General features: G+C 44.6%; 1 protein-coding gene across 1 annotated transcript; it reads right to left on the reverse strand.

Annotated features, from left to right (window-relative positions):
* Positions 1-23,269: 23,269 nt before the first annotated feature.
* OLFM4 (olfactomedin 4) lies at positions 23,270-45,863 on the reverse strand. Its single transcript, XM_061133070.1, has 5 exons — positions 45,622-45,863; positions 39,867-40,019; positions 33,686-33,898; positions 32,333-32,483; positions 23,270-24,106 (listed from the first exon to the last, which is right to left on the reverse strand). Exons 1-5 carry the CDS (start codon positions 45,802-45,804, stop codon positions 23,304-23,306), a joined length of 1,503 nt encoding a protein of 500 aa, XP_060989053.1. The 5' UTR covers positions 45,805-45,863; the 3' UTR covers positions 23,270-23,303.
* Between the last annotated feature and the right edge of the window lie 26,226 nt (positions 45,864-72,089).

Consider the following 72,089-nt stretch of genomic DNA (forward strand, 5'->3'; position numbering starts at 1 on the left):
GTTAAGGATTTTTGCATCTATGTTCATCAGTGATATTGGCCTGTAGTTTTCTTTTTTTGTGGCATCTTTGTCTGGTTTTGGAATTAGGGTGATGGTGGCCTCATAGAATGAGTTTGGAAGCTCACCTTCTTCTGCAATTTTCTGGAAGAGTTTGAGTAAGATAGGTGTTAGCTCTTCTCTAAATTTTTGGTAGAATTCAGCTGTGAAGCCATCTGGTCCTGGGCTTTTGTTTGCTGGAAGATTTTTGATGACCGTTTCGATTTCCTTGCTTGTGATGGGTCTGTTAAGATCTTCTATTTCTTCCTGGTTCAGCTTTGGAAAGTTATACTTTTCTAAGAATTTGTCCATTTCATCCAAGTTGTCCATTTTATTGGCATAGAGCTGCTGGTAGTAGTCTCTTATGATCCTTTGTATTTCAGTGTTGTCTGTTGTGATCTCTCCATTTTCATTTCTAATTTTGTTAATTTGGTTTTTCTCTCTTTGTTTCTTAATGAGTCTTGCTAATGGTTTGTCAATTTTGTTTATTTTTTCACAAAACCAGCTTTTAGCTTTGTTGATTTTTGCTATGGTCTCTTTAGTTTCTTTTGCATTTATTTCTGCCCTGATTTTTAAGATTTCTTTCCTTCTGCTAACTCTGGGGTTCTTCATTTCTTCCTTCTCTAATTGCTTTAGGTGTAGAGTTAGGTTATTTATTTGGTTTTTTTCTTGTTTCTTGATGTAAGCCTGTAATGCTATGAACCTTCCCCTTAGCACTGCTTTTACAGTGTCCCATAGGTTTTGGGTTGTTGTGTTTTCATTTTCATTCATTTCTATACATATTTTGATTTCTTTTTTGATTTCTTCTATGATTTGTTGGTTATTCAGAAGCGTGTTATTTAGCCTCCATATGTTTGAAGTTTTAACAATTTTTTTCCTGTAATTGAGATCTAATCTTACTGCACTGTGGTCAGAAAAGATGACTGGAATGATTTCAATTTTTTTGAATTTTCCAAGACCAGATTTATGGCCCAGGATGTGATCTATTCTGGAGAAGGTTCCGTGTGCACTTGAGAAAAAGGTGAAGTTGATTGTTTTGGGGTGAAATGTCCTATAGATATCAATTAGGTCTAGCTGGTCCATTGTGTCATTTAAGGTTTGTGTTTCCTTGTTAATTTTCTGTTTAGTTGATCTACCCATAGTTGTGAGTGGGGTATTAAAGTCTCCCACTATTATTGTGTTACTATTAATTTCCTCTTTCATACTCGTTAGTGTTTACCGTACATATTGCGGTGCTCCTATGTTGGGTGCATATATACTTATGATTGTTATATCTTCTTCTTTGATCCTTTGATCATTATGTAGTGTCCTTCTTTGTCTCTTTTCACATCCTTTATTTGAAAGTCTATTTTATCTGATATGAGTATTGCGACTCCTGCTTTCTTTTGGTCTCCGTTTGCATGAAATATTTTTTTCCAGCCCTTCACTTTTAGTCTGTATGAGTCTCTTGTTTTGAGGTGGGTCTCTTGTAGACAGCATATATAGGGGTCTTGTTTTTGTATCCATTCAGCCAATCTTTGTCTTTTGGTTGGGGCATTCAACCCATTTACATTTAGGGTAATTATTGATAGGTGTGGTCCCGTTGCCATTTACTTTGTTGTTTTGGGTTCACGTTTATACAACCTTTCTGCATTTCCTGTCTAGAGAAGATCCTTTAGCATTTGTTGAAGAGCTGGTTTGGTGGTGCTGAATTCTCTCAGCTTTTGCTTGTCTGTAAAGCTTTTGAATTCTCCTTCATATCTGAATGAGATCCTTGCTGGATACAGTAATCTAGGTTGTAGGTTATTCTCTTTCATTACTTGAAGTATGTCCTGCCATTCCCTTCTGGCCTGGAGGGTTTCTATTGATAGATCAGCTGTTATCCTTATGGGAATCCCTTTGTGTGTTATTTGTTGTTTTTCCCTTGCTGCTTTTAATATTTGTTCTTTGTGTTTGATCTTTGTTAATTTGATTAATATGTGTCTTGGGGTGTTTCGCCTTGGGTTTATCCTGTTTGGGACTCTCTGGGTTTCTTGGATTTGGGTGGCTATTTCCTTACCCATTTTAGGGAAGTTTTCAGCTATTATCTCCTCGAGTATTTTCTCATGGCCTTTCTTTTTGTCTTCTTCTTCTGGAACTCCTATGATTCGAATGTTGGGGCGTTTCACAGTGTCCCAGAGGTCCCTGAGGTTGTCCTCATTTCTTTTGATCCTTTTTTCTTTTTTCCTCTCTGCTTCATTTATTTCCACCATTTTATCTTCTACCTCACTTATCCTATCTTCTGCCTCCGTTATTCTACTCTTGGTTCCCTCCAAAGTGTTTTTGATCTCATTCATTGCATTATTCATTTTTAATTGACTCTTTTTTATTTCTTCTAGGTCTTTATTAAACAGTTCTTGAATCTTTTCAATCTTTGTTTCCAGGCTATTTATCTGTAACTCCATTTTGTTTTCAAGATTTTGGATCATTTTTATTATCATTATTCTAAATTCTTTTTCAGGTAGATTCCCTATCTCCTCCTCTTTTGTTTGACTTGGTGGGCATTTTTCATGTTCGTTTACCTGTTGGGTATTTCTTTGCCTTTTCATCTTGTTTAGATTGCTGTATCTGGAGTGGGCTTTCTGTATCCTGGAGGTCTGTGGTTCCTTTTTGTTGTGGAGGATTAACCCAGTGGGTGGGGTTAGACGATTGGCTTGTCAAGATTTCCTGGTTAGGGAAGCTTGCGTCAGTGTTCTGGTGCGTGGAACTTGATTTCTTCTCTTTGGAGAGCAATGGAGTGCCCAGTAATGAGTTTTGAGATGGGTCTATGTGTTAGGTGTGACCTTGGGCAGCCTGTATGTTGATGTTCAGGGCTATGTTCCTGCGTTGCTGGAGAATTTGCGTGGTATGCCTTGCTCTAAAACTTATTGGCTCTTGCGTTCAGTTATTCTTTTGATGAATTTGTAGGAGAGAAAGTGGTCTCCCCGTCCTACTCCTCCGCCATCTTGGCTCCTCCCCTACAAGGAACTTTAAGTAATAAGTGACTGTCCAAAAGCCTCCATACCTACACTGAAACCAACCACCACCCAAGAGCCAATAAGTTTTAGAGCAAGACATTCCACGCAAATTCTCCAGCAACGCAGGAACATAGCCCTGAACATCAACATACAGGCTGCCCAAGGTCACACCTAACACATAGACCCATCTCAAAACTCATTACTGGGCACTCCATTGCTCTCCAAAGAGAAGAAATCAAGTTCCACGCACCAGAACACTGACGCAAGCTTCCCTAACCAGGAAATCTTGACAAGCCAATCGTCTAACCCCACCCACTGGGTTAATCCTCCACAACAAAAAGGAACCACAGACCTCCAGGATACAGAAAGCCCACTCCAGATACAGCAATCTAAACAAGATGAAAAGGCAAAGAAATACCCAACAGGTAAAGGAACATGAAAAATGCCCACCAAGTCAAACAAAAGAGGAGGAGATAGGGAATCTACCTGAAAAAGAATTTAGAATAATGATAATAAAAATGATCCAAAATCTTGAAAACAAAATGGAGTTACAGATAAATAGCCTGGAAACAAAGATTGAAAAGATTCAAGAACTGTTTAATAAAGACCTAGAAGAAATAAAAAAGAGTCAATTAAAAATGAATAATGCAATGAATGAGATCAAAAACACTTTGGAGGGAACCAAGAGTAGAATAACGGAGGCAGAAGATAGGATAAGTGAGGTAGAAGATAAAATGGTGGAAATAAATGAAGCAGAGAGGAAAAAAGAAAAAAGGATCAAAAGAAATGAGGACAACCTCAGGGACCTCTGGGACACTGTGAAACGCCCCAACATTCGAATCATAGGAGTTCCAGAAGAAGAAGACAAAAAGAAAGGCCATGAGAAAATACTCGAGGAGATAATAGCTGAAAACTTCCCTAAAATGGGTAAGGAAATAGCCACCCAAATCCAAGAAACCCAGAGAGTCCCAAACAGGATAAACCCAAGGCGAAACACCCCAAGACACATATTAATCAAATTAACAAAGATCAAACACAAAGAACAAATATTAAAAGCAGCAAGGGAAAAACAACAAATAACACACAAAGGGATTCCCATAAGGATAACAGCTGATCTATCAATAGAAACCCTCCAGGCCAGAAGGGAATGGCAGGACGTACTGAAAGTAATGAAAGAGAATAACCTACAACCTAGATTACTGTATCCAGCAAGGATCTCATTCAGATATGAAGGAGAATTCAAAAGCTTTACAGACAAGCAAAAGCTGAGAGAATTCAGCACCACCAAACCAGCTCTTCAACAAATGCTAAAGGATCTTCTCTAGACAGGAAATGCAGAAAGGTTGTATAAACATGAACCCAAAACAACAAAGTAAATGGCAACGGGACCACACCTATCAATAATTACCCTAAATGTAAATGGGTTGAATGCCCCAACCAAAAGACAAAGATTGGCTGAATGGATACAAAAACAAGACCCCTATATATGCTGTCTACAAGAGACCCACCTCAAAACAAGAGACTCATACAGACTAAAAGTGAAGGGCTGGAAAAAAATATTTCATGCAAACGGAGACCAAAAGAAAGCAGGAGTCGCAATACTCATATCAGATAAAATAGACTTTCAAATAAAGGATGTGAAAAGAGACAAAGAAGGACACTACATAATGATCAAAGGATCAAAGAAGAAGATATAACAATCATAAGTATATATGCACCCAACATAGGAGCACCGCAATATGTACGGTAAACACTAACGAGTATGAAAGAGGAAATTAATAGTAACACAATAATAGTGGGAGACTTTAATACCCCACTCACAACTATGGGTAGATCAACTAAACAGAAAATTAACAAGGAAACACAAACCTTAAATGACACAATGGACCAGCTAGACCTAATTGATATCTATAGGACATTTCACCCCAAAACAATCAACTTCACCTTTTTCTCAAGTGCACACGGAACCTTCTCCAGAATAGATCACATCCTGGGCCATAAATCTGGTCTTGGAAAATTCAAAAAAATTGAAATCATTCCAGTCATCTTTTCTGACCACAGTGCAGTAAGATTAGATCTCAATTACAGGAAAAAAATTGTTAAAACTTCAAACATATGGAGGCTAAATAACACGCTTCTGAATAACCAACAAATCATAGAAGAAATCAAAAAAGAAATCAAAATATGTATAGAAATGAATGAAAATGAAAACACAACAACCCAAAACCTATGGGACACTGTAAAAGCAGTGCTAAGGGGAAGGTTCATAGCATTACAGGCTTACATCAAGAAACAAGAAAAAAACCAAATAAATAACCTAACTCTACACCTAAAGCAATTAGAGAAGGAAGAAATGAAGAACCCCAGAGTTAGCAGAAGGAAAGAAATCTTAAAAATCAGGGCAGAAATAAATGCAAAAGAAACTAAAGAGACCATAGCAAAAATCAACAAAGCTAAAAGCTGGTTTTGTGAAAAAATAAACAAAATTGACAAACCATTAGCAAGACTCATTAAGAAACAAAGAGAGAAAAACCAAATTAACAAAATTAGAAATGAAAATGGAGAGATCACAACAGACAACACTGAAATACAAAGGATCATAAGAGACTACTACCAGCAGCTCTATGCCAATAAAATGGACAACTTGGATGAAATGGACAAATTCTTAGAAAAGTATAACTTTCCAAAGCTGAACCAGGAAGAAATAGAAGATCTTAACAGACCCATCACAAGCAAGGAAATCGAAACGGTCATCAAAAATCTTCCAGCAAACAAAAGCCCAGGACCAGATGGCTTCACAGCTGAATTCTACCAAAAATTTAGAGAAGAGCTAACACCTATCTTACTCAAACTCTTCCAGAAAATTGCAGAAGAAGGTGAGCTTCCAAACTCATTCTATGAGGCCACCATCACCCTAATTCCAAAACCAGACAAAGATGCCACAAAAAAAGAAAACTACAGGCCAATATCACTGATGAACATAGATGCAAAAATCCTTAACAAAATTCTAGCAAACAGAATCCAACAACATATTAAAAAAATCATACACCATGACCAAGTGGGCTTTATCCCAGGAATGCAAGGATTCTTTAATATCCGCAAATCAATCAATGTAATACACCACATTAACAAATTGAAAGATAAAAACCATATGATTATCTCAATAGATGCAGAGAAAGCCTTTGACAAAATTCAACACTCATTTATGATTAAAACTCTCCAAAAAGCAGGAATAGAAGGAACATACCTCAACATAATAAAAGCTATATATGACAAACCCACAGCAAGCATCACCCTCAATGGTGAAAAATTGAAGGCATTTACCCTGAAATCAGGAAGAAGACAAGGGTGCCCACTCTCACCACTACTATTCAACATAGTGTTGGAAGTTCTGGCCACAGCAATCAGAGCAGAAAAAGAAGTAAAAGGCATCCAGATAGGAAAAGAAGAAGTGAAACTCTCACTGTTTGCAGATGACATGATCCTCTATATAGAAAACCCTAAAGACTCTACCAGAAAATTACTAGAGCTAATCAATGAATATAGTAAAGTTGCAGGATATAAAATTAACACACAGAAATCCCTTGCATTCCTATATACTAACAATGAAAAAACAGAAAGAGAAATTAAGGAAACAATACCATTCACCATTGCAACAAAAAGAATAAAATACTTAGGAGTATATCTACCTAAAGAAACAAAGGACCTATACATAGAAAACTATAAAACACTGATGAAAGAAATCAAAGAGGACACAAACAGATGGAGAAACATACCGTGTTCATGGATTGGAAGAATTAATATTGTCAAAATGGCTATTCTACCCAAAGCAGTCTATAGATTCAATGCAATCCCTATCAAGCTACCAACGGTATTTTTCACAGAACTAGACCAAAGAATTTCACAATTTGTATGGAAATACAAAAAACCTCGAATAGCCAAAGTAATCTTGAGAAAGAAGAATGGAACTGGAGGAATCAACCTGCCTGACTTCAGACTCTACTACAAAGCCACAGTCATCAAGACAGTATGGTACTGGCACAAAGACAGAAATATAGATCAATGGAACAGAATAGAAAGCCCAGAGATAAATCCACGAACCTATGGACACCTTATCTTTGACAAAGGAGGCAAGGATATACAATGGAAAAAAGACAACCTCTTTAACAAGTGGTGCTGGGAAAACTGGTCAACCACTTGTAAAAGAATGAAACTAGAACACTTTCTAACACCATACACAAAAATAAACTCAAAATGGGTTAAAGATCTAAATGTAAGACCAGAAACTATAAAACTCCTAGAGGAGAACATAGGCAAAACACTCTCCGACATAAATCACAGCAAGATCCTCTATGACCCACCTCCCAGAATATTGGAAATAAAAGCAAAACTAAACAAATGGGACCTAATGAAACTTAAAAGCTTTTGCACTACAAAGGAAACTATAAGTAAGGTGAAAAGACAGCCCTCAGATTGGGAGAAAATAATAGCAAATGAAGAAACAGACAAAGGATTGATCTCAAAAATATACAAGCAACTCCTGCAGCTCAATTCCAGAAAAATAAATGACCCAATCAAAAAATGGGGCAAAGAACTAAACAGACATTTCTCCAAAGAAGACATACAGATGGCTAACAAACACATGAAAAGATGCTCAACATCACTCATTATTAGAGAAATGCAAATCAAAACCGCAATGAGGTACCATTACACGCCGGTCAGGATGGCTGCTATCCAAAAGTCTACAAGCAATAAATGCTGGAGAGGGTGTGGAGAAAAGGGAACCCTCTTACACTGTTGGTGGGCATGCAAACTAGTACAGCCGCTATGGAAAACAGGGTGGAGATTTCTTAAAAAACTGGAAATAGAACTGCCATATGACCCAGCAATACCACTTCTGGGCATACACACTGAGGAAACCAGATCTGAAAGAGACACGTGCACCCCAATGTTCATCGCAGCACTGTTTATAATAGCCAGGACATGGAAGCAACCTAGATGCCCATCAGCAGATGAATGGATAAGGAAGCTGTGGTACATATACACCATGGAATATTACTCAGCCGTTAAAAAGAATTCATTTGAACCAGTCCTAATGAGATGGATGAAGCTGGAGCCCATTATACAGAGTGAAGTAAGCCAGAAAGATAAAGAACATTACAGCATACTAACACATATATATGGAATTTAGAAAGATGGTAACGATAACCCTATATGCAAAACAGAAAAAGAGACACAGAAATACAGAACAGACTTTTGAACTTTGTGGGAGAATGTGAGGGTGGGATATTTCAAAAGAACAGCATGTATACTATCTATGGTGAAACAGATCACCAGCCCAGGTGGGATGCATGAGACAAGTGCTCTGGCCTGGTGCACTGGGAAGACCCAGAGGAATCGGGTGGATAGGGAGGTGGGAGGGGGGATCGGGATTGGGAATACATGTAAATCCATGGCTGATTCATATCAATGTATGACAAAACCCACTGGAAAAATAATAATAATAATAATAAACAACATTGGAAGGTTAAAAAAAAAAAAGTTCCATGTAGTCAGGAGTTTTCTGGTGTTCTCAGGTTTTGGGCTTAAGTCTCCTGCCTCTGGATTTCAGTTTTATTCTTCCTGTAGTCTCAGGACTTCTCCAACTATACAGCCCTGATAAGAAAACTTCTAGGTTAATGGCTAAAAGATTCTCCCCCGTTTGGGACACCCAGAGAGGTTCACAGAGTCACATGAAGAAGAAGAGAGGGAGGAGGGAGATAGAGATGAACAGGAGGAGAAAAAGGGGGACTCAAGAGGAGAGAGACAGATCTACGCAGCTGTCTGTTCCCAGAGTGTTCTCTGTAGCCCAGTCACCTACAAGAATTCACAGAATTGGATTGGGAAGAGAAGGGGAAAGGAGGAAATAGAGGTGTTCTGAGGTAGAAAACAGAGAGTCAAGATTGGGAGAGAATAATCTTCGGTTTAAAAATAGGGCTTCTCTTCTTTTTTTTTTTTTTTTGTAAGGTTATAGTGTATTGAAAATGAAAATTAAGGAGTAGTAGAGGAGTACTAGAGGACTTTAAAAGAAATAAGAGAAAAAGAAAAATAGAAAATAGAAGAGAAAAAGGAAAGAAAAAAAAGGAAAAAAAAAGAAAGAAAAAGAAAAAAAAAAAAAGAAAAAAAATTTTTTTTTCGCCCCTAATTAAAAAATCGTAAAAGCCTATGGAAATGAAAGTTAAGGAGTAATGGGGGAGTAATAGGGGATTTTAAAGGAAAATAAAAGAGAAAAAAGAAAAAAGAAAAAAAGAAAAAAATTTAAAAATAAAAAAAAAAGAGAAAAAAGTAAAATTATATCTAGGAGTTTCTCTGGAGCTGTTGCGGTCAGTGTGGGTTCGGCTCAGTTTCAGATAGCTCCTCGTTCCACCTTACGCTTCTCGATATCTACAGGCCCCTTCCGGTGTAGTCGGTGTTTTCTACAGGGATTTTAATCTGTTGCACCAGTCCCTTCTGAAGCGGTTCCCTTTGTTTATTTGGCTTCTGTTTGCCGGTCTCTTCAGAGCCTCATTTCCGCCCTGACACAGGCGGGCGGAGGTGGACTCTTATTCAGGCAGCTAGTTCCGTCGCTCTGCAGGGAGGGGCTGGCGCTGCCGGGAGGGGCTGACGCTGCTCTCCGTCTGCGCTGCTCCGGCTCCCGGCTGTTCTATATGGAGCGCGCCCCGCGCTGCGCGAGGTTCCAGCCCTCCGGTGTTCCACAAAAGCGCGGAACGAAAAGCTGCGCCTGCTCTCTGTGCCTTCCCCGTCAGAGCGGTCCAGGCAGCCAGGGGCTTGGTGGGCACACTCTCCCCAGGTGTGGCGCGCCCACTCCCTTCCGTGGACCCAGTCTCAGTTTCCGCTGGCGCCAGTCGGGTGCGCGCGCCTTCTGCCCTCCGCGTCCCCAGCCCCAGTCCCCGCCCGCGCCGGTCGGGTGCCTGCGCCCTGTGTCTCGCCGCGACCTTCCCCTCCCCCCTGCCTCCTGCCTCCGGCGGGGCTGGGCCGGTCCGCAGCCTGCGAGCTCCTCTCTGGACCCTCTCGGTCTCTTTGTTCTGCAAACGGCCGGCAGTGTGTTCGGGCCGGTTAATTTACTCTCTCTCTTTTGGTCTCCCACAGTTCAAGTTGGCAACTCACAGAAGCTCCCTCCGATTGTCCTCAGGGCACTCAGGCCTGGACCCTACCCCAAGCAATGCCGCCTAAGAGCTCTCGGGACGGATCTCCGTCCTTAGCTCTTTTGTCTCACTTTTTATCTTTTATATTTTGTCCTACCTCCTTTCGAAGACAATGGGCTGCTTTTCTGGGCGCCTGATGACCTCAGCTAGCGATCAGAAGTTGTTTTGCAAAGTTTGCTCTGCGTTCAGTTATTCTTTTGATGAATTTGTAGGAGAGAAAGTGGTCTCCCCGTCCTACTCCTCCGCCATCTTGGCTCCTCCCCCTCGATAAATTCATTTTATTAAGAGTGAAGCACAAAATAAATACTCACCCATGTTCTGAGAAGACAAGTGTGCTTATTGACTCCAGCAAAAACTGGGTTTCCATACCCTTCTCCAGGGGATCTTCCTGACCCAGGGATCAAAACCGAGTCTCCTATATTGCAGGCAGATTCTTTACCATCTGCGCCACCAGGGAAGCCCCAAGCAGGAGAGCACGTCCATCTATGTTGGCCCCATCCATGGGGCTTGACGACAACCAGGTTTCACTTAGGTTTTCAGTGGCTCAGAAGCAAAGGGAGGCAGTCTCAATTTCTGCTGCTCCTGTCAGTGTGGCTTGTGGAGTCCAAGGATAGAAAACATCAGCTCTGAGGACTGATCTTGAACATGAGGAGAAACAGAGTCCCAACAGATGGGGCTCCTCTAAGCCAAAAGGGCACCTGCTCAAAGAGTTACTTTGCCGCAAGTTTGTAGGGGAGAGGATGTAAACTCTAATCCCAGTAAGCTTTGTATCCTGTCAACCAATGACCACTTTGAATCTAAAAATCCAAGAGGATAAACAGGGATAATAACTTTTAGTTGAAGGAAGTGTGTTAAGTCGCTCAGTCATATCCAACTCCTTGCAAACCCACCAGGCTTCTTGTCCAAGGAAATCTCCAGGCGAGAATACTGGAGTGGGTTGCCATTCCCTTCTCCAGGAGGTCTCCCCAACCCAGGGATCTGGGTCTCCTGCATTGCAGGCAAGCAGATCCTTTTCTGTCTGAGCCACCAAGCAAGGCTGCATGTGCCCAAAACGGAACTGAACGTTTTACATACTTCGTATCTTTTAATTCACCCAACAGGACTCTGAGGTAGGTGGTTTTATCCCATTATACAGAAAATGACATTGAGTGTCAGAAAAATTAAGGAACTTGCCCAAAACCATACCACCTATGAGCAGCAGAACAGAGTCAAATCCGGTTTGGCTTGACTACAAATCTTGTCCTGTTAAACACAATGCTCCCACTATCCATCATTCTCAGGGGTCATCTGGATCCACATGCTGGTGACACAGGGGTAGACATTAGAGAACAAATACCAAAAAGGGCTGGTGGTGTGAGGCTGCCAGGGTTAATACCATGACAGGCGCCCCGGACCTAAGTTTTAGCTTCCCCAAAAATGGTAAGATTCCCTACCCCCATCAGGTAACCTGGAGCCAGCCAATCAATATGCGCCCAGTAAGAAACAAAGGGAGAGCTGAAAAGCCCGCGAACGCCCAGATTTGAAAAAAAGCCCGCGAAAGTCTGTACCAATAGAATTGCTTTGCAAACATGTAACCAACCCACTTAAGCCAGCTACTAACCGCTTATGCATATCTTATAAATTTGTGTAACAAGCTTGAGCTCAGCGCTTTCTGACCCTGCACCACTGTGATGTTTGTGGCAGAAAGCCCTGGCTCGAGTCAGTAATAAACTTCCCTTTTTTTGAGAGTTGTATTGTCTTGGAAGCCTTCTCTCTTCCCGATCGGGGATTCGGACATCAGGCATAACATTTGAGGGTTTGTCTGGGATCCCTTGACTGGGACAAGGGAAAGCTTACAGGACAAAGGGGAAGGATAAATAATAACACCGGTGCTCAGGAAAGTCCAGAGTAAATCCAAGGCCCTGCTGGGAAGCAGGAAGGTATCTGGCGCAGAAGGAAGGCTTTCTATAAAGGGGGGCCAGCCGGCGTAAGGCCGAGGCCAGCGGACGCACTGGGAGGCAGCCGACTCTGCGGGAAAGAAAGTTCCTCTCCCGACCCCAAGTCTGGTGAACAGCAGACGCCATTCGGTAAGGTGAATCTGCTACCGGGAGGCAAGAAAATTCAGGGGGCCCGAAAACCCAGCGCTGTGTCGTCGGTCGACGTTTGTTTGTCCGTGTGTTTGTCTTCAGCTCTCCGTGTTTTTGTGAGTGCTGGCATTGTCTCTAGTCTCGTTCTCTTCTGGTGCATCGTTCCTTCTCACTTCTGACTTATTCTCCTTCTCTTCTTCTCTGATCTGCCCCCAACTCCTTTTCTTTTCGGGAGTTTCAGTGAACAGGCGAACGGTTGTGGGGACAATTGATGAGTCCCGGCCAGGGCTACACTCTGGCGGACTCTGAAGGCCCTACAATAAGTGAGCCTCAGTAACTAGAGCCCGACCGGGTGAAACTCTCCTTAACATCCCTAACTGAGGACGTGGCCTAAAATTCTTCTTGTGGGCATGGGTCAGGCACTTAAAGGCCATTAGGGCGCCTGCCACTTGAAGACTCCCGGGAGAGGATAAGGGGGTCACGGAACGGGCTAGAAACCCCTAGGGTGCCCGCCCCCAGCAAGAAAACTTCTGTGCAATGACGCAGGCACATAAACAGTTTCAAAAGCATACCATAAGCCCAACCTCTTGGCCCCCACCACTCCCGGTAGGATTTTTGGTGGTCGTTCTCAGTGACTTCCTCTCTCTCTTCCTTACCGTTTATTCTTTGACCATGGGTCAGGGAGAATCTACCCCACTTTCTCTCATGACTGACCATTTTTCAGATGTCAGGGCCAGGGCCCATAACTTGCCTTTGCTAGTCAAGAAAAGTAAATTAATAACTTTTTGTTCTGCAGAGTGGCCCGCCTTTCAGGTTGGATGGCCTCCGGAAGGCACCTTTCAACCGTCCACCATACAGGCTGTGAAGGAGAAGATTATGGCTCCTGATCCCTGGGGCCACCCGAGTCAGGTCCCCTATGTCATGGTCTGGCAGGATCTAGTGGAAAATCCGCCTAAATGGTTAAAACCTTTTGTTCACAAACTTCCTAGTTCCTCCAATTCACAGGTCCTGGTGATGGAGATCCCCCCGGAGGAAACCAAAAAGAAAGAGGACCCAAAACCAGTCCTTCAGGAATCATCTTATCCAAACCTGATATCTAGAAATGGAGATAAGGCCTCCGCCGTATGTGCCCTCCTTGCAATCCCCTCCAAGGAGAGAAGCTCCCACAGGTGAACCGAGAGGATTAAGAGGGCCAACGGGAACCGACCGTGAGGGGGGACCGGCATTGGGGACCCGGGGGAAAACTAAGGGAGATAGGGGTAAGCAAGACCCTGGGGACCCAGAGTTACCTTCATCTGCTGTTCAGGTGCTCCCCGTCCGAGTGGGACCAACTAACCCGGATGGAGAGCGAACCTATCAGTACTGGCCCTTTTCCACGAGTGACCTGTACAATTGGAAGACCCAAAACCCTCCTTTCTCAGAGAAACCCCAAGGCCTCATTGACCTCTTAGATTCCATTTTGTTCACTCATAATCCCACCTGGGATGATTGTCAGCAGCTGTTGCAGGTGCTCTTCACCACAGAAGAACGGGAGCGAATCCTGGCAGAGGCGCGGAAACGGGTCCCGGGGGTCGACAGGAGGCCAACCGCCCAGCCTCATCTCGTGGACGAGGGGTTTCCTCTGTTGCGGCCTAACTGGGTGGAAGGTAGGGAGTGTCTCCGAGTGTACCGCCAGACTCTAATGTCTGGCCTGCGGGCTGCAGCAAGAAAGCTGACAAATCTGGCAAAGGTAAATCTAGTAAGGCAAGAGCCCACTGAAAGCCCGGCAGCCTTCCTAGAGAGGCTGATGGAAGCTTTCAGGCAATATACACCTATGGACCCCCAGGCTGAGGAGTCACGCGCTGCAGTTCTGTTAGCGTTCGTGAATCAGGCAGCCCCAGATATTAGGAAGAAATTACAAAAAGTAGAGGGATTGGGAGAACAGACAATACAGGATTTACTGAAAGTAGCTGAAAAGGTATTTAATAATAGGGAGACCCCAGAAGAAAGGGAAGAGCGAATTCGGCGGGAGGAAAGGGAATTAGCGGAGAAGATCAGGAAAGAAGATAGGGAACATAGGGCGAGGGAAAACCGGAAGAACTAGAGGGAGCTAGCCCAGATTCTTTTTGCGGGGATAAAGGCCGGAACAGAATTGAGGGAACCTCGAGACCCCTGGATGGGAGGAAAAAAAAAAAACCAAAAAGGCAGGCCCTAAAGAAGGATCAGTGCGCCTACTGCAAAGAACAGGGGCACTGGAAAAACGAGTGCCCTAAAAGGGACTCAAGGAAAGAATGACCCAGAGAGAGAAAATCCCCCCTGGAACTCGAGTTCTATATGCGGGGGAAGACAGTGACTAGGGGAGTCGAGACTCGGCACCCCTCCCCGAGTCCTGGGTAACCATACATGTGGAGGGGAAACCCGTTGGCTTCATGGTAGATACTGGCTCCCAACACTGTTTTAAATAAAAAACTGGGACCAATTCCAAGAAAACCAGCTTAGTGCAAGGAGCCACGGGGACAAAAAGATATTGTTGGACCACAGAACGGAAAGTAAATCTGGGGACCCACCAGGCATCCCATTCGTTTTTGGTGATACCAGAATGCCCAGCCCCTCTATTTGGAAGAGACTTGTTGACTAAAGTTAATGCTCAGATCCATTTTGACCCTGGGAGAATGTCAGTCACAGATGGACTTGGACAACCGATACATGGCTTGTCCCTAGCCTTAAGAGATGAATACAGACTTTTTGCGCCTAAGCCCTCAGAGACCATAGCACTAGATGTACAACCGTGGGTCCATAAATACCCATTGGCCTGGGCAGAAACAGCAGGAATGGAACTAGCCAAACAGAGACATCCGGTCGTCATCGAGCTAAAGGCCGAGGCAGTTCCTGTGAGAGTGAGACAATACCCTACGAGCCAGGAGGCTCGGCGGGGGATCACTCCCCCATCACTCCGGCTCATGGAGGCCGGAATTCTCAGGCGATGCCAATCCCCTTGGAACACCCCCTTACTGCCGGTGAAGAAGCCAGGGGGGACAGATTACAGACCTGTCCAAGACCTGCGAGAAGTCAACAAACGGGTGAGTGACATACACCCCACTGTCCCTAACCCGTATACCCTCCTGAGCAGTTTACTGCCTGAGTACACTTGGTACACTGTGTTGGACTTGAAGGATGCCTTTTTCAGCCTACCCCTGGCGGCCCAGAGCCAGGAGATATTTGCCTTTGAGTGGACTGAGGGGGAGGGCCAACCGGTAGTACAATTAACTTGGACCCGCCTCCCACAGGGGTTCAAGAACTCCCCTACCTTGTTTAATGAGGCTCTGAGTGAGGACCTCTACGAATATCGGGCTTGCCACCCAGAGGTCATTCTGCTACAATATGCAGATGACCTTATGTTGGCTGGAACCACAGAGGAAGCATGCAGCCATGCCACCGGGAACCTATTACAGACCCTAGGCATCTTGGGGTATCGCGCTAGAGCAAAGAAGGCACAAATAGCCCGGCAAGAGGTTACCTATTTGGGGTATAAGATCAGGCAAGGGCAAAGGTGGCTAACGCAGGCCACGAAAGAAACAATATTGCAGATACCAGAGCCCAACACCCCCCGCCAGGTGAGAGAGTTTCTGGGGACTGTTGGATATTGCAGACTGTGGATTATGGGGTTTGCTGAGAAGGCCCGGCCCTTATATGAGGGAAGTAAAGAGACCCCAAACTGGACTTGGACTGAGCCAATGAAACAGGCTTTCCAGACACTCAGACGGGCCCTACTAGAAGCCCCAGCCCTTGCCCTGCCTAACCCAAATAAGCCATTCCAGCTGTTTGTAGATGAAAAGCAAAGAATAGGAAAGGGGGTCTTGACGCAACAATGGGGACCATGGAAGCGGCCGATGGCATACCTTTCAAAGTGATTAGACCCGGTGGCCGCTGGGTGGCCCCCTTGCCTTCGCATCATTGCAGCTACAGCCCTCCTCGTCCACGACGCTAACAAGTTGACATATGGACAGCAACTCTCGGTTTACATCCCCCACGCCGTGGAAGGGGTTTTAAAGCAGCTGCCGGGTAAGTGGATCTCCAATGCCCGCTTGACACACTACCAGGCCTTACTGCTCGATGCCCCATGGGTGCGTTTTCAGACCCCTTGCTTCCTAAATCCGGCCACGCTCCTACCCAACCCAGAGAAGGACCGCCCTCTCCATGATTGCAGTGAGATACTGGCTGAGGCCCTGGCAGCACAAAAAGACTTAACTGATGTACCCCTAAGCAACAGTGAGCTAGTATGGTTCACCGATGGGAGCAGCTATGTAAAAGATGGGCAAAGGAAGGCAGGAGCCGCCATAGTTGATGATTCAGGGCAGATGATATGGGCTGAGACACTTCCCCCAAACACTTCTGCACAAAAAGCAGAATTGATTGCCCTAATACAGGCTCTAGAGCAAGCCAAAGGGAAGAGAGTCACCATTTTTACTGACAGCCATTATGCTTTCAGCACTGCCCATATTCAAGGTCCCATATACCAAGAAAGGGGATTTCGGACAGCTGAGGGAAAAGAGGTCAAAAATCTGCCCGAGATTCGCAGGCTCCTGGAAGCTGTCCAACTACCCCGGGCAGTAGCTATAGTACATGTTCCCGGTCACCAGAAAGGAGAAGACCCTAAGGCTCGAGGCAATCATGCCGCTGATGCGGCCGCTCGAAAAGCGGCTAGCCGGGACTATGCTGCCCCCATATTAGCCGTGGGACTTCCACCTCCTGGTATGGGGACCTTGCCACCAGTTCCCGAATATTCCCTCCCTGATCTCGCCTGGATCAACAAGGATACCACCCTCCAGAAAGATGACCAAGATGGATGGTACCGAGACCAAAACAACAACCTGATATTGCCTGCCACCCTGGGTCGTCACCTGTGTGAACACCTGCACACAATTACACACTTGGGAGAAAAAAAGACCCTAACACTTCTCCAGACGGCCTGCCTGAGGTTCCCTCGACAAAATGCAACTGTACGAGAGATAATTCAAGCCTGCGAAGCGTGCCAGCTGATGAGGGCAGAAAAGAAGCAGCACTCGAGAACGAGGTACCGAGGGGAAGAGCCAGGGCAACATTGGGAAATAGATTTCACTGAGGGAAGGCCAGGCAAGTACGGGTATCACTATCTGTTGGTTCTGGTAGATACCTTCTCAGGGTGGGTGGAAGCCTTCCCCGCTAAGGGAGAGACAGCAATAGTGGTTGCTAAAAAGATCTTAGAGGAGATAATGCTTAGGTACGGGCTGCCAGTGACTATAGGCTCTGATAACGGACCTGCCTTTGTGAGCCAGATTGTACAAGGGCTGGCCCAAGCTCTGGGGACGAAATGGAAGTTACATTGTGAATATAATCCCCAGAGCTCAGGACAGGTTGAGAGAATGAATCGGACCCTAAAAGAAACTTTGACAAAGTTGGCAATAGAGACTGGCGGGGACTGGGTGACCCTCCTTCCCTTCGCACTCTTTCGGGCGCGTAACACCCCTTATAAGCTGAATCTTACTCCTTTTGAGATTCTGTATGGAAGACCCCCTCCTGTGTATCCTATTTTCGAAGGAAAATGCCTGCCACCCCCTACTTTGGGACAATTCCAGCAAACTCTGATGGCATTAAGTAAGGTGCATAACCATGTTTAGAAGTTGATTCGAGAGATACACGAGGGCCAAAACAAGAGGGCCCTCCCCTCACATAATATTGGCCCAGGTGATTGGGTTTGGGTAAAACGACACCAATCTAAAGTATTAGAACCTAGATGGAAAGGCCCTTATGTTGTTCTTCTTACCACTCCTACCGCTGTCAAGGTCGACGGGATTGGACCCTGGGTTCACTGCAATCACGTGCGGCAAGCCACACCAGAAGAACAGGAAAAAGCGCGAGCAGAATGAAAGGCGAGTCCTCACCCGTCAAATCCTTTGAAACTGAAACTCGTCCACCGGGAGGCCTCCTAATTCTCTCTCATCGACCCAGGAGCGACCAGTCATAACCCCCATCAACCTGCTAAGATCACATGGAAACTCAACGACGGGCAAACTCATGAGCTGCTCAATGAGACCTCAGGAATCCACCCTCCAAACACCTGGCGGCTGGACCTGAACTTCGACCTCTCAAGCCTCTTCGCAAAGCAGGACGGTCTCTATGATAAGTACTATAGGGATGGGATAAAAAAACCATAGGTTGGGGTTCTGGGCTTGCCCGGGCAACATAAGTAATAACTGGAAAACCTGTGGTGGCATAGAAAGCTATTATTGCAGGAGCTGGAGTTCTGTGACCTCTTGTGATGGACCCCAGAGGTGGGATGTCAGAAACAGAGATCTAGTTAGCTTCACCTTCAAGGACCGTAGACACCAGGGGCCTCAGGTACGAGTACAATTTAACCAGGAATGGGCGAAAAAAGAAAACCGCTGGACCTCAGGACTGACTTGGGGTTTTCAGCTTCACGTAAATTGGCCCGGCCTCGCCTACCCAGGTGAGCTTTTAATCATTATACAGGTTATTGAGCCGGTGCAGGTACATAGTTTAGGTCCCAGTCTGGTCAAAACATTACAGGGGCACAAGGCGACCCCTAAGCCAACCACCTTCAGACCAAGCTTGCCGGGAACATTTAACATCTCCTCTACCCTGAGCCTCAGAGGCAAACTGATGGAAACCCCTGGCTCTCTGGCTGTTACCATCAGCTCAGCAATTCAGGACGCCCTATGGGCCTTAGTGAATGCAGCCTTTATGGTCTTAAACCATACCAACCCTAATACGACCCAGTCCTGTTGGCTTTGTTATAATCTTCACCCACCCTTCTATGAGGCCATAGGCCTCAATGTCTCTTGCCACTTGTCTTCAGGCCATAACCCACCCCAATGCCAATGGGAAGAATGCAAGGTTGGCCTCACAATGAATGAAGTTTGGGGACAGGGACTCTGTTTGGGCACAGTGCCACGTGATAAAACTCCCCTCTGTGCCCGGACTATTAGTAACCTATGCTTACACAGCAAAAATTGGATTGTGCCAGAGGTTGGGGGTTGGTAGATTTGTTCACATACTGGGCTAACCCCATGTTTAACTGTGAAGGTTTTTAACCAGAGTCAAGAATTCTGTGTCCTGGTTGCTGTAATGCCAAAAATCTTATACCACTCTGAAGAGGTTATGTACTCACATTGGGACCGGGAATTGCTAAGACAAAAGAGAGAGCCAATCAGTGCGATCACCATGGCAGCCTTGTTCAGTCTTGGGCTGGCAGGAGCAGGGACAGGAATAGCTTCACTGTCTCTGCAAGGCCAAGGATTTTCCTCCCTACGAGCCGCCATAGATGAAGATATAACTCGCATAGAAGAATCAATCAGCCACTTAGAGAAGTCTCTGACTTCCTTGTCTGAGGTGGTCTTGCAGAATAGGAGAGGATTAGACTTGATTTTTCTCCAACAGGGTGGGGTCTGCGCGGCTCTGGGAGAAGAATGTTGTTTCTATGCAGACCATACAAGAGTGGTAAGAGAATCTATGGCAAAAGTGAAAGAAGGGCTGGCACAACGAAAGAGGGAACGGGAGGCCCAACAGGGATGGTTTGAGTCTTGGTTTCAACGCTTCCCCTGGCTGACCACCTTAGTTTCCACCCTCCTGGGCCCGCTTATAGTGCTATTATTAACACTTACATTTGGCCCTTGTATTTTAAACCGGCTAATGTCATTTATTAAAGAACGTCTAAATACCATTCAGATTATGGTATTGAGGCAGCAATATCAGATGGTAGCCCAGGATGAAGAGAAAGATTCCTCTACAGAAACAACAAGACAGGGGGGAATGTGAGGCTGCCAGGGTTAATACCATGACAGGCGCCCTGGACCTAAGTTTTAGCTTCCCCCGAAATGGTAAGATTGACCTGGAGCCAGCCAGTCAATATGCGCCCAGTAAGAAACAAAGGGAGAGCTGAAAAGCCCACGAACGCCCAGGTTTGAAAAAAAGCCCGCGAAAGTCTGTACCAATAGAATTGCTTTGCAAACATGTAACCAATCCGCTTAAGCCAGCTACTAACCGCTTATGCATATCTTATAAATTTGTGTAACAAGCTTGAGCTCAGCGCTTTCTGACCCTGCACCACTGTGATGTTTGTGGCAGAAAGCCCTGGCTCGAGTCAGTAATAAACTTCCCTTTTTTTGAGAGTTGCATTGTCTTGGAAGCCTTCTCTCTTCCCGCTCGGGGATTTGGACATCAGGCATAACAGTGGAAAGCCAACTTCCAAGCTTGGGGGGTGAGGCCAGGTGGGCTTGATTGACGCTCTGAGCTAGATCCCTCTGCATGCCAATTTCAAGCCATCCACTAGAGAACAGTTATAAAGGCAGGAGCTCACCATAGCTCTTCACAATCCTCTGTGCAACCTCCTTCCAAATAAGAAAACACAGGGAACCCCGAGAACCACTGATAATGTCCAGCTATCCCCTGGATATCAAACTAATTTGACCCCATTAGTTTTCTTTTTCAAGAGGAAACCGAAGAAACCGAAGACTCAAAATGCTTCTATGGTGCAGCTCCACAGAGACAGAAAGCAGCTCAGTAGTTGCCAGGGGCTAGGAGCTGAGGGGAAGAGCTGGCTACGAAAGGGCGCCAGAGAACCTTCGAGAGATGATGGAAATGTTTTCTGTGGTAATTATCATAGCCTTCGCACAACTGTATACATTTGTCAAAACTCATTTAATCACACACTTACCAATGGCAGATTTTATTGCATGTAAATTGCTTCTCAATTAAGCGGATTTAAATATACAATACACTCCCCTCCCCCCTTCCCCCCCAAGGATGCTGGCTGGTGAGCTTCAGCTAAAATTTCCATTGTGTAGCTGCATTGCAGTAAACCCTTGATCCAGAATCCCTAGGTTGTTCAACCTACCCAGCAGGGAGATTTCCTGCAGGCTGATCACACTAGGTCCAGTGGCAAGAAGGGTTAGAGCAGTATTTTCATGCAAACGCTTCTGTTGCCTTTTAAATAAGGAGCTGTTTGCTAGCATTACCTTGGCTTCCTGCCTCCTTTCCTGAATCTTCAGAGGTCATCCTGTGTGCTCGGTAAAAACATTCATCTGGAAAATTGCCTAGAGCCAGATTAAATATAACATCACTGTTTTTAACTTCTATCTCACATGACATACCTGTCTTTATCTTCATATCTTGTTGCATTTTGAAGGCCATACCTGTCTCTATGCTCAGCCCTGAAAGATACAAAAAAATCTTGCTAAAAATACTCACAACGCTTGGTGTGGATTAAAAATAAGCCTTTCAGTTACACTCACTCCTCTCTCTCAGCCTATGTGTCCTTTCAGCTCTAGGTCACTCGTGCCCCAACACATTTTTTTTAGTAAAAATATTTCTTTCCCCAGTGAGGCCAGTTAAGCTCTCTGCTCTCTATCCAAGACATCCTATTTGGGGGACGATCTGGCAGCTTCTGACCCAGGTTAATAGCTCAATCGGAAAAGGAGCATAAGCCACACAAACACAGTCTAACATTGGAAATAATCAGATCAGTCATGCAAATTAATAAGTACATAAGGTTATATCCCAGAGGAAAAGAGTGCAGGCTCATACAACAAAAGCTGCCAGAGAGAATGGATTTTAAAGGGAAATGAAAACTAAAGAGCCGGCCCGGACTTTGGAGTCTTAAAAGCTACTGATGTTCTCTGCTCTTAGGTGTCCTGGCTTTTGGGAGGAAACCATTCTCTGAACCTCACAGCAAAGTGTGGACTGGTCAGAGGTTTCTTGGTAATAAAATAAAAGAGTGAAAAAACACAAAAGACAACACTTTTTCAAATCACATTTAATCATTTATTAAAAGGGGCAGAGTCCAGCATTTAAGGAGCCAGTCCTATCAATGAGAACTTCTGAACATCAAATGAAAGGAGTCCAAGACCAGATGATAAAGGCATTCAAAAGCACAGAAGCACACATATCTGCAAGGTTTTCAGATTGCACTGATGTACTACAAACTTTCAGTGGTTTTTATTTTCACATTTCTTTCTCAAAAAAAAATAAAATGTCATTTTCTTACAAGTTTCAGGCTTCAAGATAAAAATTGCATTAAGTCATTGATATGACTTAATACAAGTCTAACATGTGCTCTAAGGGCTTTATAATAGGCTATCATTTTATCACTGCCATTTGCTTTTCTTGTGGTCTTAGAGTCGTGAAAGTAAAAGTTTATGATGAGACAAAAGAAAATTAATTTTGCTTATCTTATATTCATTCCATTAAAAAATAGTTAATTTTTTTTTAAGTAGGGTTTGGGAGAGAGTGAGAGGAATTGATTGTTAAGTCCAGTTCTAATCTTCTGAGCTGCCTTTGGAATGAAGTTATGAGGTAGGAGTCTTCTACTGACCCTTATGAAGGTGTCCAACAGGAGAAAGAAAAGCACAAGTGCCTCCTCTGTAAATTCATCTGGGACTGATTAGACAATTTAATGCCAAAAAAGAATTTTCTCCAGAAAACTCATAGCATTTCATAGATATAACACAAGTACACTAAATTTATGTATCTGCTACATATCAAACATCATGCCAGGCACTACTAAGAAAAACAAAGTTGAAGGTTTGGACTCTCAAGGAGTTTCAGAAATTAATCTGCCTGTTAAGCCCCAGATTTCTTGCAAATATGGAAGAATCATTCAAGTTATATGAGAACTGGCCCTTGAACCCTCTTTTGTACAAAGAATCTCCAAAAGCAATACAAAGTTCTCTTTTTGTCCCTTAATTTTCAGATGTTACCTCACAAAGCTTTCCTTAGAACCATAATGCCCAAGACCTCAGACAATTCCAGATTATTTCAGTCTGAGAAATGCATCCCAGGAAGCAGATGGCTTCCAAGAGAGCTCATCCAATAAGGCAATGCCCTGAGTCTCTAGCATGGAAGAACCCAACTCCCAAATATTACAACTAAGCACATATCCTTTTGGGTCTTGAGCCCTGCCCCATCTCCCCACCCCACTCCCAGCCCCTAAATAAGTGGAGAAGACCACATTTTTTTTTTTTTTTTCAGTAAAAATTTTATTTCCCTCTACCCTAACACATGAGAGTTTACTGGGGTAGTGGCCGGAAGACAAGATCATAATTCAGAAGGTAACCATCATTATAGACGAAAAGCTTCTGCTCGAAAGGGTGGTAGTTAATGCTTTGCACATTCTCTTGCATCTTCTGCATCACAATGCTAAGTTTGCCCTCTTTTCCTGTGTTTGTGTCATAATAGTAGAAAATTTCTTCTAATCTGGTGCTGAGAGTACGCGTGGCATACAGAACGCCACACACCATGAACGTGTTAGTGACAGATGGTTTATACTGCTTGGCATGCCAAGTGTTGAGCACCACAAGCGTGCTGTCGTTGAGTTTACTAATCACGATGTTACCAGTGCTGGCTTCAGTTGCATAAATCACCCACAATCCATTCTCATCCACAGCAAAGTCCATGTCTTGCCAACCAACATTAGCATACGAAAAGCGGTTATTATAGGCAGCATTAGGGAGATTTTGGGTCAAATCAACCTTGTTGGTGGTCAGGTTAATTTTGGCCATGTTCTGGGAGTTGTACCAATTGACATACATGTTGTTCTTGTAAACTACTGTACCACTACCTTGACCATAGGAAATTTGATTCTCTCGGGCATTTGTATACAACAGCAAATCATCCTTTGTATTGTAGAGTCTATAATATCGCAAAGTTCTCCCATCTGTATCCAAAGGTGCCACCCAGTACAGCCCACTGCCTGGATTCTGGGGAGAGTAATCCCGACCCCAGGCACCGTACTTATAGTTAAACCCTAGCCAGTTGAGCTGAACCACAGCTGGTTTGCTGATGTTCACCACACCACCATGCGCACAGCTCCCTAGAGGGACAAAACAAATAAAAGGACACTCTTAGAGAAAATGCGTGACAAGATACAAACAGTTCAATATTCTAAGAGCCAAAGCAATCCATAGACATTTTTCTTGTCAACACCATGGTTCTGATGGAGAAGAGGCAAAAGCTACCCTCGGCCTCGGTCTCAATGCAAACGTGCCATCAGTTCTAAAGAGAACTATCTCCTGTTTACGTGGATGGGCCTTCAATCTGGAAAATGGGAATAGTGGAACTGTGAACAACCACTTTAAAAAGTTTAAAAAAAGGAAGACTTGGTGAATCTAATATATTTTCTTCTATGAGAATGCATTTCAGCAATATTATTTTATTTCATTTTCCTTATAGAGAAATCGAGAAAGCAAGATCACAGGAGAACGCCTTCCTATTCCCATAAAGCCGTACTTACAGTGGTGCTATTCACCAGGGCCGGGAGAATTGGGATGAAGGAGAAGTTGATCCTGGGCAAGTCTTTCTTCCCTTCCCGTCCCTCTGCCCTTCCCTGGTACCCCAAGGGCATGTCCACACCAGGTACCAATGCTGCCCACGTTAGCCCCAGGAGAGGAAGTTTCTACTATGGCATTTTAAAGATACAGAACGATGGTCCTTGTCCATCCCAAACTCCCTAACTATCCCTTCTCCCCGGCAACAATCAGTTCTTTATCTAAGTCTGTGAGTCTCTGTTTTGTAACAAGTTCATTTGTATCATTTCTTTCCTAGATTCCATATATAAGGCATGTCATATAATATTCCTCCTTGTCTGTCTGACTTTCTAGGCTCAGTATGACAAGGTACACACTGCTATATTTAAAGTGGATAACCAACAAGGACCTACTATATAGCACATGGAACTCTGTCCAGTGTTACGTGGCAGCCTGGAGGGGAGGGGACTTCAGGGGGAAATGGATACGTGTGTGTGTGTGGCTGAGTCCCTTTACCGTCCACCTGAAACCATCACAACATTGTGAATCGGCTATACCTCAATACAAAATAAAAAATGCTAAAAAAAGAAAAGAAAGATGGCCCTCGATGACCTCTAAGAGGTCCTCTAATGGTGGGATTTCAGCTTTGAAAAGTTACGAAAGTTGTTTTAGGGCAACATTGCCTTCTCAGTGCCCAAAGCGTAGATGACGTGTTGACCATCTCGCTGCAGAGTTACAAGTTGGGCCTTGTGGCTCATAAGCCATAGTCTGCTGTGCCGCAGAACGACAGGCCAGCACGTCATCGCTCCCAGTCTGACGCTGTCATTGTCACAACGGGTACAATCAAGTGGGATCAGACTCACCATTCCGCTGAATCTACATTCCCCGAAACACCCTGATGAATGACTCCGGCTGGGCCTTTTGGCCCTGTGCAGAGTCCTCCCTCTGAAAGGCCTGCCAACCCAGACATTTATGAGCCATAAAAAAATAGAATAAAAATCCTCCAGTATTTTTATAATAGCTATCTAAAGATTTGAACATACAGTTTCTGGAATCTTAATAAATACCCTTAAAAAGCTGACCAGAAATTTTATTGGAAATACAGAGGAAAGTCGACTCCAAGTACATTGGAGGTCATTTTCCCCACCCTGCTGCCTAGAGTAGAGCAGGTGAGGGAGGAGAGGACAGAACCTGGCTGTAAATGCATGAAGGGACTCAGGGAGCCACCGAGGGCACACAAGGAGAGCTCAAGCCAGAATCAGAGCTCCAGAGAACTGCCTGATATTAACACTGTGGGGAGCAAGGGGGTGCAAAGCATCTGGCTCCGAGTCTCCACCTCTGATGGCCACAGAAAGACCCATTCCTTTCCTTGTTAAATGCCTCTCCTCTCTCCCCTCCTCACTCAAGGACTGTTCAGAGGTGAAACCATTACTAGAAATCCTGCTTTTATTTTTCCAATCTGCTGGGGCTTTTTGGTCCCGGAATTAAATATGTGCTCCTTAAATGCTCTCATAAATCCGCAGTTGGTGGGAAAGCCAGCCAACCATACAACAGGTAGAGAAATGAAACTGCTCTGTACCCAACCTCAAATAATTTTGCATATCATTAAGCAGAACACAGTCGCGGGTTTATTTTAATAATGCATGCGCCATTTCATAAATAAAAAAGCAATGCATGTTCAGCCAAGAGACTGCTCTCCACTAAAGAAATAATAAATAAAATTATAAAGTATTATTTCCTCTTCTAAAAGTGATCTCTCAGATGAATGCTTGTTTGCTTTTGTTTATGAAACAATGCATGAATTATTAAAATAAAGTTAGCAGTGTGTTCAGTTTAATGATAACAAAAACTGTTTGAGTTTCCATATGCTACTAACCAGATTTTCTAGTAAAATATCTTTCTAAGAACTTATTTATTCAACGACATTTCTTCACCCTGAGGAAATGAAAGAAAGTCACTTTTTTCTTGCAGGTTAGAAGACTTAGGCATTGTTTGCTTAATTGAATCTTGCCCTCCTGGAAAAGAAATATCCCAAACCAACAGCAACAAAATATTTAAGGAAAACTTATGTGCTATAACAGAGTCAAGCATTTGATCATGGGATTAAAGATAACAAACTATTCTGTCCCAGAGGGGGAAATCCTTAGATATGAAGGATCCAAAATAAACTCTTAAAAATTACTACTACTACTACTACTATTGATAATAATAATAATAACATTTATGATTTCACAAATTGACCAAGAGATTAAAATTGTACCTCTTATAAAAATTCAAAAAGACACATGTATATGCAATGGAATATTACTCAGCCATAAAAAGGAAAGGGTCATTTATAGAGATGTGAATGGACCTAGAGTCTGTCATACAGAGTGAAGTAAGTCAGGAAGAGAAAAACAAATATTGCATATCAACACACATGTGTGGAACCTAAAAAAAAAATGGTACAGATGAACCTGTTTGCAGGGCAGGAATAGAGATGCAGATGTAGAGAATGGACATGTGGACACAAGGGGAGAAGGGAGGTTGGGACAAATTGGGAGATTGGGCTTGGCAGACATGCATGACCATGTGTGAACTAGATGGCCAGTGCAGCCTTGCTGCATAGCGCTGGGGGCTCAGCTCTGTGCTCTGTGATACCTGGAGAGGTGGGGTGGGGGACGGGGGGGTAGGGAGGGCCAAAGGGACGGGCTCTCTGTGGACACAGAGCTGATCCCCTTCTTTGTACAGCGGAAACTCATGCAACACTGTAACGCAATTATACTCCAATTAAAACATAAAATTGCACCTGGTGTGAAATTTAAACCTCTTTTCCTCAGCCCACAGTCGTTCCTAAACACTCTCATGTCCTTTCTGTTATCCTCCGCTTATCCTCTAACTCCTTTGGACTGTTTTTATAGCCCTGGCTCCCAACAAAAGAAGAGGAATGCTACCGATGTGGCCACGGCAGTGAGAGACCAGTGACAAGGCTACGGCAGGCTTCCTCAACTCCTGGCTGCAAACTATCCTGGAAACAAGGATGAAACTGACAGGCAGCCTGGTGCCCACTGCCAGCATACAGCCTTGCATGCCCGTCTCATCTAGCCCAGAGAGGGACCCCATCCCGTACCCCGTTTACACTGAGCCTCTCCCCACGCTGCTTTATCTCATACCCCTTCCCAGCCCCTTCCTGCATTTCAAGGACTTGAGATACCCCATGTCTTTCCTTATTTATCCCAAATTTTTCCTGCCACTGGAACAACAACTCACTGCCCAACCATGACCCAAGAGTTGTGAAAGACCAATGAATCCTTTTGCGTTTTCTGATGGAAGAGGACACACCACAGAACTGAGAACAAAAGTACCCTTTCAGCTACTCCACAAGCAGGAAAGCCAGGATAATTTGGTGTTAATCAGGTTAGTGAGCTGTTGGAACTTTCTTATCACCCCAGGAATCACAGGTGCAAGCTCTCTCTCCATTTGTGCATCTGAGGAAGGCAGCCTGGTACATTGAAAACGTTGCCAGATCGGTTCCGATTCCAATCCTGCTCCAACACGAGGGAGCTGAGGATCCTTGAGTGGCTTGCCTAACCTTCTGAGTGTCAGCTTCCTTGTGTTAGAAGAAAAAATAATAATACCTACTCTGCAGAAAAATTAAGAGTACAGAAGACAGGTATATTTAACTCAATAAATGATCAGCATTATAATCACATCAAGTTACAACTGAAGGTTTACATTAAATAGTGGTTTCTGGAGGTTTATGGACCCATCCTGGTAGCCAAGTGCCCAGAACAGTACCAACCACACAGTGGCACTAAATTATGGAATGAAGAACTGTTTAGACTTCCCCAACTCACCTTTGTTGTTATGGTTATCATTTTAGTCGCTAAGTTGTGTCCTTAGCTTTAATTATAAAAACACCAGCTCTTTACCCGAGAATATATCTGAATGCTTCCAAGAGCCTGGTATTCACTGCACAGAACATAATGCAAGGAATTCTCCATACCAGATAGCCTTGTTTGGCAATCACTTCATCATGGAATCTATTAGATATTGCCATGGTATTCTGAAAATATCCTGGGAGGCCACAAGGTAAGACTTTAAAATACTCTAACTTGGTTGTTTTTTTTTTTTTTAAGTCTCATGGTTAGCAGCACTTTTAAAAAAAAACTAAAGATTATATACCAGCAGAGGAAACAAGGGGCTTCCTACATGCCTCAGTGGGTAAAGAATCTGCCTGCAATGCAGGAGCTGCAGGAGATGCAGGTTTAGTCCCTGGGTCAAGAAGATCCCCTGGAAGAGGAAATGGGAAACCCCTCCAGTATCCTTGCCTGGAAAAATCCCATAGACGGAGGAGCCTGGCAGGCAACAGTCCATGGGGTCACAAAGAGTCAGACATGACCAACCACACTCAACAAGAGGAAACTTAATCTTGGATCCACCAATGCTCCCTCTCACCTGGGCAACTGAACTTGGAGCAAAGATGAGAATACAATTGACTTGTGAGACTCAGTCAATCAAAATGGTCATAATCATAAAGTAATTAAGATGAAGTTGACTCTGAATTGTTGGATATAGGCTCCCCAATGCTCAGCTCTCCCCTAGGCTCGGGATTTTGGCCAATCAGCCTACATCTTTCATGGGCCATTTACTGTGCACCTACTTTGTGCCAGCACAGAGCCTTGCATCTCCACCTATAACAGTGACGATCCGAGGCATTCGCATCCCATTTTCCTATCTACAGTCCTTTAGATCCAGGGAGAAGCACAGACAGAAACCAAAGTCGGTTGTTCTTAGGGAAAACAGCTAATGAGCACAAGGCCAATTATCTTAGATTAGGAAGTTCTATGAAATGAAGCAGAAAAGGATGCCATTTGTGGCATAAAGCATCTATAAAGCACATTTTATGGAACCCTAATGCTATGTATTGGTTCTCAGATCAAGCTGACCATGGGGGTAGCAAACGGCAGCTGCCTGCAGGGGCCAAGACAGCAGAGAATTACTTTATAGCTGAAATTGCAACGAGTCTTTCTTTCTTTTTTTTTTTAATTCTCTGCAACTCTGCAGTGAAGAAAAGCAAACAGGCCAGATTTTAAAGTCCCATAATAGTGAGTAACTTTAATTAAAGTCTCCACAGGCTCACAGTGTGGCGGCGCCTGGGGATTTTCCAATCCTGCATCATCAACCAGTCCAAATAGAAGGAGAGCGAGTGAAAGAAATTGATTTCAAAACATGACGAAAAGTCAGTTTAATATAAACATCATAAATATAATATGAACAGAGCTGGAGGAGGGCCAGGCGGCCTGGCAGGGATCCAGCTACAGCCAAGGTTGTGGGAAAGTGAGAGGGAGTCTGCGTCCAATTTGTTTAAACAACACAGCTGGGCTGGACTGGCTCACAAATGCTTAAGTGTTGAGGACCTGGGAGAAAGTTCTAGAAAAAAAAAGCTAACGAAAATAGGAAAACAGACTGACCATTTGCTTTCTTCTTTAGATCCTAATAAGCAGTGTGCTTTCTGCCCCACCACCGGCCTTGAGGTGCTGACGCCGGAGGTCCCCAGATGATAGGCAGGAAGGGGTCCGGCACCTCAGCCTCAGATCCATCACCTGTGATCTGTGTGACCTCAGGAAAAGCTGCACCCTCCCCACCACGCCCCCTCCTCTGAGACATGGCAACCCGAACCTCCTTTCCTGCCCTAAACCGTCTTCATTCCAAGGGATGCATAGAAAACTGCCAGAAAAGTTATTCCATGAGGACAGTTTGCTGAGGTTTAAAAAGAGACGGGGCGGGGTGGGAGAGGGCGGGTACTTCCCTGGTGGTCCAGTGGCTAAAAATCCACCTGCCAAGGCAGGGAACGGGGGCTCGATCCCATATGGCACCGGGCAACGAGGCCTGCGGGCCGCAGTCACTAAAGCCTGTGCACCAAGAGCCCGTTCTCTGCACCCAGAGAAGCCTCGGCGATGAGAAGCCCGCGCCTGCAGCTGGAGAGTGGGCCCCGCTCACGCGGCCACAGAAAGTCTCGCCCAGCAGTGAAGACCCGGTGCAGCCAAAAATAATACATAAACAAGCGAATGAAAATAAGTTCTTTCAAAAAATAAAAAGAGAGAGAGAAAGAAGGGGAAAAGGAAGGGACAAATGAAGGGAAGAAAGAAAGACATGCTCAGATCATATCGAGAGGGGGGTCACTGTTTGACTCCTGCCCTCAGGGAGCCCTTCAGGGCCCGCAGACCGAGCTCTCATTTCCAACGACCTTGACACCGCTCATCCCAGACCACATTTAGCCTAGTTTATTACAGAGGACAGAACATGGCCTTTGTCCCAGACCTCCTCTGCGTGTCATATTGTGACAGAGTCTCAACCACAGAGGAAGGAAAGATAGGCCTCTGAACAACACCAAGAGGATTATAACAATGGCAGTATTTAATTAAATCCTTAAAGAAACCTATGACAATGACAAGGATCCAGAAATGCATGGCCTGAAAGGAAGCAGCTTGACAATAGGAGTGAATGAGAATCTCAAGAGCTGTATGATGTGATGAACGGATACAGTCCCCATTCAGGCTGAGATGCTCAGGACTTGCAGAGAGAGCTTCCCTGTGACCCCGGCTCCAGGGCTGGACACTACGACTTTAGTTCACCTGGAAGGATGTGCTGAATGGCACACGGATCTAGCTCTGCTTTTTTGCAGCAAGGTGTTCACTTTAATTATCCTCATTAATGCAATGACAATCGCCAGTGTATAAAGGTCAGTCACAGAGCTGTGAGCTTCTCAAAAATTGTTTTGTGAATCCTCACTGTAACCCTGCAATGTTCCTAGTACTGTTCTTCCATTTTACCAAGGAGGAGATTAAGGATCTTTTTGCCATGGCTGTGTAGCTGGGAAGCTCAGGCCTTTGGCATCCCAGTGCCGAGCTCCCAATCCGTACACTCTGCCACTCCATTTAAGGAGGCAGTTCAGTTACAGGTACCCATCTCTATGCTACACCTAACCCCTCCCCCCTTCAAGGGTGATTCCTTAGAGAGGGATACACCATTCCTGCCCTCCAAGAACTCGCAGTCTAAGGAAGATAGTAGGACGCGCCTACATGGCTTTGGACATGTGGGTACGTGCTTAGTCATGCTTAGTCATGTCTGACTGTTTACAACTCTTTGGGCAATAACCTGCCAGGCTCCTCTATTCATAAAATATTTCAGGCAAGAAAACTGGAGTAAGTTGCCACTTCCTCCTCTAGGGCATCCTCCTGACCCAGGGATCAAACCTACATCTCCTGTGTCTCCTGCATTGCAGACATATTCTTGACCCATTAAGCCATTGGGCCATCCATTACATCCTCACTGAATCCTATGACATGCTACACAGCATGTGCATTTAATGGGAGCAGGAAGGAGAAATAAAGAGGTGGAAGAAGAGAGGGAAGCTGAGGGAGATGGAAAAGAGGCAAGGAGGATTCAAGGCATGACCCGACTCATCAGATAAATGGGCCAACCAGCCCTTAAAATCCTCAGGACAGAGGAAGTGATGCCATGCAGATTGCAGACGTTTTCACCTGGCCCCACTAACCAGCCCATCATTATAGAGATGTTCTCCCTGCTAGCAAATGCAAAAAGGTTATGTGCAACTCGTGGATTTTGTTTTGAATCAACTCATCGTCCATGCTTCTCCTCTGTGTGCCCCAGAAGGTGATTGTGCATAGAACTGATAGGTGAGATTTAAAAGCACAGGAGAATAAACACAGAGTTGCAAAAATCCCATCCTCCATTCCCCACCCCAGCTTCAGCCCCTCCAGAGCCTGGGAAAGACAGCGCACCCTTACCTGGCGCAGGGGGCAGGGGGGCACTTTCGACCTTAGAGTCCTCGCATTCCTTGAGCCTGTTCTTCAGAGCCAGGATTTGTCGGCGAATGGCAAGGACGTTGTTTTTGTCCAGAGTCTCAAGCTGCTCTACCAGGAGAGTCATATTCCTGATCTAAGGAAATCAAAATTCAGAGTGATTTTCTGTTATCATGCAACTTTTTTCATAAACATTCCAGGGCTGAATTTGTCACTTAGGGAAAGGTTGCTGGAGAATACACCCAAGATTCTTCTAAACGGTTTCATTTGGAAGAATACATTTCATGGTTTAGCGTGAAAGCCTGTCGGATCTCAAGCCAACATGTGTGACAAGAAGAAAATGGCAAAGATTTTAACAGCTGTAATGATGGAGAACAGGTTCCATTGAAGAATCCCCAAACGTCCATTAAAGTTCATCTCTGACAACTTTCCCCTGTAAACTCATGTTTACTCATGCCATATTATAATCAAGTTCCTAATGAATGGTGAGGGCCAGAGAAAGCCTGAATCCTAAAACACAGAGCTGGAATTCTCAATGCTGTTCCATGTCATGACTGTGCTAGGAAACTCCTCGCTGATGTAAATTATCCTAGCCTAATATGAGTGGGATGGTCTTTATTCACAGAGCTTAAAAGCCTTCAGAAAAACATACTTACAAGAAACTCCTTTAAATAGACTTGCCAGTATGTGGAGAAGCATTCCAAGAGGGATTAAAGATTTTATGCTCATTGGAAAGAAGAAACGGATCAAGCATGTCCAAGATCAGGTAAATTGCGACTTTCAAGTCCCATGAGGACAAATCCAGAATGAAGACAACCCCCTGATCTAGCTTGGCCTTGGAGTTGTTCGCACTTATATATCATCTTCTTTCTAGAGATATTGAAAGTCATTTGGCTCTGGAGTGGGACTCTGACCACTAGACAACACCTACCCCTCAGTCGGTATGTTCCCTGTGTGTGTAATTTACTATTCAAAGCCAGGCATCCCTCTAAAGTAGAACACAGGATGTGCCAGGTGGTCATGAACAAGTATAGAATTAGACATCAGAAGGAAAAGATTCCTCTCCTGATCCTAGCACTTGCTCACCAAAGAGTGGAAGTGTTAGTCACTCAGTCATGTCCAATTCTTTGCAACCCCATGGGCTGCAGCCTGCCAGCCTCCTCTGTCCATGAGATTCTCCAGGCAAGAATACTGGAGTGGGAGGCCATTCCCTTCTCCAGGGGATCTGCCCAACTCAGGAATTGAACCTGGGTCTCCTGCATTGCAGGTGGATTCTTTACTGTCTGGGTCACCAGAGAAAGAGACTTTGTTACTAATACACAAGTAGTGATTTCCTACCTCCACTTCCAACTGGTCGATGATCACTGTGCTTCCGGTAAAGCCGACCTTCAGCCGCTTGATCAGTTTCTCCATCTCCTTCACTTCCATCTTGATCAGCTCAAAGTCCAGTTCAGTGTAAGAAATGGAATCTTTTTCCATGATCGATACTCGGACAGTCAGGTTTAAGAGTTTCTCTTCATACACGCTGATTAATTGGACATACTCCTTTACCTGAAGGGCAAACAGCTCGAGTCAATTCTCAGGGAGGTGTCATGCAGCCTTCCTCTACTACCAAGTCCTCAGGGATTTGATCGTGGTCAATCTTTTTTAAGTAAAGCAAAGTATCAAAAATATATTTAACTAGATATTTTTAAAAATCAATCCAAGTACAAACTAAAAAGAATTTATTGTTACATGGGGAAGGAGGTGGCTTTTACATTTGCCTAGACTAAAAATAATTGTGCTTCAGATCATCAATCGCAACTACAGTTTAATCTCCACTTTAATGTTTGAAGATATTAACTCTCCAAACTACAGAGGCTTGAATCAGGCTTTTGCCCACCCTCTTCCACTCAACACACATGCTCTAAATCAAGGTTTCACAACCTCAGCACTTTTGACATTTGGGGCTAGATCATTCTTTCTTGTGCATTATGGGATATTTGACAGCATCCCCAGCCTCTAAGTGCAAACACCACCCACCCACCCCCAGCTGTGACAACCAAAAATGTCCCGGACATTGCTAGATGTTCCCCAGGTGCAAAACCACCCCCACCCAACCACCCCCTCCCTCCATTTAGAACCACTGCTTTAAATTGAATTATTTTCTAGAAGAGGGAGAAATGCTCTAAGAAGAATTCCCTCTTTGATTACCATATGCAATGAGTTTTGAATCCCTCTGCCTTCTGCAAAGTACCATAAAGACTCAACCTACAAATTATGGTTTTCTCTGGAGTGTCCAGGAGTGGGATTTGCTGGATCATATGGTAGCTCTTTTTTTTTTTTTTTTAGTTTTTTAAGGAATCTCCATACTGTTTTCCATAGTGGTTGTACCAATTTTCATTTCCACCAGCAGTATAGGAGGTTTACTTTTTCTCTACACCCTGTTCAGCATTTATTATTTGTAGACTTTTTGATGATGACCATTCTGGTGGATGTGAGGTGATACCTCACTGTAGTTTTGAGTTGCATTTCTCTAATAATTAGTGAAGTTGAGCATCTTTTCATGTGCTTTTTGGTCATCTGTATGTCTTTGGAGAAATGTCTATTTAGTAACCAACAAGGACCTACCATGTAACACAGAAAACTATACTCAGTTTGAAAAAACCTATAAGGGGAAAGAATCTGAAAAAAAACAGATACATATGTATGTATAACTGAATCACTTTGCTGTACACTTGAAATTAACACAATACTGTAAATCAACTATACTTCAGTTAAAAAGAAAAAGACCCAACTTACTCCACAATATGTGAGATACGTGCTACTATAAAGTGCACATTTCATTAACTGCATCCCCATATTTATTCCAAGTTTTTTCCAAGAACTGATTATTGCAATCAGACCTTTAAATTACACATTTGTTGCATATATTTGAATGTCTGATCATTAAGCTAAAATACTTCCAAAAATTCCCATGGTGGCTTAGTGTATAATTGGAATCTCCAAATGGATATTTCAATAAACACAGTTGGTGGTTCTTTTAGTATCTGATCTCTGAAAGAAATGCCATGGCTTTTTTAAGGACCTGCTCATTAAAAGTTGCCAGTTTTTACACTCTTAAAAATTTGAAGAGAAGTGATGCTTTTCCCCCAAACTGTGCTAATGTCAAGTTGCTGATCCACAGGGCCTGGATGAATTCAGAGCCAGATGTCAGCTTTTAATCCTTCTAATACCAAAGGCAGCCCTAACTTCTGTCATTTTAGCCCTTCCACTTAACCCCACTGTACAAATAGGGTAGACTCATAGGCCACAGACCTAAAGGCCTAGGGCTGCAGGCAAAGAGGATTTTAATGAAAGTTGAAAACACAGCCCTTGGCACTGCTAGTATATCTCCTCGGGCAACGGATGCTCACTGCCATCAGAAGAGGCTGATAAGGCTGGTGACATTTTGGTGGATAAGGAGGTTAAAAAAAAAAAAACACGTTTTATATATATAAACCTAGCAAGTCTCACTCAAAAGCACAAATGCAGATATTAGGTATCCAGGTTTCAACTTCTCCAAAAATCAGGCATAAGATTTTTGGCTGTGAGAAAAACAATAATAATAATGAAGTGCCAACCCACGGCAGAAATGGAAGTTTGCAAAATGAATATTCTTGTTGGCATTTGGCCTTGCCAGCTCTTGGAACAAATGAAACACCCTCAGCTTTCCTGGAACATTTTGGTGGCATATCACAGCTGTTGTTCTATAAAAATGAGTGATTCAACTGTCATTTCTGCTAAATGAAATGTGGCTCTCCCAGATTCGCCCTGCACACCAAGGCCAATCCTGACGTTTGCTGCCTCGGAGCGCGTGCAGTGGGCCTGCCCTGCTTCTGCCACAGAGTGAAGGGTCTTGAAAGGTCTGTTTAGGGAAAATGTTGAGGTTCTCTCAACTAACATTTCAAGAACAGCTCCAGGATGTTCAGGAAAATTGGAATCATCCACAGAGTTGTAGAAGGTGGGAGAGAATTTGAGAATGGGCCAGAAAGACTTCATGGTGTGCACTGTCATCATTTAAAGAGATTATAAGTCTGAACCCTTTGCAGGTACGGATCTCTAGTGTTGATATGGAATGGACAGTTCTGGAAACATCCCAGCTCCTTCTGGAAGGTGCAGCCTCAGCAGAGGCAGCCCAGCTTGCCCAGGGTCATCTAGCCCTAAGGGGACACCTCCCTGTGTCAACATTTCCACTGCAGAGCTCCCCATCACTACAAATTTGAGCTTTAGAAGACTCATCTACGCTTGCCTTCAAACCCTCAGCCCTTCATGCAGAGTTTTTCATTCTTCTATTTGTTATGCACATATCATATCATTGCTGGATGCTCAGGATCAGACTCTACAGAACAACAACTACTGGGGTCTGCAATAGGTAAGAATGCAGCCCCCACTGACTAAAGAATTAATCTGGCTCCCATTTCTGCCAGTTCCTCAAAACCTGTGATCATCACCATAGCCAGATTATTCAAATCAAGTAAATGCACTTTGCCACATACTGTCATTTTAGTATATTTTTAACAACAAGATTAACTGAGTGTGAATTGATCATCAAGACATATGAAGTGGGACTGTGGAGTGACACCCGCCTAAGCACAAATCAGACTTCTGTACTTCATGGGCAAATCCCTTAATTTCTCCAAGCCTCTGTTTCCTCTTATAAACGGGGGATAATGGTATCACACTTAGAAGATGATTGCAAACACTAGAGATAATGTATATTAAGTGCCTGGTATAGTGGGTGCCCTATAAATTACAGCAATTATTAGAGAGACAGTGATTTAAGGCTTTTTTTTCAATCTGACCTTTTAATTTATTATATTTCACTGCACAAAACATCACTCAATCGATGTTGTTTGTTTATGGGTTGCCTAAATGTCTCCCAGGCTGCCTCAACTCTCTCATGCATGAGGGACTATTAGCAAAAGTGTCATATTAAATAACTTGCCCTGAAGACCATAACCCTCTAGAGAAAAAAAATTCTCAGCCGCTTTTTGTGCTATCTCCTTCCTAAGTACAGTCACAAGGGGACATCTCAGAAACCACAGCAAAGCAAATGCTTTCAGCATCTTGTGCAGGGGCCATCCCTGTCTTCTCCGTGTCCTGACAGATAATGAATCAATGTCTGGCAGTCCAAATCCTTTTCTACTGGCCTGCTCAAACAGGCATTCCCCGAGGCCTCCAGACAAACGGGGATTTCCAAGGCAACCTAAGGACAGCTATAATAATTCACCTGGAACTCAAAAGCCCTCAGCTGAAGAGATAACTTTGGACGGAAAGCATTACTGACCTGCTGCATCTCTTCCTGTGTGCGCTGCACTTAGTCACTCAGTCGTGTCCGACTCCTGACCGCATGGACTGTAGCCCACCAGGCTCCTCTGTCCATGGGATTCTCCAGGCGAGAATACTGCAGCGGGTTGCCATTTCCTCCCCCAGGGGATCTTCCCAACCCAGGGATCTTTGAATCTGTGTCTCTTGCATCTCCTGCATTGGCAGGGGATACTTTACCCCTGAACCACCAGGGAAGCACGCGTCTCTTCTTAGAGGATGATAACAGCATGGCCAAGAGGAAAGACAAGTGGACTGATTCCAAGACCCAGATTCCTGACTTGGTGAAGCCAGCCAAGAGACCTTCACATTTATGCCTCTTTACCCCTATGAACCTCAGTTGATCCATCCCTACCATGGGGGAAAGAACACTGGCCTACCTGCTTTAAAGGGTTTATTGAGTGTAGAACCAGAAACATTCAGAAAAAGCACAGAGGGAAGTTGTTTATGTTACTGTTGTCATCCTTAGCTGGCACACCCTGAATCCATTATGTAAATCTCAGGGGGCAGGTCAATTCCTTTCTTAGGCCTCAGTTGAGAATTTATTTTAGGACCAGCTCCTGACACTTTCGGAACTGAAAGTTTCTTCATCTACTCTATACTTCTTCCCCATCAATTATTAGCAAGGCAGATGCCTCCTGCCCCCCTCACAGGATTAGGATTATACATCCCAGATTCACAAACCTCTCCCTGGAGCAGCCTGGGGTTTCAAACAGCCCTTCACATCCCTGCCAGCCAAGAAGACATGCAAATCAGTAGCTTCCACTATTTCAAAGCAAATGACTCTAACTGAAAAGATCCTTACCTAGGATTTTCCTCCACTTGTTATGTTTTTATGCATAACTTCTTATCTGTACTTGATTATGCTGGAATAAGACTATGAATATTAATGATTGGAATTTATAATTTAGTGCTGTGCCTTTTCTGCTGATTAATTCAAGGACATTTTATTTCCTAAGAAGCTAGGCTCCTGGAGTCGTCAAACACATTTTCCTGGACACTCATTTAAACTCAGAATATTTATCTACCAATTCAGGTTGAAAGCAGGGGCTCAGCCTCATTGGAATTTTGTCTTAAAAGATAACTAGGCTGAATGTTGAGGCAGCTGAACTGAAATTTCTTGGAAAACTTATTTTGGATCTTGCAGGAAAGCCAGAGGTCCTTGTAAGTTAATGGAGTGGTATTATTAGTAAATAATGCATCATGTGATGATAGCCTAGTGTGGACTTCACCTGTGCAGAAAGCAGGAGCCTTTCTAACTGATTTTGACTTGGCTAAAAGGGTTAAAGGGGCCAAAACTGGAATGCCAAGTTCATTGTTCCAACCAGCTCGGAGAAGGGCTAACTCAGGGATATGATGTCCTCGGGCTGAAGAAAGCAGTAATCAGGGGTTCGGGAGGTTTCTGCTAAGGCTTAGTGACCTACTAGATTCAAATTCCCAGGAAAGTCTTCAATTTGGGGTTAATGCGAGATTTATCTGATATAATGTCCCTGCTGAGACAACAGAGGCTAACCCCAAGAAAGAGAGAGAGAGGCAGAGATGGAAGAGACAAAACAGGAGGAAGGGAGGAAAAGTGGGGAGAGGGGGGAAGGTGAGAGGGAGATTTGGGGGAGGGGAGGAGTAGGAAGGGGAGAGACCATGCAAGAGAAGACCCAAAAGAGTGAAAAATGAAAACAAAATGAGAAAGAAGAGGAAAGGACTGAGGTGAGAGGGGAAATAGAAAGGAAGGGAAGAAGGAATGGAATAGGAAGAGGATGAGAAAAACGCAAGGACAGGAAGACAGAACCTAAGGACAGAGGAGAGGAAAGAAAAGAAGGCAAAGCTGGAAGAACACCAAAGAAGAAGACCAAAAGGAAGAAGAAACCACAAAGCCAAATAAAGTTTGCAGGGTTGAAATTTACAGGCTCCCTCCAGCTTCCTGCACACCACGCTACTGAGGAGAGCTTATCCTGTGGGGCGAATCATCTCCACCCCGTCTTTGTCCTGCGGGCTCACCCCTCCTGCTATAAGGAACTCCATAGGTTACTGTGAAGCAAACGCTAAAGCGTCCATTAGATGCAAATGTGCTCCTTGAGAGAGTGAAGAGTGGCCACTTACACAGCCCTGAAGAAAAGGCTGTTGTCTGTGTGCAACAAGGTATTGTTGGGAGAGGCAAAAAGAGTAAAATGCTTACTTTAGACAGCTCTTTCTCGAACTTCTTGGAGATAGTCTGAGCTGTGATTTCCAGGCGTTCCACTCTCACCACAGGAAAGGTGTTGTCCGGCAGGATAACGGAGCACTGGCAGACCCCACGGTCATCTCTGTTGCCCGTGAAGTTGGAAAATGACTGCAAATACAAGTTCAACATCAGTGATGAGCTGGGCAGTGAGCTTTTTGGCAAGGGGGGTGGCAGAAATTGACTTGTCAAAAGAGTGCTTCAGTTCAGTTCAGTCGCTCAGTCATGTCTGACTCTTTGCGACCCCATGGACTGCAGCACGCCAGGCCTCCCTGTCCATCCCCAACTCCTGGAGTTTACTCAAACTCATGTCCATTGAGTCGGTGATGCCATCCAGCTGTCTCATCCTCTGTCATCCCCTTCTTTTAGAGGCTAGCAAATGGAACCCAATACGTAAATGAACAGAGTCACAGAAACACCCCAAAGCTGCCACCGTGTCTCACGGGCACAGCTCATTCAATGGTCAGCCACCTCTGCACCTGTTAAGCAAACCATGTGGTTCACCTTTCCAGGAGAGTCTTAAAGAAAATTATTACTGTCCCCATGTAAGGAAAAAAAATTAAAGTGATGAGAGGCCTAAGATTGAATTCTAATTCTGCCAGTTACTGGATCTGAATTCTCTTCAAGTCTCCGTTTCCTCATCTGTCAAACAGAGAAGGTCTACTTCACAGGGTTGTCCCCAAGAGGAACCAAGTAATGTAAACCAAGTCCCTGGTACATGGTAGGTGATCAGTAAATGGCACTTTCCCTTTTCCTTCTGCTTACTCCTTTTCTTTCCTACACCTCTATGCCCGTCCCAACTCATTGCCTTCCAGTAGAATGAGGAAAACATCAAAGACAGGGGTTACAGTGAAGTTGTATAGTGCAAATTCACATTCTCTCTTCACCTGGGAAAATATATAATTAATATCCTTCAAAATGGCAACAAACCAGCCATTTGTCACAAACTGAACAATGTATGAGTTTGAAGGTTTTGTACAAATTTTTTAAAGTTTTCCAGCTTACCACTTGCAGAAAAGTCGTTTTAAAATATTTGATGTTTCTTTAATATATTCAGGCTCACACTTTGGTGCCAGTGCATATTTTAAAATGACAGGTTTGAAAGATCCTGTTTTTCTTTTGTCCCCTTTGAACTTCCCCAAGGGGATCCCGGCACAATTAACATTTTTTTTATTACTCCAATTGCTTTGCAGAGTAACTCTTGGCAGCCCGCTGACTGTGCCTTTCAATGATCTTCTCTGACGGCAAGCCCAAAGCTCACCTGTAGAACATCAGCCCGAAGGGTCTCTTTCTGAAACTACCAAGGGCAAAGTGATGGTTTTCAGAATTTGAAGAGATGCAGGCTACACTTCTCAAAGTTTCAGAGGTCGCTGGCTGTTGATGAGGTTGTGTGCTCTGTGATTTAATGTCTGCCACCTTCCCTAATTGCTAAACAAGCTGAACCTGGATGCTTGTATAATCAAGATCTAGCCCACCAGTGACCCCTGGACCAATTAATTCAGTCTTTTGAAGCTAAATTGCTTGTTTCGTGTGTGCGCACTAAGTCGATTCAATCATGTCTGACTGTTTGTGACCCTTTGGACCATAACCCACCAGGTTCCTCTGTCCATGGGAATCTCCAGGCAAGAATACATGCCCTCCTCCAGGGGATCTTCCCAGCCCAGGGATCAAACCCGCATCTCTTATGTCTCCTGCAATGGCAGGCAGGTTCTTTAACACTAGCACCACGTGGGAAGCCCAAATTGCTTGTTATTTTAACCTAATCTTCTTTTAAGATGAGCAAATTATATATATATATGAGTGAGTGAAAGTAATTCAGTCATGTCCAACTCTGCAACCCCATGGACTGTAGTCAGCCAGGGTCCTCTGTCCATGAAGTTCTCCAGGCAAGAATACTAGAATGGGTAGCCATTCCCTTCTCCAGGGGATCTTCCTGACCCAGGGATCGAACCCACATTGCATGCAGATTTTTTACCAGCTGAGCCACCAGGGAAGCCCAAGAATAAGGGAGCAGGTAGCCTATCCCTTCTTCAGCAGATCTTCCCTACCCAGGAATCAAACCAGGGTCTCCTGCATTGCAGGCAGACCTCTTTACCAGCTGAGCTACCAGGGAAGACAAATATATATATTTATTTGTACCCAAAACACTGTATGGCATGTTAATTCTTAACATTGGCCTCAACTTGTTTTGCCAATCACACCCCACTCCTGCAAACCTTGGGGAGTAAGAGGAAGGACAAGCAGGTTTATGCTAAACACTGGGGCTGGGAGGAAGGGAAGGGAAGGGTCTTTACCAGGGACAAATAAGGACTAGACAGGTCACATCAGCAGCCTGTGGGAGATGCCAGCCTCCCTGGAAGCCAGCTTTATCACTCACATGGAAGGTAGAAAGCCTCCAGTTAAGGATGCCAAGGTTTTTACAGGAGGAACCATATATCATAGGCCTTTGAAGAAACAGCTTATTATAACGACTGTCAACCAAAAGGTCCTGCGTTGCATTTTGACAAGAGGAGGTCAGTTAGCTGCAGAAGACAGGGTTGGACCATTCCGAGAGTTTTTGAAAAAGCTCTGTCAACTCCCCATACAGTAGAGATCATCAAGCAGTTTCTAGACAATCTACTAGAAACCACCAGCTCACAACTTTTCGTCCTGAAGTTCACCTGAAAGGCAGGCAAATAATTATGAGCCCTGCTGACAGCCATCCCACTGTCTTGAATTGAACATCTCTGTCCTAGTGCTGTGGACTCCCCAGCTCCCATCCTGTTTATCATCAGCCCAGGGTGCTCAACTGACATCACAATGGTCCATAAGTTTGATCAGTGTTTCCCATTAGAGATATTTCTGTTCCTTGCATTCAGAGATGATGAAACTAATGGTGACGGGTCTCCCTCCGTGGCAGATGCTTATTCTCGATGTGAGTATAATGTGGGCGATGGGCAGCAAAAATAAGTGCTTGTCCCGTTGGCCTTTGGAAGGGTACATGATCCACCCTATGGACCCCACAGACACCTAACACTGATCAATTCTCACTCAAGCTGTGTTCAATTCACATTTACTGGCATCTACAATTTTCCACGCTCTGACTAAAGGAGACAAATAAGACCCAATTCCTGCCCAGTGAATCAGGCCCACTGTCATTATGAAATCCTTAGTGCCTTTTTTCTCAAAAAGTCCCGTAGTCTGATGACAAAATCACCTGGCTTGTGGTTCTGACTCTGCCTGTTGCTGTGTGGGGCGAAGCGTGGAGCCTTACCTTGTCTGTGAAACGAGGACCATGACAGCACCCCCACCCCTGCTTTGGAGGGCGCCATCTGAGGCATCTGAAGTGCCCTGAGCACGCCAGCAGAAGGTGAGGGGCACATTTGTGATTTCAGGCTGCAATTGGCTCTAATTAGCAGCCAAGTCTAAGTGCCTGTAAGGATTCAAGGCATGAAATAATGGTACTCAATGTTTTCAAAGTACAGAAAATGATACATTTGGAACTTGCTCAATGACAGTTATAAAGGGGTTTTCTACCACTTTCCAAAGAGCTCATCAAACTGACAGCCAGCCCTAGAAAACTGGGTTTATAGTGGAAGTGACACCTAGCCTGCTCTAAAAAAAGAAGTTGGAGTCGCGATACTAACTCACCAGAGGCAGATAAGTAAACCAGGAAGGAAATTAAAGCCTCTAAGTATAATTTAACAACCATTCGTTATCTACTTTTAAATATTTTTCTCCTTACCAAACAACAGACACTTTGGGTTTCTCTGTTTCTTGACTTACATTTTCTTTTCTAGTATTTTAGCTCTCATCTTACCCAAAAGCTGGTTTCTAATTGGTGATCAAACTCTGACCTCATTTTTTAAAGAAAATGCTAACTAGGTCTCATTGTCCCCAGAAATCATTTAGTATCATGGAGTAAAATGATGTGGCTTCTGGCTACAAAGAAGCTTGGTGCATATTCATGGCTCTCAAACCATTCTTTTAAAATGAGCACTTTTCATCTATGCTCTCTGAAAATAAAGAAAGCTGCATGGAGACAGACGGTGGAAAGCATGAGCAGCTAGGGGTTTCCCAGGTGGCTCAGTGGGTAAAGAATCTGTCTGCAACCCATGAGACACGGAGATATGGGTTCAATTCCTGGGTTGGGAAGATCCCCTGGAAGAGGGCATGGCAATCCAGTATTCTTGCATGGAGAATACCATGGACAGAGGAGCCTGGCGGGCTACAGTCCGCAGGTCACAGAGAGTCAGACACATCTGAAGTGACTGAGTACTGAGCATATGGACAGCTAAGTCTGAGCTGTATCAGTGGCTTTAGTGACTTTAAGCCAATAACGTTATCTCACTAAGCCTCAGTTTTCACATCTCTATAATGGGACCATAAATTTTACTTACCTCTGCAGATTAAATAATATATATTATATACTTAATGTAGTCATGGCATTTATAAAAAGCATTCAGAGAACTTTATTGCTGCTTTTTCTATCTGAGCCCTATGCAAACCACTTGATAACTGCCTTGAGGTTATCAAATGGTTTTCATTGCCTTGAGATTCTGATGATGAAATGGAAACAAACAAAAGCCTTTTCCTCCTCTTTTCCTATTGGCCCTTCCCATCCAATGATCACGTAAGCAGCCACCTGAAATGTGAGTAAAGATCATAGAAATACAGAGGACAGAAATCACACCATAGCACAGGAAGCCTAGCCGTTACAGAGTAGGACTCCTACAGAAATATCCAGAGCTGATGTGGGCAGAGGTGGAGGATGGAGCTGCTTCCTGTGCCCAACCTCTCACCCCTCCAGGCCTCTTCCCACTTCCTCAAAGGAGATCCATCCCCTAAACTAAGGTCACCGTATGTCCCAGTGACGGTTCCGACTCTTCACAATCCCATGGACTATAGCCTGCCAGGCTCCTCTGTCCATGGGATTCTCCAGGCCAGAATACCGGAGGGGGTTGCCATTTCCTCCTCCAGGGGATCTTCCTGACTCAGGAATCAAACCCGGTCTCCTGTGTCTTCTGCATTGAGGGTGGATTCTTTACCTGCCGAGCCATCGGACCAGTCCCTCTCTAATCCTTGCTTGTTTTTCATTTGTTTGTTTGTCTTGTTTTTTTTTCGCCCCTGCTATTGTCATTTTGAACTGGAAATGACTGTTAAGATTCCTTATAAGAAAGATTGAAAAGAGTTAACACTCCTCCAGGGAAATACCACATGTGACAGCACTTTCCCAAAGACCAGGGTCTCTTCCTCCTAGTCTGTCACCCATCTGCTTGCAAACAAGGCTCAGAGTCACTTTCAGGGCTCCAACAGAAGCATCAAGGGTCCCTGATGGCAGCAAATCAACTAGACAAACTTTTCTGGAGCTTCTCTTGGCAGGGCTCATCCCGTTACCATTCGTTATCTGGGTTAGAACCCAGGCAACTTCATTTTTTAAGTCTCTCTCCACTCCGCCCCAATTCTAAAGTACAGTCAGGTTGGAGAACCTCTTGAAAGCTTAGATTCTTTCCCTAAAGCCCCCAGCTGGAGAACCAAAATGCTGTCTCTCTTGCTAACAATTTAATTATTTTACCCAGGGTTTTAATTCATTTTCAAGGCACCTGCAGTTAACAAAGGGAGTCGTAAATCTTTTAGAGTGTTCAGGACTACCCACCCGTGAAATGATATTCAGGTCTCCAAAAATTCAAAGGAAGGGACAGAACGCAGTTCCTAGACTCTGGGGCCTCCTTACCTGGAACTTGGAGCTGGAGGTGGGCCAGGCAGAGTCAGGGGGGGAGCTTGAGCTGAAGTCCGAGGTGGGGAAGGAGGTCGGGGTGGGGAAGGAGGGGAAGGTGGTGGTGACCCCCCAAACTCTCATTACAGCCAAGTGGAGGAGGCCCAGGAGGACCAACAGACCGGGGAAGCCAGGCTTCATCTTGCGCTCTAGGCTGAAGTCCCTGAGTTTGGCAGGAGGCCCCGGGCTTCTTAAAGGACCCGGCGGGGATTTCCCCCCAGGCCGGTTTACAGGCAAAGAGGAAGCTGCCAGAGAGCACGTGACCACCCAGGAAGGTGAGGACACCCAGGGTCCTGAGTCATCTGCCCACCAGCTCCTGGGCCCCACTCTGCCAGCTGCCCTGAGACCTGGGTATCACCTGCCAAATATTAACTCAAATGAGCTTGTTGAAACCCCATATCTGGTTTCTGACTTAACACTTCCTTGAAACAGATGAGATGAAAGTAGTCTTTGTGGATGAAACAGAGGTTGGAAGCGCAGGGAAAGAAAAGCAAGCCTCCGCACTATTCCCAGAAGCCACCTCTGTTTGTCCCCTGAACCTCCCCCCAACATTGTCCTGAATGCTGCCTTCCATGGACGGCTGGGGAACTCCATCTAGAGACCGTGACTCTCCCCAGGGACTCCGTCTTCACTGGTTACTACCCAGGCTGTCTCCGACCTCAACCCTGCAGTGTATGCAGCTAAACAGAATATCTCAACAGCCCCACTAGGAAGGAGACGCCTGCAGTGAGTCCACCCTGGAAACCCAGCCAAGGGCTCTCTGCTCTCAAGCACTTGTCCCTGTGAGCTTGACAGAGGAGAAAGGACCCAGGCAGGAAACTGCCCCACACCTAGTCCAGAGGCCCATGTTGGACAATTTCTTTCTCCAGAAGGTTCTCTCTTGACCTTCTTATCCCAGACCCTGTTGTGATCCGCGTGGGCATTCAAGAGCTCAAGCTGTATTAATGAAACTGAGAAATAGGGGTCATCTTCAGGCCCCACGTGCAGAGGCCCCAGAGGATGAGATGGCTGGATGGCATCACAGATGCAATGGACATGAGTTCAGGCAAACTCCAGATGGTGAGGGACAGGGAGGCCTGGCGTGCTGCCGTCCCTGGGGTCGCAAAGAGTGGAAATCACTGGGTGACTAAACAACAATCAGGGCCCATGTGCACCTCCCCACCATCTCACACACCTCTGTGACCTCCACCTTCTGCAGAGGAAGCAAGTGAGTTGGCCTGAATAATAAAAACTAGCTCTCTCTCTCCTTAGTCAGTGACCTTAGGCAAATCCCTGAGTCTCCTAGTGTTAGAACAATTCCTAAGTCATTAGAATTTAATGCAACATTGTATAAGAAGTTGCTTCTCAGCTTTGAAAGCATTAGTGTCTCAGTCCTGTCCAACTCTGTAGCCTATGAGGCTCCTCTGTCCATGGAATTTTCCAGGCCAGAATCCTGGAGTGGGTGGCCATTCCCTTCTCCAGGGGATCTTCCCGACCCAGGGACTGAACCCAGGTCTTCTGCGTTGCAGGTGGATTCTATACCATCTGAGCCACTCAGATTTTTTTGCGTGCTTTTTTGGTTTTATTTTTCATTTCCTAACCCAGCTCAGTATGTAAAGTTCTTGGGTTCCAAAAGGGAAAGGAGGGCCCTGCCCCACTCCACCCCCACCCCTCCCAGGAGTGCTTTGGAAGACTGGGTCTGAGGGTTCTTTCACCTCAGGGGCTGCACAAACTCAGAATGAACATGGTGCTCCTGTGAGAAACAGGATCTTAAACTCTTAGCACATTATTCAGATACGCGGGAGGGGATGAGCAGGAAAAATAAGAATGAATGAATAGAGAGTGAGGGAAGGAAAAGAGACAGGGGGGAAAGGTACACTCAAGGGACCCTGAGACCGCATCCCTGGCTGCCCGCCCCACTCAAGCCCCTGACCCAAAGTGCTAACTAGACACTAACGCACACCAGTCCCCCAGGCTTTACGGTCCACCCCACTCCCACCATCCAGCCTATCATCACTGCCTCCCCCGCGGAAACACACCTGTCCGGCCACACAGATGCCTTCTGCGGCCAACCTTATACCCACAGTCAGATGGACACGGTGATCAGAGGCAGTTAGAGCAAACCCAGGAAGATCACAAGCATTTTCCCAGAAGCTTTCGGGGAGCAATAGGGTCTGTCTACATGATCTGCTCCAAGGCAGTCTGCAAAGAAGACTGAGGTCAGAGACAGGGGATCCATGATCTGGGTCAGGAAGATGCCCTGGAGAAGGAAATGACTATGCACTCCAGTGTTCTTGCCTGGAGAACCCCTGGGCAGCAGAGCCTGGATAGCTACAATCCATGGGGTCACAAGAGTTGGACACGACTGAGTGACTGAGACACATCCAGGGCCAGCTGTTAGGGGATAGGAGGTGGACTTTTTCTTTCTTTCTTTATTGAAGTATAGTTGATTTATAATGCATTAGTCTGAGGTGTACAGCAGAGTGGTTCAAATTTTTATATATTTGTGTGTACACGTATGTGTGTCTGTATATGTATATTCTGTTCCATATTCTTTTCCACTATAGGTTTTTGCAAGATATTATAAAGTCCCCCGTGCTATATACAAAAGGTCCTTATTGTTTATATATTTTATATATAGTAGTGTGTATATGTTAATCCAAACTCCTAATTTATAAAATTAGGAAGAGTGTTTTGAAGCCCTTACCTCTCATATTCTGCCCTAGGATGGGTTGTCAGATGTAGCAAACAAAAATACAGGACACCTAGTCCAAAATTTCAGACAAATAACAAATCATTTTTTAGTATAAGTCTGTTCCATGTAAGAGATTTGGGACAAACATATACTAGAGTGATTATAGATTGCTTATTTAACATTTGATTTAAACTGGCTGGCTGTGATTTGTCTGAGAACTTGACTGCTGAAGGCTGCTGGCTGAGCCTGGGCAGCGCCTCCTGGGCAAGGGTGGGAGACTCAAAGTTCACTGTTCCACGTGGGAAGCAGTTCAGCCTTGGTCTCAGTGTTCCAGCCACTGAGATGTCTGACCCAAGACAACAAAAGCAGAGTAGAAATCGGTGCGCTGAACCTGTTAAGGGAACCACCGACTGAAACCACCTACCCTGGCCAGGCAAGAGAGTAACCACTTGCATGAGTTCTCTTCCAACAAGAGGTCCTGGCAAGGAACCAGAACTCACAAGTTACCACCAACTGGAAGAACTCAGGAAAGGTCAAAAGGAGAGAGGTGACATCAGTTCTTATGTCTTACTAACCTCCCAAATTCCTTCTGACTGGAATCCATCTTCACTGAGGGATGCACAGGCCACCAGCAAGGACCCTGAGTCAGAATGACTGGCCAGAGACCACCCAGACACTAATCCCATCACCATAACGCCTGAGCCAGCGAGCCACGTAGAGGAGCGGTTCTCCTGGGTCCCCTCACCCTGCAGCTCTCCACCTGGGCACCTTTTCCCAATAAAGTCTCTTGCTCTGTTATTTATGTGTCTCCTCAGACACGGCATTTCCAAACGTTAGACACGAGCCTACTCTTGGGTCCCAGAAGGCAACAAATCCATGACCGAGATGAACACTATGCATATGGAGACAGGGAGGAGAGCTTTTCTCCATCTCCCATCACAGTTTCCCTCTTCTTCCTGCTTCCCACCAAAGCAAAGGGCAAAATCTCCTCTCATTTGCTAGTAGCCTCTGTCTGTGGCTATAATGAGCTTTCCTTGTTCCTTTTTTCAGGGAGCATGTCAATGCTCTTGTCAAAAAAAAATAAAATAAAATCTCATTAACAATGGTAGCCGGTAGTCATGACTACCTTCAGGACCCTCTATGGCCAATCTTTTTAGAGACGCCTTTCCAGAGGGGTTGCATTCCTGCAGGAATGAGACAGCAATTCTCTCAAACCCAAGTGTGCCCTAGACAGGAAAGGCAGCCCCCCACACTGCCGCTGTGCTCACAAGCTGCTGTGTTCCTGTGTCCCTCTGTAGTTTGCAGATTCTGGGCTTTTTGGTAGCAGCAAAGGCACAAAAGCATTGGTGATGACTCAGTAATGAGATTATTAATAATAAGAGTTTGATCAGTTCCTCTGCAAATACCTTTGTCCTAAGAAGCAACAAGCCTTTGGTTATCAGCACTGCAAAGCAAACAGTGCATTATTTATAAAAATTTGTTCTGACACTGGGCTGTCTCTAGAGTAAGAGGTCACTGAAATTCACTTGAGTAACAATGCATTCTTCACTGACAGCTTGAAGGAAAGTTACTGTGTGTGCATTTCATTAGGGGAACTTCCTAAAGCTGTACTACTTGAAAAATTGCAATACACAGGAAAAATACCCATCTAGATAAAGCTTTAATTCAATTCCCCATCATTAAAAAGTAATGTCAAACCTACCATGGTACTTTCAGAAGACAATGTCTTAGGGTATCTGATCTATAAAAGGACAATAGAGGCCATGTTTAGTCAACCGACTGACCACAGAGGTTGTGTTAGGGTGACACTTTCCTTATCTGCTGACCCCATCCCCAACAACCCTCAAGTCTCTATTAGCAATACTCAGAAATGATATGTAAAATGTAATAATCAACTGACATCATTCAGGTATGCTCAAAAGAAGGTTAACAATGGGTATTGGGCCTTCATTGACAATGTGTATCAGGCCCCACTCTGTACAAAGTCTCAGGCCCTGTGAAGATTTAAAAAGAAAGAAGAAAGCATAATTATTGATAATGAAAATATCTCATCCCTCAAGGGGAGGCAGTTTTACTTCAAAGAATATCCTAGGAATGAAAACAACAGATTGGACCCGAAACTAATTACTTGAATACCAAGGAGTGACAGGATGGATGATGGGGCCCCAGTCTGAGTGGGTTGATGTGGGAACATGAGCCAGGAGATGAGCTTCTTAAGGATGGAGATGAAGGATAGAGACCTTGTTGGTTTTGAACCTCCAGCACCTCGCCAAGTGCATGGGACCTGGTGACCAATAGACATCTGCAACTGAAAAGGGACATATTTAACAAATACATGAGTGAACCAATGAATGAATGGGTTGATTCGAGAACTGTCAAGAATTGTGAATTTCTTAATTGTTGGAGAAAACGGAGTGAGTTCCCAGCCAGAGAAATTACAAGAGTATAAGAACCCAGGCAACCTGAACTCCCTCCAAGGTCATGGTGCTGGTCCTGCCGCTGCGATCTCAGGTAGCCACCCTCACACTTAGGTCAGTTCCTAAGGTTGCTTCTCGTGCATGCATGCATGCTAAGACTTCAGTCGTCTCCAGTTTCTTGCCACCCTATGGACCATAGCCTGCCAGGCTCCTCTGTCCATGGGATTCTCCAGGCAAGAATCCTGGAGTGAGTTGCCATGGCTTCCTTCAGGGAATCTTCCTGACCCAGAAGTCAAACCTACGTCTCTTATGTCTACTGCATTGGCAGATAGATTCTTGACCACTAGCACTACTTGGGTAGCCCAAAGTTGTTCTTCAGCTTGACCCAGACATTCTAATTCCCTAAGCGACTAAACCACCACCACCAAGCATATCCTGTATCAGGAACTACACAGATTTGGCCATCCAATCATGGTTTAGGAAATTCCACCTTCAAAATACAGGATTTTCTAGCCAAATGCTTGCTTTCTTAATCTGCAGCAAAATCATCAACGTTGACTCAATGCAGAACCAAGCTAGTCCAAAGAGCAACTGATGGAAACCAGTGCAAAGTTCTGTGCAAATGCTGAAAAGCAAAAGCAACAACCAAAAAAAGTGTTAAAAGTTAACATACGCTAATTTTTTTAGGAAAAAGAGAAATTCTACACCCTCAAAAGGTAAAGCTTGGACTAATAAACCACGTGTTCTGTCACTTCAATTGTGTCTGAATCTTTCTGACCCCATGGACTGTAGCCCGTGAGGCTCCTCTGTCCATGGGATATTCCAGGCAAGAATACTGGAGTGGTTGTCATCCTCTCCTCCAGGGAATCTTCCCAACCCAGGGATTGAACCCACATCTCCTGCACTGTAGGCAGTGAGCCACCTGGGAAGCTCCTAATGAGCCACAAGTGTATTCAAAACTGCTTCCCTTAGGGATGTCTGTGTACAGTCAGGAAAAACCACCATCAGAGTCCAGTGGACATGGGAAGGACAGGATCCCAGACTTACCTTCGGATCCCTCCAGAGAGACTCTGCCCAGAGACTTGGGACCGAGGACTGGCCCCTAACTTCCTCTTGCTGTCTCCTAACCACTGCCTTCACTTCACCCCACAGCAGCAACTGTATTTTCCACACCGGTTGGATATTGTAAATCACCCCAGTCATTCTTTTAAAGGCTGGTTAAGTTGGTTTCTCCAACCCGAGGTGAAGCTTCCTCCTCTTGCTTATCTGCCCTACTGCAGAAGCTCTGCCTGCCTCTCACCCCAACCAGAGGTTATAATACCAGCCACCCCATTTTCCCCAGCATTACTTGCCCATGTTCAGCCTCATATACCTCTCACGGTGAGAAAGAGGCATACTTTCTACACGTATGAGAAGCTGTCACCTGGAAATTCTAATTGTGACCCCTGTCACTCCTGCAGCATTTTCAGATTTCGTCCCATCTTTTATTTTTCTGTTTCCATTACCTCCCTGCTTGAATCTTCTCGAACCCTGTAAATGGCAAGCCCGAGCAAGGTGTCAGAATTCTGTACTTAGAGACAAGTTCATGTAGTGAAAAGGACAGAGTCTAAAATACTGAGCAAAACTACTGGATCTACCAACTTCCTCGCTGAGTGACTTGGGACATGTAATCACAGCAGGACACGTCAAACCTGAGCTTTCAATATGGTAGCTACTAGCCATGTGTGTCCACTGAGCAGTTGAATTGTGGCTGGTACATACCTAAGTGTGTAGTAAGTATAAAATACACACTGGATTTCAAAGACTTAGTATAAAAGAAAAGAATGTAAAATATCTCATTAGTAATTTTCATACTGATCACCAGTTGTAATGGTAATATTTTAGATTTATTGAATTTAATAAAATATTTTAATTCATTTTACTTGTCTTTTTTTTTTAATTTTTTAGTGGAACTCCTAGGGAAAAAACTGACACCTTAGGGGGTTTACGTTATGCTTCTATTGCTATGATGGAGAAGCTTCTGGAGGTTACAGAAACATCGGAAGCTGTACCAACATCAGAAGCTGCCCCTTCCCACTGACAGGAGGTTAGCCAAGCAGGTGAGTTGCTGTCATTGGATTTCAAATTTAACATTTCTTCATAAGTGTTAAATGTTACAGACGTTCTCTCTAAAGACCTTCAAAATGAAATTACGGGGGGTTGTTTTTTTGTTTGTTTTTTTTTTTCTTTAAAGGTTTTATCACGTAAGAGAAAGGAAAACTATTTCAGAACCATTTGGGACAAAGGGAGGGAATCATGTTAAGAATTACTTCTAAGGGCTTCCCTGGTGGCTCAGTGGTAAAAAATCCACCTGCCAATGCAGGGGACACGGGTTTGATCCCTGGCCCGGGAAGATCCCACCTGCTGCAGAGCAAGTAAGCCCGTGGGCCACAAATACTGAACCTGTGCTTTGGAATCCAGGAGCTGCTACTGCTGAACTCACATGCCACAACCACAGAAGTGCGAGTGCCCTAGAACCCATGCTCTGCAGCCAGAAAACCACTGCAATGAGAAGTTCACGCACTGCAACCAGAGAGTAACCCCTACTTGCCACAACTAGAGAAAAGCCCGAGCGGCAACGAAGACTAAGCTCAACCAAAAGTAAAAACAAATAAATAAAATCATACATAAAAAAAAAATTACCTCTGCAAGAATGCTCACATGGTATTTAATTTGAGCCCATATTTTTAAAAACCAAGAGATTTCACATGAATTCCTATGTTGGGAGCTCCTTTGGGGCAAAAGAAAGTTCTGGTAACAGCAGATGTACATTCCCCATATCAGTAAACCTAAGTGGCCAAGCAGCTGCCCCTTTAGACCACATGCCTATTCCCCAGTTGGCCACATTCCTATCAGTCACACCCAGTCTATTTCCTTTATATGCATGACCTATCTAGCCTGTATAATCCTTTTAGATATGCAGCTATTGTGCTAACGCTTTTAGATTTGATAAACCAGCTTTTCAGAGACAAAGTAAATTTCCTCAAAAAAAAAGAAAAAGAATGTGGCAATTTGGATATTGCATTTCCCCTATTTCATCAGAAGAATAGCATCATGTTAGAATGTATTACCAAGGATTACATGCCATATCACTAAACTTAGATTTATGAGTTTTGGGAAACTATCAGAACACAATGAGACAAATTTCAAAACTGCAATTTAAACAGAACAAAATTTAATGAATCATAAAATGAAGCCATAGCCAAACATGTGCAGGAAATTTATGCAAATATGATCACAAAACTATCAAATAACCCAACCTCATCTATGATCATTTAAACATAATTGAAGTTGGCTCTTGCCTTGTCCGTCCTGAGCCCCACTTAACAGTCCCTACCCAGCTCAGCTATGACTTAAAAATGAGGCTTGGCCCATGTGGGCCCAGTACAAAATGAAAATGTGGACTCCCTTGTTTAAAAATGATTAAGAATTTTAAGACATTGATAGCAAAGAGTAAAACTAAGTGCGAAGCCCTTGTAAGTAGGGAGCCCTGTGTCGACCACACAGGTGACATGGACATGAAGCCAAACCTGACTACAGCAAGGGGCATCTAGCAAATTCTGGGGGTTTAAGAAAGTAGAGACATTACTTTGCCAGCAAAGGTCCATAGTCAAAGCTACTGTTTTTTCAGTAGTCAAGTGTGGATGTGAGAATTGGACTATAAAGAAAGCTGAGTGCCAAAGAACTGATGCTTTTGAACTGTGGTGTTGGAGAAGACTCTTGCGAGTCCCTTGGACTGCAAGGAGATCCAACCAGTCCATCCTAAAGAAGATCAGTCCTGGGTGTTCATTGGAAGGACTGATGTTGAAGCTGAAACTCCAATATTTTGATCACCTGATGCAAAGAGCTGATTCATTTGAAAAGACCCTGATGCTGGGAAAGATTTAAAGCAAGAGGGGAAGGGGACGACAGAGGATGAGATGTTTGGATGGCATCACCGAATCAATGGACATGAATTTGGGTAAACTCCGGGAGTTGGTGATGGACAGGGAGGCCTGGCGTGCTGCAGTCCATGGGGTCACAAAGAGTTGGACATGACTGAGCAACTGAACTGAACTGAAGAAAGTCTTCCTGCATGCAGGCTAAGTCGCTTCAGTCATGACTGACTCTATGACCCTATGGACGGTAGCCTGCCAGGCTCTTCTGTCCATGGGATTCTCCAGGCAAGAATACTGGAGTGGGTTGCCATGCCCTCCTCTAGGAGGTCTTCCCAAGCCAGGGATCGAGCCTGAGTCTCTTATGTCTCCTGCTTTAGCAGGTAGGTTCTTTACCAAGAGCACCACCAAGGAAGCCCCAAGAAAGTCTTCCTACAGGAGGTAAAAGCCCAAAATGAGACTTGAAACCTTATTTTCTAATCTGTATCATCTAAAAATGGACTTTGCAGCATCAGGTTGGAAGAGGTACTCTTTGAGCTCTCCCTGGCCTAATCAAACTGCCATTGGCAACTGGCAAGTAGAACTTGAAGGTGCCAGCAATCCTGTGATGAGAGGGACTCTGAACCTCCTCTAATTTAATCTTGCTTTTAAGAATTTCCAACTCTGGCTGCTATATAATGACATTTTACAGTTTCAACTTTTCTTACAGGATGTAAAGCTTAGCGTTAGAATGATGGTGACTTTGATGTCATGAAAATTAATATTTAATGAAAAGCTTCCAAGATTATTTGAAAAATAAGTAACATGTATAAAACATTAACCTGAATTTTTTTCAGTTCTTGCTTAGTTACAGCCCTCTGGTGACCTGACCAACCATTACCAAAAATAGGTAATCTCTACATAATCTTGACCATGTGTTCCATCTGATCCCCTTCCTTTAGTCAAACACATTGGTTATGCCTTACCTGTGTTGAGTTAAATTATGTTTTCTTCTGTTTTGTGTGTGTAGGTATCTGAAGGTTTGAATACATGTTTGGTGAATGCATGTTTGTGAATACATGTCACTTTGGGTCCTTTGTTTTAACTTCTTCTCTTTTAATTTATTTCTGCACTAGGTCTTAGTGCACTGGGTCTTTGCAACACTCGAGATCTTTGTTGCTGCATCCAGCACCTTTAGTTTCAGCATACACACTCTTAGTTGCAGTATGTGGGACCTACTTCCCTGACCAGGGACCAAACCCAGGCCCCCTGCATTGGGAGTGCAGAGTCTCAACCACTGACCCCCAGGGAAGTCTCTGACTCCTTATTAAGTTCCCAATTCTTTCATTCATAGAAGGGAGAAAAGAGTAGTAATAATACTTAGTTAATAAAACCGTTCATTTATTTACAAATCTTTAATGAGTGTGTCCTACGTGTCAGGCAATGTTCTGGATGCCAGGTGTTACAGTAACTAAAATGCCTACCTTCATGGGTCTAACATTTTAATACAAGACAGGCAATAAAAAATATAAATAAGTAAAATATATAGTATGTTAGATGGTGTTGAGAGCCATGGAGAAAGAATACAGTAGGAAAAGGAAACAGGGAGATTCGGGGTTCCGTGTAGGAAGAAGGGGCTTCCCTGGTGGCTCAGAAGTAAAGAATCCGCTGTAATGCAGGAGACGTGGGTTCAATCCCTGGGTGGGGAAGATCCCCTGGAGGAGGGCATGGCAACCCACTCCAGTATTGTTGCCTGCAGATTCCCATGGACAGAGGAGCCTCGCGGGCTGCAGCCCATGGGGTCGCAGAGTTGGACATGAAGTGACTGAGCATGCACTCGGGAAGAAGACATTTGAGTCAAGTGTAAAGGAGATGGAGGGAATACATGGGGCTCCCTGTGGGGAAAGCAACCCAGGGCAAAGCAAAGGCAAGCCCACAGGGCACACGTGTCACCTGGAATTGAGTGACAGAACATGGAGGTCAGGCTGGCTGGCGGAGAGTGAGGTAGAAGGGATCTCCCAGCAGCGGCAGAGGAAGTGCTGTATTGCACCAAGCTTTTGAGACCACTACAGAGACGTTGCCTTGTCTCTGGGTAAGCGGGGGCCATTTGAGGAGAGGGATGACATGAGCTGGTTTCTGTTTGAGCAAAATCACTCTGATGACTCTTTGGAGATCAGACTGTCCTGAGCCTGTTGTCAGACTTCTGTGATAATCCAGGCAAGAGACAATGGTGAACAGGGCCGACTGACAGCAGTTGGAGATGGTGAGCAGTGGTCAAGTTCTAGATGAAACTTTATGTTAGAGACGCAGATGTCTTCTGTGTAATGGAAAGCCAAGAGAGGGGCCTGCTGTCTCTGGTCTTCACAAATGGATGAATGACATCGGCATTAACAGGAAGGAAAAAGACCACAGATGCAGCCTGTCTAGAGCAGAAGTTTTCGGACTCAGCTTGGGAATGTAAAGTTTTTTTTGAGGTGCTTTTTTGACATGTACAGGCAGTAGGATATACGTAAGTCTGAAATTTAGAGCAGAGGTCCAGGCTCAGAGAATTGTTGGTGTATTGATGACATTTAAAACCATGGGACTTGGTGAAATCACCAATGAAGTGATTATAGATTTTTTTTTTTTTTTTTTAGTGTCTTAGATATAAGACCTAGAAGACTCTAAGATTAAAAGTCAGGGGGATGTGGAGGTAACAGCCAAAGAGATGGAGAACAAACTGCTTTTGAGGTCAGAAGAAAGCCGGGCAAGTGTGACATTCGTGAAGCCAAATGAAGAAAGAATTTCAAGAGGGAAAGAGCAACCAACTGTGTCAAACAATCTAAATGGGTCAAGTAAAATGAGGAAACTGAATTGATGATTGGACTTAGCAATGTATGGGTCAGGGTGACCCTTGACAGCGCAGTTTTAACAGAGTAGTGGGCCTTGAAAGCATGATTAAGGACATTTAACAGTGAGAAGAAAGAAATCAAAGCCACTAAGTACAGGCAATTCAATCAGAGATTTGTTTAACAGGCATCAATAAAATGTAAGGGCCAAATGAGGTACTACATGTGGAAGTGCTTTGAAATTATAAATGTACTATGTAAACACTGGCTGTGATTATTAGAACCTGAATCTTCTGTGTTCCAAGAATATGGCTTTCAGAATGTCAGCCAGACTCAAGCATTTCTGTGCCCAGTTAGAGCCTTGCACCTCAGAAGACTGTGTTCTCACTGTACTCACAGTTGTTCCAAGCAGTCACTAAATCTTCCCAAAGAAATCAGAGTTCAAAGACTCCACACAGTGACAAGCATGGTCTACTCAACTCCACTTCCCAATCTGGCTTTACAATCACAATCACCCCCACACAGTACAGAGGGAGGGAAAAAAATCAAAGTTCTATACACACAAAAAAGCTACAGATAGTCTTTAAGAAAATAGGTCTTTGTCCTGCAAGGGTACAGAGCCTTGGAAAATTTCCAAATCAATCAACACATCTTAATTACGACATCAAGATAACATAAAATGAGAAGTTTCCAGTAAGAGAAGTGTCCTCACCCACTGCTAATGAGAGCAAATGCCCCTGATGGTTATTGAAGGGCACTGCGATTTTTCAAAATGAGCATCTGTCCTGTTCCCACTTGAGGGTGTCAAGTGAATATTTTATGACTGAAGATGTGGGCAAGATGTACTATGTGCCTGCAGGACTGAGCCCATAGACTCTAGGCAACATATCTCACCCCAGTTTTCCCCATTCCTTGGAGATCGAGGCCTATTGGAAGACTGCCCAACTCAGAGCAGTCAACACGAGAAGGCCATGGGGTCACGCCTGAAACAGTCAGCTCTTCCAGCAACAGAAGCTAAGGCTGAGGTTGGAAAACAGTCACCCACCCTTTCCCTTTCCCATAGACCTATCCACCAATTCATTCACTCATGAATGTGCCAATTCATTCACTCACCCATGTGCCAGGCTATCAACTCTAGGCCAGTACACTTCAAAGGAGATATGATACAACTCACAAATGCAAAGCCTCATATGTGATTGTAAATTTTCTAGTAGCCAAAGAAGTAAAAAAAAAATACAAGTGAAATTAATGTTAGGAATATGTTTTATTTAACTCAGTACCTAAGTCTTATCATTCCAACAAGTGCTGTCCTTGCTGTTGTTGTTCTTGTTCAGTTGCTGAGTTGTGTCTGACTCTTTGCAACCCCATGGACTGTAGCTGGCCAGGCTCCTCTGTCCTCCGGTATCTCCTGGAGTTTGCTCAAATTCACATCCACTGAGTCGGTGGCACTATCGAAGCATCTCATCCTCTGTTGTCCCCTTCTCCGTTTGCCTTCAATCTTTCCCAACAAGTAATCAATATTAAAGAAAGTTATGAAGACTATACAACTATTTTTCATTTTTTGTACTAAAATCTTCGAAACTCAGTGTCTGCCTTATACTTCTAGCACATCTCAATTCAGAGTACCCACGTTTCAAGCACTCAGTAGCCACAAAGGGCCAGTGGCTAACAATATTTGCCAGAACACATCTAGGCACTGGGGATTCCACAAGGAGTGAATCACAGATCTTGCCTTGGAGAAGCCTACAGAAATGGCGGGGTGGCCAGGGTTCAGACAAGTAAGCAGGCTATTAGAATTGTGTCAAAATAGAAATAAAGGCAGAGTGTCCATGGCTTGCAGGAAAATAGCTCCTAACAGGATCTGAGTGAGCGGGGTCAGAAAGACTACTTCAGGAAGTGAGATGTTAGCTGAGCCCCTCAAAGTATGTAAGAATTAAAGGGGCAGAGAGGCAAGGAAGGGCATGGGAAATGCACGGCTAAGACTGCAGATTCTGAGAATAAGAGAGACTACGGCATGTTCTGGGAACTGCAAGGCATTCATTACCACCAGAAGTTGGAATCTGAGAAGGAGACTAAGAAGTCCTCCAAGACAAACCAGACCACACAAAAGGCTCTGTGAGCCACAGTGAGAAGACTGGGATTCCTCCTGAAGGAGATGGGAGTCCTTAAAGAATTCTGAGGAGGGGTCTTGGTTGCCCCATTTTCCAAGTTCACCTGCTCCAAGCCCATCTTTTTAATTGCGGACTGGTTAGCTCAGACAGGTGAGGGAAGCTGCTTAGCATTGCCAGCTGGCTGATGGCAGAACTGGAGACCCACAGAGTCCTTTCACAGCCCCTGCCGCTGCAGGACACAGGTGTGTCTGAGCAGAAAGGGAAGTGCCATTGCTCCACACTGCAGATGAGGTACCAGAGCCCCTTGTACCAGACTGTGATGCAAGATGGTCAGGAACTAACCCCATGCTAGGAAAAGGGGGAAATGGGGTTGTACAAGAGGGGCAACGTCTCACCTGCTGAATGTCTGGGTGGCCAGCTCTGAGTTCTCTTCACCTGCCTGATCCCACAGTTGGAGTACAAGACAGTGTAAATGAGATCAGGACCAGCAGCCTGAGCCCCCGCTGGCTGTACCTCTGGCCACCTTGTGAGGGAGGGCTGGCCCTGCCCAGAGAGGTAGCGGAAGAGACAGTGGGTGTGGAATGTGTCCAAGTTTGAATACAACAGCATTTACAATGGACGCAAAGTAGGCAAACTAAGCACCTAGACTGAAGCGTTCTTGACCTCAAAGTGCCAGGAGTGTAGAAAGCCTCAGGATACATGTGTGTCTTCCAGTTGTGTCCATGTAAATGTTACTTTATTTATTCATCTATTTATTTGTTTTGGCTGTGCTGGGTCTTCACTGATGGGCAGGCTTTTCTGTAGTTACAAAGAGCAGGGGCTACTCTCTGCTGCAGTGCATGGGCTTCTCATTGCTGTGGCTTTTCTTGTTGCAGAGAGAGGCTCTGGGCATGACAGCTTCAGCAGTTGCAGCTCCCGGGCTCTCGAGCACAGACTCAAAAGTTGTGGCACACAGGCTTAGTTGCTCCTCAGCATGTGGAATCTTCCCAGAGCAGGGATCAAACCCATGTCTACAATAAAAGGTGGATTGTTTACCACTGAGCCACCAGGGAAGCCCTGAATGTTGTTTTTATATTAAAACAAATAGGGGGGTACATTCTGGACTCACTGACTCACTTGCTGAATTTCTGAGCAGTGTCAGCCCTCACTCCATTTCTTGAGACGGCCTGGTGCTACAGCCTGTGACGTTCAGTTCAGTCACTCAGTTGTGTCCAATGCTTTGAGACCCTCTGAACTGCAGCAAACCAGACTTCCCTGTCCATTGCCAACTCCCAGAAGTTGCTCAAACTCATGTCCATCCATTTGATGATGCCATCCAACCATCTCATCCTCTGTTGTCCCCTTCTCCTCCTGCCTTCAATCTTTCCCAGCATCAGGGTCTTTTCCAGTGAGTCAGTTCTTCACATCAGGTGGCCAAAGGATTGGAGTTTCAGCTTCAGCATAGTCCTTCCAATGAATATTCAAGACTCATTTCTGTTAGGATTGACCGATTTGATCTCCTTGCAGTCCGAAGGACTCCCAAGAGTCTTCTCCAACACCACACTTCAAAAGCATCAATTCTTCAGTGCTCAGCTTTCTTTATAGTCCAACTCTCACATCCATACATGACTCCTGGGAAAACCATAGCTTTGACTAGATGGACCTTTGTTAGTAATGTCTCTGCTTTTTAATATGCTGTCTAGGTTTGTCATAGCTTTTCCTCCAAGGAGCAAGTATTAATTTCATGGCTGCAGTCACCATCTGCAGTGATTTTGGAGCCCAAAAAATAAAGTCTGCCACTGTTTCCACTGTTTCCCCATCTATTTGCCATGAAGTGATGGGACTGGATGCCATGATCTTAGTTTTCTCTATATTGAGCTTTAAGCCAACTTTTTCACTCTCCTCTTTCACTTTCATCAAGAGGCTCTTTAGTTCTTCTTCACTTTCTGCCATAAGGGTGGTGTCATCTGCATATCTGAGGTTATTGATATTTCTCCCAGCAATCTTAATTCCAGCTTGTGCTTCCTCCAGCCCAGCATTTCTCATGATGTACTCTGCATATAAGTTAAATAAGCAGGGTGACAATATACAGCTTTGATGTACTCCTTTTCCTATTTGGAACCAGTCTGTTGTTCACTGTCCATTTCTAACTGTTGCTTCCTGACCTGCATATAGGTTTCTCACGAGGCAGGTCAGGTGGTCTGGTATTGCCATCTCTTTCAGAATTTTCCTCAGTTTGTGGTGATTCACACAGTCAAAGGCTTCGACATAGTCAACAAAGCAGAAATAGATGTTTTTCTGGAACTCTCTTGCTTTTTTGATGATCCAGCGGATATTGGGAATTTGATCTCTGGTTCCTCTGCCTTTTCTAAAACCAGCTCGAACATCTGGAAGTACACGGTTCATGTACTGTTGAAGCCTGACTTAGAGAATTTTGATCATTACTTTGCTAGTGTGTGAGATGAGTGCAGTTGTGCAGTAGTTTGAGCATTCCTTGACATTGCCTTTCTTTGAGACCATCAGAGTAAGACCCAGATTCCCCCACAGCCAGTTTCTCCCATCAGGAAACTTCTACAAACCTCTTATCCTTATCCATCAGAGGACAGACAGAATGAAAACCAGAATTATAGAAAACTAACCAAACTAACCAAACTGATCACTTGTACCACAGCCCTGTCTAACTCAATGAAACTCTGAGCCATGCCATATAGGGCCAACCAAGATGGATAGGTCATGGTGGAGAGTTCTAACAAAAATGTGGTCCACTGGAGAAGGGAATGGCAAACCACTTCAGTACTCTTGCCTTGAGAACCCCATGAAAAGGCAAAAAGATATGACATTGAAAGATAAACTCCCTCCCCCCTCCCAAAAAGAAAGATAAACTCCCCAGGTCAGTAGGTACCCTATGCTACTGGAGAAGAGTGGAGAAATAGCCCCATAAAGAATGAAGAGGTTGAGCCAAAGCAAAAATAATGCCCAGCTGTGGATGTGGCTGATGACGGAAGTAAAGTCTGATGCTGTAAAGAGCAATATTGCATAGGAACCTGGAATGTTAGGTCCATGAATCAAGGTAAACTGGAAGTGGTCAAACAGGAGATGGCCTGTGAGGAAGAGAGAGCTTATTAACCTGCTCCCCAGGGTCAGGAAGATTAAGTGATTCCTCTAAAGATACCTGGGAAGTTGGTAGAGAAACCAAGTTTAGGACCCACATCTTCTGATTTCTTGTCCATCAGAGTAGAAATGGGCAAGGAGAACCAACAACCCCATAGGAAGCTGGTTCAAGGCCACAGACAAGTAAGCTGGTTCACAGCCTACTTCTTCCACCATTATGGCTTAATGCTTTTGGGTGTGGATGTGTTTATAGCTCTAGGGCTACTCTTTTACGTCTAAATATTCCCAGGAAGTGTTCAATCTTAAAATATTATCTATTAACAGAAATTACGTAAGATCAGGAACGGGGCACAGAAAACGTCGGTAATGTGGGGCTGGGATGAGAGCCCAGGAGGGCACCCCTGGGCTCTGAGGGGGTGACAGGAAGGACAGAGGCTGGCTCTGTGCCCCTCAGTTTCTTGGAACTTGTCTGCAGCCACAGAGCACACATTTGCGGAGCCCGCAACGCACATGAGGCAGTGTCTACACTGCACGGGACACGTGAAGAAGCATAAGGACTGTCCCTGCCCTCTGTGCTCAAATGTTAGCTGGGAGTGCATTCGTTTTCTGTTGATGGTATTAACAACACAAATTTATTGTCTTATAATTCTCAGGCAGATCACACTGGGCTGAAATCAAAGGTGTTATCAGGGCTGGGTTCCCTTCTGGAGTATCCGTGTCCTTACCTTTTCAGCTTCTAGAGGCTGTCTGCAAGCTCTCCCAGATGGCACAGTGGTAGAGAATCTGCCTGTCAATGCAGGAGACACAGGAGATGCAGGTTCAATCCCTGGGTCAGACATATACCCTGGAATAGAAAATGACAACCGGTTCCAGTATTCTTGTCTGGAGAATCCCAAGGACAGAGGAGCCTGGCAGGCTACAGTCCATGGGGTCGCAAAGAGTCAGACACGACTGAGGGACTTCACTTTTACTTTTAAGGATCCTTGTGATTACACCGAGCTCATGTGACTAAGCCAAGATTATCTCATCATCTCAAGATCAGCTGATTAAGAATCTCAATTCCATCTGCAGCTCTCATTCCCCTTTGCCTTGTAACACCACAGTCCAGCCCAGGGATTAGGACATGGATGTCTTTGGTGGGTGAGGGGAGCGTGACTGTCAAACACAGGGAGGTTAAACACTCAGATATAAAATTAGTTCTGAGTAAGGTAAGAACTGCGTGGGTGATAAATGCCATGGAGTTCAAGATGGGAAAGATCACTTCCATCAGGAGACATCAGGAAAGGCTCCCCAAGCCGAGGGGTTGTGTGATGGGCATGAGGTCCCAAGACACTCCATGAGATGAAGAGCTTGGTCTCCGTGATCCCACTCATCCATCCGGTGCTGGAACATTTTGTCCCAGAGGCAGCAGCAGTGAAAGCAGCAAGAGAGGCAAAGGCTGAGCTGGGGCTGAGGGTGCCAGTGGAAACCGCAGGATCTCTGCTGAGATGAGTTCCTGGGGACAAGCCATAGCGGCCTTGGATGCCCCGCCAACAAGGGCAGCTTTGTCCCAGAGGCTCTGAGCAGTGATGGAAGGCTGACTAAGCAGCACATCCAGTGATGATGGAGGGACTAGGGGTTCAGAGAGCTTTGAGGTGAGAAGGGCCACATTTTCAACAACCCAGATGGAGGTGAAAAGGGAGGGGATGAGGCTAGTGGCAAGAGGACCAGAAAAATGACCCAGACACATGGGCATCTTGCAGGTAGAATGAAGAGATGGGTGGGTTGTGAAGAGGTGGACTAGGAGAGCTGCACAGTGGTGATGATGGGTGAGGGAAGAAAAGAGGCATTTTAGGAACAGGAGTCTCGCGTGGGCAAGATCCCAGGAGGGAAAGGTCCTCTGGCCGTGACAATGCAGGCATCAGGAGTTCTCGGAGGTGTGGAAGGAACTAATATGAATGATCAAGAGCAGTGTCATAAAGAGAGGGACACGCACGGACTCAACATTGGGTGATAGCCTCTTTAGGGGTCTGGTGAAGGGAAGAAGCCACTGAAGGAGAGGGAAGCAAACAGGCCCCACGGGTCATGCTCCCAGAGCAGCGCCGCCCTGCACCCGATGATGTTTTTAAGATACAAGCACCATATCAGGGAGGTGGTGCAGTAAATTTTTACCATCCACAGCACTTACTACCAGCAAGCTGTCCTTGTTTAGTCCTAGGCTCTCAGGAAACAGACAAACAGCCAGGAGGGCTCTGAGAGGCAAGAACAGTGGGTCAGAAGGTCCCAGCCAGGAAAGGAAAGCTTGAGAGAGCACCGCCGGCTCCCTTTCTCCACCGGGCAGGTCAGGAGGGCCGCCCACACTTGGAGGGGGCACTTGGGAGAGGACAGACTCGGGGCTGAAGCCAGTTCCGAGGCTCCAGGGCCGCTTTCTGGTGTCCCCATCGGCTGCTCTCTGCAACATCCTCTAGGCAACTGTGTGTGTCCACAGTCTCTGGCACAATGTCCCGTGTGCAATGGAGCTGCCGGCTTTGTGGTGTGCAAGGAGAGATGAAAGAGGAGGACGGGCACCCAGAGCATTTCCCATCCTGGTATTTCCCCACAAGAAACGAGGCCGTGGTGCAAGGAGACGTGCTGTGCTGTCTCCTTATACGGAACACAAAGGTTAAATTCGTGTGTGTTGCTACAGGTCAGTATAGAGGTTGCCCTCAAGGGTCAGGGGTCGTGACCAGAGCGGAACACAAAGAGGGCTTCCGAGGACCGAGAATGCCCTCTTTCTGGGTCTGGGACTGGATCCGTGAAGGGGAAAACTCACCAAGCTGTGCCCTTAGGGTTTGTACATTTTTCTGGATGTATATTACATGCAGATGAAAGACTGCTATTTTCAAAACTGCTGTTGTGGAAATGCCCTTGCCCCTGTGTGAGAGGTCAGAAATGTTGAGTTAGAAAGAGGGGCAGTGATGCCAAAGAGAGAGAAAAGGTACACAGAAAGAAACCCTGGCCTCCTGCAAAGGGGCCACACCGAGCTTTTCTCCAAAGGAGGGAATTAGTTTGATGCAGGAAACCGCCAACTACACAAGCTCACCGGGTATAGTCAGGGTGACCGCAGTTTTGGAGTTCCCTGCTTGTCATGTGAGGAAGGCACTGCAGACCCCACAATGAGCAAGATGCTTGGTTCTCGGTACTGGTCAGTTCTATGTGCCAACTTGGCTGGGTTATGATGCTTAGTTGTTAGGTCAAATGCTCACCAGGGTGTTACTGGAAAATTTTTTTAAAGATATGATTAACATTTACAATCAGTTGACTTTTATCACTTAGACTTTTGGCTGAGATCATTTGTCATAATTAGTTGACATAAGGTAAAAGCAGATTATCCTCCATATGGGTGGGCCATAAATCAGTTGAATGGCTTAAGAGCAAAGACTTGAGGTTTCCCCTAAAAGAAGAAATTCTGCCTCTAGACTGAAACAGAAATTCTGCCTTGGGCTGACAAACTTCAGACTCTTTTTTGAATATATAGACTGCCCTACAGACTTTGGACTTGACAGCTCCCACAATGGTATGAGCCAATTTATATAAATACTGGTTTATATGGTTCCTATTTATATTGGTTTACACTATTGGTTCTGTTTCTCTGGAGGTCTCTGATGAAGACAGTTTCCAGTAGACTGTTCTCCAGGGTCTCAACGCATCTTTCTCAAGCCTCCTCTGAGAGTAGGCAAGGTAGGTGCAGCTCTTCCATTTGAGGGCTAGAGCCTATAGTGAGGGCCTCTTTCCTGAGAAAAAGGAAATCCACAATCAGTCCAAGGATCTACATGCCGGCTTTGACCTCTTTACTCTAATTCAGCCAATGTCACAGGCACATTTTGTTAGCACTGATAATGTTACGGGAGAAGAAAATATTAAGAGAAACCTACATGCTTCCAGTTTTTCTTCCTGGGCTTATTTATGTGACTTTTTCAGAGGGTCCCCAGAAACCCCCTATAGGCAACCACATTCCTACAAGTATATCTTGTTGTTGTTGTTAGTTGCCAAGTCATGTCTGACTCTTGCTACCCCATGGACTGTAGCCCACCAGGCTGCTCTGTCCATGGCATTTCCCAGGCGAATACTAGAGCTGGTTGCCATTTCCTGCTCCTGGGAATCTTCCCTACCCAGAGATCAGACCCGAGTCTCCTGCATTGGCTGGCGGGCTCTTTATCACTGAGCCACGAGGGAGGCCTGCAGGTACATCTAAACCCACCGAAACGCTGACCCAGTTAGATACAGCAGAGGAACTGGGGGAGACAAACACAGTGTTGGTAGGGCTTTAATCTTCTCCAAACCCTGAACTATTGTGGAGATGTTTTATCTTCCATTGCACACGGAGGAGATTAAAAAGCCGTGATAAATGGTGTGCTCTCCGGGAGGGAACGCCATATATAGGGCAATACATAATTTCCTGCTTCTGGTACCGTTCGGGATAATTGTCCTGGTAACGTGAAAACGGGAGGGATATTAATTTAAGATTAAAGCACAATTATAAGCCCTGTCATACTGTTAATTTCTTTTAAATGTTCCTCTGAATAATTCCACCTTTGCAAGATGGAATAAGCACACAATTAAAAACTGCATTAAATAAATGAATAACTAATTAATGAATAAAAAGAACTCTGAAAATAAAATGGGCCATGCAAATTCTAAACAATAATTTTAACAGCAGGCCAGAACTTAATCCTTCAGATCTTTGAATGAATTGCACTTGGATGCAGACAGATAGCATCTCCCTCTAGATTCAGCTCTCAAATAGTTATGCTCTGTGTTCATATCCTGCCCAGCGGCAGATTTAGGTGCTGGACACTGCAGGCAACGAGGGGGCTGTCTAATTGACCAACCTCAACACCTTTCCAATCTTAACACCATTGCCTCATCCATAATGCCTGAAATTCTATACTTTCCTCTGTCCTCCGGCCAGAAATCTTACCAAGGTGATTCTGCCATTGAATAGGAATTCCATTAGAAAATGCAAATACTCCTATAAAGCCGAGAGGTGGATCATTTCTTAGCACATTGATATGAATCAATTTAATCAGATTGCTTTCCTCCCAACACCTCTTGGTGTTGGAGGCCAACTTCTTGAAAGAGTGGGATGAGAGAGAGAGGAGTGGTCATTTTGCAAGAAAAGCTAACGGTAAGTAGAGAACGGGAGATCCGCCAAGTTCTGTAGTGTTTTGAGAGCCCAGGGAAGGTGAGAGATAAAACACCATGGTGAGTCTTCCTTACATGTCCATAAGGAGCTGAGACTTGGATGTGCCATATGGATGGGGAAGAAAAGGAGTGTGCTTGTGCATGTACAAGCTTGTACATCCAAGCTTGTATGTGTCAAATGAAGGTCATCACAATGATGTGAATTTTCCAGTTGAGGAAAACTGAGATCTTGTTAATAACCCAAGAGTACAGAGTAATGTGGTAAATGGGAGAGAAGAATTACAGGCTTTGTCCATCTGACTCTGAAATCCACGATCTTTCAACCATACCACACTTCCTCACAGCAACTTATCAATTAGATGTGATTGCTCTCATTTTTTAAATGAGCAAGTCAAGGCTTCTAAAGACTAAAGAAGAAGGAAATCACTCAGTAGGCCCCCATGTGAAAACATCAGGCTTGTGGAGTAACTGCAAATACTCAAGCCTCTCGTCCTGCAGGTTGAAACGGAAGGAGACAAGGCTGAAATGTCGTCATTGAGACTGCAGCCACCAGGAAGAACCACTAAGGCTGCGCACAGATAAGAATCAAGCTTACAGCCTCACTCCCAGGATCTAACAGGATGTCCTGACCTGAAACGAAGTCAAGGTGCCCAGCCTGGGAGGGAGTCCAAGTCACACCTGAAACCCCTGTCTTCACTTTCAGACCATTTTGCTCTAACGGCCGTTGATAAGAGATGCAATTAACAGCTCTGTTATCAGGAGCAAATAGCCAATATAAAAGCCTGCAGTTATTAAAATTATCACTGAAGTCTGGAAGAGGATTAGAAGATAACCTTTTTCTCCAAGTGCCAGGAAAAAGGGAAAGGGCTTGGGAAAGGTGTCTAACTCCTACCCAAGGAGCTTTCTCATGAAGCCAGCGGCAGACATCACAGAGTCCAGGCCCGCCTGGGACACCGGGCGTGTGTGGCTCTGTGCGCACCTAGGGAGACCTCGTGGGAAGCCCTCGCAGGCTAGGAGCCCGCTAACAGCCTGGCCTGCCCGCCTGCCCCCACAGCAGAGCCTTCTCAGGGGCCACTGCCAACCCCAGTGGGTCCCTAGAGCCATCCTGCCATCAGCTCTGCCCCACCTGGCCCCCCAGCTCCAGTCCTTCCCCAGCTCTCCCTGCTCATTGACATCCTCATCTCCTGGGGTCTACACCACTCAAGCTTCCCAGATCCACTAGGGAAAGGGATTCCCAGCAGGATCCCCTCTTTCTCCATCAATCTTCACCCCCTGCTCTCCCTCAACCTGTATCCACCTCCCCAGTCTCCTCTCCCTCCTAGAGCTTTCCTGATAAACTCAGAGACCCCACTACATCTCACTCTTGGCATTTGTCATGCAAGTCACAGGGCTATGACAGTGCCTGGGTTCTGCTTGTGTCTTAAGTTCCCACTACTTTCCAGACACTGTGGGGGTACCAGGTATCCCGTAATGAGCAAAAAAGCACCACCATGGGCCTTGCAATCAAAAGCCTTTGAAAGCAGGACTGGGCTGTATTCATGTACCTAATCCCAGCCCCTAGTAGGGTCTCGCATACACAGTAGGTAATCAAACAGCAATATTAAAGTTAAAAGGGTATAATGAAAATTTACAGGGGTTTTTGATTACTGTCTTAAGATGCTTAAGTGTTAACAGCCAGAAGAGAATCAATAGGTTTTCCATTATAGATAACATATTTGCTTTTTAATGAGAACCATTAAACTCTTAATCATCACTGTTCCCCCTCCCCCCAATCCCTACACCCTAGGGCTAAGATTTCAGTTCTCTGAAGGCCTAAGAGGGAGATATTTGAAAAAGAAGCCCCTCCAAACCATACTAAATTATCAGTGTCCTAGGCTAGGCACATAAACCTAGCTAGGCACAAAAAATAGGCCTTGGTGGTCCCATCTGGAACCACCCCCCACCCCCCAACACACACACACATCAGTTAATAGAATGCCCTATTTTACATTTTTTGGAAATCTAAAACTTGCAGCCCAAAGCCAAATTCAGCCCACAGATGTTCTCTAAGGCTGCACAGGATTTCACAGAATTTGAATTTCACACAATGTATGTGTCAGTGCGCCAGGGACCTCACCATTCTCTATTGTTTACATCTGGCCCTAAGCAACAGATTTATGTTACTTCCCCTCACCCCCACCCTGAGAGGCATTTGGATTTTTCATTCTTGATTAATATGTAACTGTTTAAAAACAATTTGATGACCACAATAACCCCTTGAGCTAAGTAGGGGTTGTTATTATTTCCCCTATTTTGTGGTTGAGGAAACTGAAGGTCAGGGAAGAAGTGGACGACTTTGCATTTTCAGTCACTGTTTTCTGAGGTCTATGTTGGTCTGGTTTGTGAGGCTTCGATAGGCTAGGTTGGTAGCAATCACCAAGGCCTTCAAGACATTGATGGCCTATAGGGTCCAGCTTCCTTCAGGGAGTCTTAATCTGGCCTCCATGCACCCTAGAGGTTTTAGAGATAGTATTTCAAGGGTTCCACTGGCTTCTGAAAACAGCACACAATTTTTGTGGACATACATACACTGAGGAAAATGCTTGCAGCTTTCATTGGCTCTCAGGGAATGTTAGCAGGGCAGGGTGACCACCTGCTTGGCAATTATTTCCTGGGGAAGATTTCTCTCCAACTCACAGTGTGCAAAGCCACCTGGCGGAGCTTAGGGGATTGCTGGTGGTTTGCAGTTAACCGAGAAGAAGAACCATGATTTGCTCTTGCCGGTAGTCCACCTGATTATGTCTGGACTGGGGAGTAAGAGGGTAGCAGCCTTTATGAATGTCTCACCTGGAAGGAGACTCAGGCCTTTCTGAATGATCCCCCTCTCAAAGAAACATGCAATATTTCCCAGAAGCAGAAGTAGGAAGACATAGTATCTTATCAAAATTTGTCAAAACCAACAGGAAGTTAAGGCACTGAAAATGTCCATAGATGGTACGAGACAGGCAAATCTAGGAAAAATGCCCACATGGTACAATTCAATAGGCCTCACTGAAACAACATATAAGGCCCTCTCTTCTCACTGAAGCTTCTCCCTAGACCCTGTCCCATTTCTCACCCTTGTAATCTTCATGATCCAGTTCCAGAGGAGGTCTACCCAACAAAAATGACTCCAAAGAAAGAATGTAAACTTGGTCCCATTAAAGTCTTAAGAATTAGTGGGGCTTAAAAATATCCTACTGTGCTTTTCTCCCATGGGCTTTGTTTTTTATGAATAATGAAATATAAAATCAAAGGAATGAATTTCTACCTGAGCAATTTCTGATATCAATCCATACCAGTGGGTTGGAGTGAGACATATTTTGTTGCCTTTGTAAGCATATCTGGACAAGCATGGAAAAGTGCACCAAATATAGAAGATCTGGACTTGGAGTCAGGAGAACAATTATCTTTTATGGCAGGCTTTTTATAAGTTTCTTCTTAGAGAAAAGATACCTTGTCTTTTAAAAGCAGAAACAGCAAGTTAATCTCTTTGGTTTAAAAATCCCTAAAGGAGTTCTAATGTCCTTTAGTGTCTAAAAAAAAAAAATCTAAAAAAAGATCAATGAAAGTAAAAGCTTAAAAAAAAGATAAACAAAATAGACAAACTTTTAGAGAAACCAACCAAGAATAAACCAATAAACCAACCAATCTCATGTAAAGCTTGGTCTCAATAAAATAAGATGAAAGAAATAAAGAAAGAAAAAAAAAACCTCCCAACAAAGAAAATTCCAAACCAGATGCACCAACCAAACATTTAATAAAGAATTAACATCAGTTCTCAAGCTCTTTCAAAAACAGAAGAGGAGGGAAATTTCCAAATTCATTTTATGAGACCAGCATTATCCAAACAACAAAACCAGACAAGGACACTACACAAAAAAAGTGACAGGCCAATATCCTTGATGAATATAGATGTAAAAAACTGTCAACAAAATATGAGCAAGATGAATTCAACAATACATTAAAAGAATCAAATACAAGGATTAAGTGGGATTTATTCTAAGGATGCAAGGATGGCTCAACATCTGCAAATCAATACTGTGATAAAACATATTAATAAAGGATACAAATTATGTTAGCATCTCGACAGTCGCAGAAAGAGCATCTAACAAAATTCAAGTTCAATAATTTTTTCTCCAAACAAACCAGGTATAGAGGGAATGTACCTCAGCATGCGGGCATGCTGTCTTCAGTCATGTCCAGCTCTCTGCGACCCCATGGACCATAGT

The sequence above is a fragment of the Dama dama genome, chromosome 30 (genome assembly GCF_033118175.1).
Source record: "Dama dama isolate Ldn47 chromosome 30, ASM3311817v1, whole genome shotgun sequence".
Classification (NCBI taxonomy): Eukaryota; Metazoa; Chordata; class Mammalia; order Artiodactyla; family Cervidae; genus Dama; species Dama dama.

Coding starts and splice junctions, on each gene's coding strand:
- OLFM4 (XM_061133070.1), bottom strand. CDS start 45,804: ATGAAGCCTGGCTTCCCCGGTCTGTTGGTCCTCCTGGGCCTCCTCCAC. Junction 40,020..45,621: donor CCTCCAGCTCCAAGTTCCAG/GTAAGGAGGCCC, acceptor TTGTATTTGCAG/TCATTTTCCAACTTCACGGG. Junction 33,899..39,866: donor TCGAGAAAGAGCTGTCTAAA/GTAAGCATTTTA, acceptor TTTGCCCTTCAG/GTAAAGGAGTATGTCCAATT.